This window comes from Callospermophilus lateralis, chromosome 17 (genome assembly GCF_048772815.1).
Source record: "Callospermophilus lateralis isolate mCalLat2 chromosome 17, mCalLat2.hap1, whole genome shotgun sequence".
Classification (NCBI taxonomy): Eukaryota; Metazoa; Chordata; class Mammalia; order Rodentia; family Sciuridae; genus Callospermophilus; species Callospermophilus lateralis.
In genome coordinates this window covers 48,384,983-48,457,071 of record NC_135321.1, presented here as the reverse complement: position 1 = coordinate 48,457,071, position 72,089 = coordinate 48,384,983, and the positions used below count along the sequence as shown (strand labels likewise).

Genomic DNA, 72,089 nt, shown 5'->3' with positions numbered 1-72,089 from the left:
GGCAGGACTGGGAAATGGAGAAATGGAGCAATAATCAGAGTTAATCACACTATCTCTGAGCCACAACCCCAGCCCCCGAATGCAGTATCTTTAATGATTTTAGGTCCATTTGAATATTTTCCTTCTTTAATCTCTTGGTAAATATATTTTTTCTAGTAATTTGTCTACTTCATCTAATTTCCTGCTGTGTTGATATAAAGCTTTTCATACTGTCCTCTTGTGATTTTTTTAAAATGTCTGTGAGCCATGCAGGGATGTATGTCCCTTTTGGCTTCTCATTCTCCCACATCAGTCATCAGGAATGGATCCACTTGTTTATTGACTCTTCCTAGAAAAAAAAAATTTTGGCTTTGTATATTTTCTCTACCAAGTGCTGGTTTTATGTTTTCGTACTTTATGTCCCCTATATGCCACCGTGTCTGAGCCTCATTTGTTCTTGTCTTGCTTCTTGAGACAGGGGCTCAAGAAAACAGGTGAACCTCTCTGTTTTCCCCTAACAATGGCTTTAGACACAGCCTGCAAACTTGATATGCCTTTCTTATAGCTCAGTTCAAAATAATTTCTAAAATCTATTGGGATTCTTTTAATTCACATGTTATTTAGAAGTATATTGCTTCTAGTGATGTATAAGTACCTATGGGGACATTTTCTAAAGCTCTGTGATTTCCTCATTTAATGCCAGAGAACATACTCTGAAGTATGAAGGTATACAATGATGAATATAAGTTTTATAAATGTTTATGTGTACTCAAAATAAATGGTTTATATGCCCTCAAAGTGTGCATTATTCTCTAAATGGGCCTTGGTTAAATTTGTTAAAAATTGGTCCAGATGTTTATTTATACTAATTTTTGTCTGTGTGTGTGTGTGTGTTTGTGTGTGTGCTACTATAAATGAATCCAGGACCTTGTGCTGCTAAACAAGTACTCTACCACTAAGTTATATACCATCCCTGCTTTTCTTTAAGACAAAAAAAACACCATGTTTTATTCATCCATCTCTTTTTAGGTTTTGTTAAGTATACAAACACCACTCTTACAAAAGTATCTGCAAAATACTTTTTCACAATAGACCAGATTCTCTAACATAAATTAAGCCTCAATAAATTTCAAATAACTGAAATCATTCAAAGTATTTTCTCTAGCACAAATGAGAAATCAAAGATTATTAGAAAAATCATCATATCTATATAAAATAATACATATCTATAATAATGTACACATGTATACACCAGGTTATTGGGTGCATCCAATTACTTTTTTATATTTTCTGAAGAATTGAGCCTTTCAGAATCATGGAGTCTCTCTCCAGTAATATTTTTACTTCAATTTAATTGCGTATGATCTTTCCCACCAGTGGTTTTGGGCTAGTGTTTGCATGGCATATCTTTTTGCATTATTTTCCTTACAACTTTCTGTGTCCCTGTGTTCTAGGTTTGTTTCTCATAACCAACATGTATTTGAGCTTTGATTTTTTTTAAATTTAGTTTGATAATCTATAGCTTTTAATTAGCAATATTTACCCTATTGCATTTAACACGGCCATTGTAACCCTTCTGGATTTAATTAAACCATCTTAGAGATGATTGTCAACTTGTCCTGGTTTTCCTTTGCTTTCTCTTGACTTCTTTTGGATGGATTATTTTTTAATTTTGCGATTTTCCTTATGTCAGCTTGAAAGTCATCAACCCTTCCACCTTCGTTAAAGGGTCAGGATTCTGATGTAAGCTGTAGAGGAGATGGGAGCATGTGGCCACCTGGAGTCCACCAGTGAAGAGGCAGCACGTGGGAGCACAGGTAGGGGTCCTGCTCCACCCCACAGGAACTGCCGGTGAGGCTAGGATGTACACATCATTATGGAAGACTCACAGGGACAGCAGAAAAAACATGGAGGGATCAGGGACCCCTGGGCTAATCTCAGTCAGTAGGCATGAAGTGCGGAAGTAAGGACAAGAAGCCTGTGCTAGGGAACCTCCTCATATGTAGAATACCCACCCTTTACTGGAATATAACTTGAAATTTTCCCAGATGGGCTTAGCTCTTCTGAAGCATAAACACGAAATATAAATAACATCTTTGGATTCTTTTAATCACATATTATGATTCAAACAGCCAAGTTTGATTTAGAAAATATTGGTTATTAGAGGAAAAAGGAGTGTGGAGAGGAGGAAGACAAGTGGTAGTTAATAAGAGGAAGGAATAGCAAAAGCAAAGTGGCCTTCACCCATCTGTAGCACTAGGGGGCGCCAGAGCACTACTTAGAATACAATGAAAGGCTTGGCATCACACAGCAAGGAAGGACCTCCAACAGAGTGTGTTCAATGCTCCAGAAAACTTGTCCCTGCCAAAGGACAGCTCTACTTTTTCACCCAATTATTTTTTGACATTTTGTGAAGGTCGCTGCATATTCTCTGTGTGTTTTCTGGGGAATATTATTATTTACTTTTATGTTTACTTTTATCTTAACCTTCTTTATATAGTTAGTGTCCTTGAATAACAAATAGAAATAATGAAACCCAAGGAATATTCTGAGTTACAATAAAATAACTTTTGCAAAAATAAAAGTTTGTATCCAACTATTAAAAGGGTATATCATGTCCCCACTCACAAAATGACAAAATGAACAAACAAAAAACAATCAACCTTAAAATAGATCCTAGGGCAACTCACTTTTGCCTTCAGAGAGTAAGGGCCTGGTAAACTCTCTGTCCCACAAAAACAATGAAAATATAAGCAAACCAACTATAGCTACCTGTCTCTCACTCTGAAATTAACCAAAGCCATGGCTCAAACAAAAATCACTCGCCCAAGAGAAACTATTTAACATCAGTAATAACAGCGTCTGTTATGTCTTCACCACCGGGACCATTTCCCCTTCCTCCATCCCTTGACCAGCACCCTGTCCTACAGAGTTATGAAAGGGTGTCCTTTAGATTTCAGGAATGCTAGACAATAAGTCTGCACAGGAAAATTAAAAGCAGCAGTAAAGGCTGTCATGACATGGATGAATATGGAAAGGATGCGCGTGCTCTGTGTATAACGCCTTTATTCCAATGTCCATTTTAAAAGACAACTGATACAGCAAGAACTACAAAACTGTGTTGAGGGATTTATAATGTACAAAGACAAAACTTGGGTTTTTTTTTTAAGTAGCACAAAAGAAATGGGAGGGAATGGATTTATACTGGAGCCATGTTTTTGCATGATGTTGAAATTAAATGAGCATTAATCTGAATTAGATTGTTTTTAAGAAGCTCTTCTAATCCCTAAGACAATTGCTAAGAAGTTAAAATTTTTAATATCAAGGATTTTTTTCATAGGTTTTAAAATTTATTCTAATTTGTTATATATGACAGCAGAATGCAAATCAATTCACATTACACATATAGAGCACAATTTTTCATGTCTCTGGTTGTACACAAAGTAGAGTCACACCATTCGTGTCTTCAGACATGTACTTGGGGTAATGATATCCATCTCATTCCATCATCTTCTTTACCCTATAATCCCCCCCTTTCCCTCCCTCCCCTTTGTCCTATCTAAAGTTTCTCCATTCCTCCCATGCCCCCCAACCCCATTATATATCAGCATCCTTATATCACAGAAAACATTCAGCATTTGTTTTTTGGGGATTGGCTAACTTCATTTAGCCTTATCTTCTCCAATTCCATCCATTTACCCACAACTGCCATGATTTTATTCTCTTTTAATGCTAACAGAACCACCACAGAGCCCACTCCAGAGTTGCAAAAGCACAAGCAACATATAAGAACTCAAAATGCCACTTACGCCAGTCACACAAGTCTTGGAGAAAATTAATGAAGGATGATCTTCCTTCCTTCCTTTTCTTTCTTTCCTTCCTTCCTTCCTTCCTTCCTTCCTTCCTTCCTTCCTTCCTTCCTTCCTTCCTTTCTTTCTTTCTTTTGGGGCCAGGGATTCTTTACCACTGAGTCACATCCTCAGCCGTTTTTGTTTTTTATTTTGAGATAGGGTCTTGCTAAATTGCTCAGGGCCTCACTAAGTTGCTGAGGCTGGCTTTGAACTTGCAATCCTCCCGCCTCAGCCTCCTGAGCTGTTGGCATTACAGCCATGCACCACCGCCCCCGGCTTAAAGAATGAACTTCTGCTAACCAAGAAATGAAATGAAAATTAAAACAAGAACACTGAAGTGAGCAGGGTCCATTAAGTGTGACTTAGACTAGAACAGACTCATGGCTTATGGTTATTGAGCAGAATGCAAATGATTTCAATTCCACAGGAAAAGAAATGACAAAACCAAGTAAAATCAGCAAAAGAGAAAATTAAAAGATATGACATCAAATGCTGGATGTATAAATATATTTAAAGGTATTACAGTGAATCCTAAGAAAAATAAACTTGGAAAAATTGGGCATGGATGTTAGGTGCAGGGCAGGCTGAACTAACATTGTTTGCAGGGCAGGCTGAGCGCCTGCAGGATAACTGGGGCACTCAAATCCCCCTTGTCTGGTTCCTTATCGCCTGTTTGCCTCAAGTCCAAATGTTCAAACCCAACCATCCCCTCCCTCCCAGCTCAAGGCTGAACACTCAACCCCACCGCTCAAGGCTGAACACTTAACCCCTTTGTGCCAACAAGGCAGCTTGCAAACCCAGAGACCCTGTTAGATTTAGGCAGCACAGCAGAAGGGCTATAAACACCTTCTTCTGCCGGGCTCCCTCTCTCTCTTTTCTCCTCTTTCTCACTGCTGCAATAAAGATCTCTTGGTGGTTCCAAGTGTTGGGGTCACTTTCCTTTCAATGGGCAAGAAAAAAGAATTAAAAAAAAAACCCTTTTCAACCCTCTTCATTGCAAGGAATCAATAGAAAATAGCTCAAGAAAAGATTAAATGAAAACGTTAAAGTAAAAAGATAATTCTAAAACCAAAAGCTACAATCCTACCAAATTATCAAAAGGTATACAAAACAAATTTTAAAAACCAGAGAACATAGCAAAAGATTATTTTAAGTAAAAGAAACAAGTAAAACAAAATATAATACAAAATGGCATCGAATGCTTTGATAACATCTGCAAGTGTAGATGGTTTTAATTTATTATAGGAAGAAAGACTCAGTGTGAATCATCAAGTGAAGTCCAACCATTTGTTATTTATACACCCGAGAAAGACCATCTCAGAAAGACTGGAGGTAAATAGGAAAGTAGAAGCAGGGGTGAGGGAGGCCTAGATCCTATCATGTAAACCCATTGAAATAAAATCATTACATGACACAAATTAGTTTTAATTTAAAAAGCAATGCCCAATACAAATTTTGAAGGTATGGATATCTACACTCAAAATAAGAGAACATCAGAGTTTATCATTTAAAACCTCTGGAACAAATAATGAGAAACCAAAAAAAAGGTTCAGTTCTCCTCTCTCTGCCCACTGCAGATTTCATAAGTATAAAATTATTACTCAATATTAAATAAAATAATTAATATAATATATATGTCAACAATGTACCCATTTATATAGACTGTTCCCTCACTTCAAACATTCTCAAGGATTCACAAAATTGGGTCATACACTCAAAAAAGCAAATCTCAAAGAACTTACAAGAAAAGAAACAATATCAATAGTATATTCTGATCACAATTTAATAAAAGTAGAGGCTAATGGCCCGACTCTGAAATAAAACAAAGCTCTTATTCAGAATTTTTAAAAATTCACTTAAAAACATGTTAGTTTAAAAAAGAGGCAAAGAGTAAAAAATGGAACATCTAGAAAACAACGTATACAGGTTATCAGAACAAACGGGATACAAAAAGTGGAAAAAAAACATGATTTCAAGGAAAATGAGAAGTCACCAAATAATTATGCCAGGAAAACTGTGCAGAGGAGAGTACTGCCTGTCCACTAAAGCCACTTCTTCTTCATGAAGAAGAGCATGGGCTCCATCCTTCAGAACCTCCGGGTTGGCTGGGGCAGGTGACTGAGCTGGGGAATGTCAGTGGAGGACCTTGGTGCCACATTAGGTCTGCACTGCCAGCTTCTAGCTGTTCTTCAGGGTCCTCTGTTGGCTAGGTGCATGTGACAGCAGGGCAGCTCTGGAGCCATTGGATGGGACCAGCCTGGGACTCTGACTGTGGGAAGTGGCCAACTTGCCCCGCTGACCTTCTAATAAGCCAGGTGACTCAACTTCAGGGGCTCATTTGCTGCCACAAAATAACTAGCATAACTCTTACCCTGAAATAGCTCACAAAATAAAATCTACGTGGGAGGGGGACTGTGGATTGAACCTGGGGGTGCTTTACCACAAGCTATATCCCAAGACCTTTTCTTTTTATTTTTTGTTTTGAGACAGGATCTAAGTTGATGAATATCTTGCAAAGACGATGAGGCTGGCCTCAAACTTGGAATCCTCCTGCATCAGCCTTCCCAGTTGCTGGGATTACTGGTGTTCACCACACCTGGCTCACACAATGAAGTCTAAAGTGCCTTATTGGCTTAGCAATTGTGTAGCAAGTGGGGAGCAAGAAAACATATTGCAAGTTAGAATGGGGAGACCCAAGTTACATGGTGGTAAAGTAATAGGTACAACCTGTTAGGTGCAGGACAGGCTGAACTAAGCTGTCTGCAGGGCAGGCTGAACAAACATTAGCTGCAGGATAACCCAAACCCCCCTCTGTCTGGTCCTTTATCATCTGTTTGTGTCAAGTCTGAACGCTCAACCCCCTGCTCAAGGCTGAACACTTAACCCCCCTTGTGCCAACAAGGCAGCTTGCAGACTCAGAGCCCCCATTAGATTTGGACTATAAAAACTCCCTCCTGCTGCCCCCCCACCTCTCTTTTTTTCCTCTTTTGCACTGCTGCAATAAAAATCTCTTGGTCCCTCTGAGTGTTGTGGTCACTTTCCTTTCACAACCGTCATCTCCAGGGACTTAGGAAACCTGCCAACAGCTACTGTGACTGTGCTCTGGAGGAAGAAATTGGAGAAAGGAAAGTTTGTGCCTGGTGGCTGTTTCAGTCTCCATTTAGTAAGTTGAAGAAGAAAAAGAATTAAATAGTTTCAAAGCAGAACACCAGGGACTTACATGGTCTGGACCTATAGAAGTGGACACATGAGCACACCAGCCCAGATACTGTTTTTTTTTTTTTTTTTGGCGGGCGGGGAGGGGGGATGGAGGGTTACCATGGATTCAACCCAGGTATGCTTAACCATTGAACCACATCCCCAGCCCTTTTTATTTTTTTTTTTTATCTTGAGACAGGGTCTTACTAAGTTGCTTAGGGCCTTTACTAAGTTGCTGAATATTACTATTTGGATATGAGGTGTCCCCCAAAAGCTCACGTGTGAGACAATGCAAGAAGTTTCAGAGATGAAATGATTGGAATGTGAGTCTTAAACCACAGTGAATTATCTCTGATGGGATTAACTGAGTGTTAACTAGAGGCAGGTGGGGTGTGGCTGGAGGAAGTGGTTAATTGGAGGAATGGCTATGGGGTACATATTTATATCTGGAGCTGGAATCTCTCTCTCTCTGCTTCTTGATTACCATGATATGAGCTGCTCCCCTCTACCACACTCTCCCACCATGATATTCAGCCTCATCTCAAGCCCCCAGGAATGGAGCCAGCCTTCTGTGGACTAAGACCTCTGAAACCACAAGCCTCTGAATAAACTTTTCCTCCTCTACAGTTGTGCTGGTCAGATCCTTTAGTCACAGCAGGAAAAAAAAAAAAAAAGACTAAAACATTGAGGCTGGCTTTGAACCTGCAATCCTCTTGCCTCAGCTTCACGGGCTGCTGGAATTATTGACATGTGCTGCCACACCCCACCAGTTATTGTTTCTCACATGGAAGTAAATTATAATAGGAGTAAACACACTTCTTTTGAACTGAGTCATCAAAATGTGGGTGATCAATTTGTAATTTCAGTTTAGCTTAACTAAAACAACAATCAATGAAAATGAATAATTCTGATATTGAAATCAAGAAATATGAAAAATAACAAACTGGAAAGGAGCCAGAAGATATTAATGCCTACAAATGCAGGAATGAACACATTAGCAAAGAGAAAAATAGTAGGACTAAGGAATAGACACAAGAGTTGGTTCATGAGGTTGGGGGATAGGAAAAAAATAGATAAATGAGCTCACCTAAGCAGAGAAAGGGGGTAAACCACAAATACATAATTTACCCAGAAACCAAACTCCTTTCAGCAAGTGAATTTGGTATAATATGAGATATATTGTACATTACCCCTGCTTTTCTTTGCTGTTTCCTCTTTTTATAAAAAAAATTTTTTTTAGTTGTTGATGGACCTTTATTTTATTTATTTATATGTGGTGCTGAGAATTGAACCCAGTGCCTCACACATACTAGGCAAGCGCTCTACCACTGAGCCACAACCCCAACCTCCATCCTATTTCCTTTTGATAGGACATTTAAGCTACTTTCCATTGGGGCCACTGTAAATAATGCTGCAGTGAACATATAGCTCAGAAATCTTTTTCAGCATCTCAGTTTATTTTCCTTGTAATAATCCAGAGGCAGAATTACTGAGTAAATGCTATGTCCATTTTATAGTTTCTTAATCTCCGTTTCAAAATGATGCTCCAGAGCTGTGGTACCATATATAAATATTTATCCAAGAGCAGTGTGGAAGAGTGCTTAACTCACTCTGCACCACCTGGACTTGAATACTCCGTCTGAATCCTTGCTAGACGGATATGCAAGAAGTTAACACCTAATTCGGATGAAATGCCCAAATCAGATTCAATGCCCAGGAGACTCCAACAGTGGAGAACAGATGTGGAGACCTCTTTCTCTGGGTTTTGATATGGTTTCACTGATCCTGGATGCATATTCTGCCATTACATTACCTTGGGGGTGAACATAGGAGGCCATTGAACCTGTACTTGTGTGGACTCTTCACACTGCTCCTGGATGAATACACCTGGTACAACTTCTCTGGAGCATCATTTCACAATAGATACTGAGAAACTGTAAAATGGACATAGCCTCCCCTACCCCTCCTACACCCAATCTGAACCATGGTCTTGTTCCTCCGGGTCTCTGACCTGTCTCCTTCTCCCATCTGGGAGCCTTAGTGCTGGGGATGCATTGCCACCAGCCATTTGCCAGCAAATCTAATGAGTGGCACCCTACGGCTCACGATTTTCAGCTGATCCCAAAATGATGAATTTCTCAATGGAAATTATCTGATGGAGAGATCCTCATACAACATGAACTCTGGTAGGGAGGGTCTGGGAGTGGGAGGGAACATAAAAGGGGTGAGATGCAGATACCCTTTTGTCTCCCAGTACCACTGTGCTTTCTTCCTTGGAGCTCTGTGTACTTCAGCTTTCCATCACTGTGCCAATCACCTTAGGTAACCAATTTACAAGGAGTACAGGTTTATTTTGCCTCATGGTTTTAGTCCATGGTGGCTTGGCCTTTGGTTTGGATGCTGTGGTGACACAGTCATTGTGGCAGGAGCACATTTTGGAGTGCGTGGTGTCTAGGAAGCAAAAGGAGAAACAGAAAGGGACCAGGGTCCCTTCAGAGGCACGCCCCCGATGACCTCTCTTCCTTCCACTAGGCCCCATCTATCATTATTATGTTCCACCTCCCAATAGCAGCACAGATTGTGGATGCCTTTAACATGTAGGCCTTTGGGGACATTTCAGATTCAAACCACAGCAAGCACCTACCAGCTGACTCATATCTGGGCAAGTGGCCATCCCAGGCTGCAGACCCTCCCACCTCCAGGAAGTCACTACTGAGCTCTCCCAACATGGGGGAAGTCCCGCAGTTTCTAAATCCCTCCAGGCAGGAACAGAACACATTCTCTCTGTGTTTGCTTCAAAGCCTTCCAGGAGCAAGAAGTTCACATTGGCCCATCCCACTTGGGCTGGGATGTGTGGATGACAGAGAAAGGGACCATCTGCCTTTAAACTTCTGGAGATCACATCCGCCCCCAGCCCATGCACCTTCTGGAACAAGCATAGGCCTCTTGTGCCCAAGGCCAAGTGCAATTTGATGAGGACATGCCCCATGATCTCATACACCTGTGTTCCCTGGCTGTTGTCACTCTTGGACCCCAGAGTCCAGTGGTGAGGATGGAGACCATGTGTCCCTTAAAGCCTGATGTATTTTTTCTGGCCTGTTCCAGGAAATGTGTGCAACCTCTGACCTAGGTTAGTGATGGTAACAGCAGTAGGACACCCATCCCTAGTCAGCCATCTCTAGGGCTTTCCTGGTGTCAATTTATTTGTTCTAATTCACTACTCCCAATTACCGATGGGAAAATTGAGGCTCATTCTGCTTTGATAATTTGCCATGTGGTTGAGCCAAGCTTGTTTCCCAGTGCTCAAACCTCAAAGGTCATTCTGAATGCTACTTCCTGGGTCTCTGGGCCTGGTGTCCCTCCACTTCCACACTTGGGGTTCCTTAATGCAGACAAGGCTCCAGGTACTACCCTCTCAGAGGTGGGTAGGCTAACACATCCAGTCGCCCTGGTGTGTACCACTGAGATTCTCACCTTTGGCTGCAGCTGTCCTTGCTGCCTGACGTTCAATAGACTCAGTTGTTTTTTTTTTAAAGAGAGAGTGGAGAGAGAGAGAGAGAGAGAGAGAGAGAGAGAGAGAGAGAGAGAGAATTTTTTAATATTTATTTTTTTAGTTTTTCGGCAAGCACAACATCTTTGTTTGTATGTGGTGCCGAGGATCGAACCTGGGCCGCATGCATGCCAGGCGAGCGCGCTACTGCTTGAGCCACATCCCCAGCCCCAATAGACTCAGTTTTTGTGGCTGATGCATTGCTGGGCACCTTGTCCATGGAATGTCCCCTCAGAGCCTGGCTATTCTATTCCTTGGCCCTTAGAATGATTGTTAAGAGCCCCACTCACCTGCTGGGACGTCCCCAGCACCAGGAAGCGGGGAGACACTAGGGTGGGCTCATATAGTAAGACTGACACCTGAAGGGACTGCTTTTATACCCATGTGAGGCTAAGAACTTGATCCCAGACAGAAAAGAAAGCGGTGAGGATAAGGGCTGGAAGGGGACAGGAGAGGGATTTGGCTTTTGCAATGTGGATGTGCCATTTAATAAAGAAAGTCAGCCTTGGGCTAATCACAGTGTGTCTTTAAAGCCAGGGTTGCCCAAACCTGACCCCTCAATTCCAGAAGGCAATTGTCTGGGTCTGGGGGACCTTCAGTGGTAGTCACTGACCCAGCTGTTGGCCAGGCCTGGACTGCGAGGCCCTTACCCATAGCAGCCCTGCTCAATCGTGCACACTATGGCCTGGGATTCTGGTGTTGGTAGGATGCTACTCTTGATCCCCTGGTGTGTGATGGGGGAGGTTCCAAGGTCATGACTAGGGTGTATGTGTGGGCTCACACACTCTCCCCTCTGCATGGGAGAGCGTCACTCAGCCCCTTTTTCATCCCACCTCAGGTGGGTGAGCCCCCTCTATTAGCACACACCCTACCTGTGGTGTGCAAGGGTGACTCTCTAAAGTCACAAAGCGTGCTGATGGTTTATTCTCTGTCCTGCGTGGGCTAATAGGGTGCAGCGCCGCAGTGAGAGCTCTGCAGAGTGGAAGTCAGGACTTTGCAGTCTGGTAGGATCCACAGCCCTGCCCTGCCCTACTGGCTCTGTGTCCTCCCTCAAGCCTGACCCTTGCCTTACTTGGGGCTTAGTTCCTCCTGAGCTGCAGGAGTCACACAGCACTGCAGGAAGAATAGGCTCACACGGAGGGTCTCCCAGCATCTCCTTACCTTCAGCAGCAGTCTCCCCTTTTCCTGAACTAGTGGCAAGTAGATTGGGGATAGTGTGGCCCTGGGTTCAAATCCCACCCTATAGCCCCAGACCTCCCTTCCCAACTCCAGCCTCAATTTCTCCTGTATAAGCTGGAGCACAGGTAACTTCATCCTTCCTCCCTCAGGTGGGGGCACCCTATGGGATGCACAAAGTGATGGGTTGTATCAGATGCTTGGTGACTAGAAAGTTTCTGTGCAAAGACACAGAATGCCTGGCTACTAGGTAATACACTGTAAGTTCTGAAGATAGGGTCCAGGCCAGGGGCACAGGTGAGGCCCCAGCATCATTGAGTTGACAGTGGAGCCATCTAGAAACCTGGCCAAGTATGTGAGTTTTCCTATCCAGAGACAGTAGCAGCCCACAGCAAATCGCCATGAAGGTTCAGGTCATTATCAAGTGCTGGTGCTGAGGCCTCTGGATGTATGGGAGGTATTTGCTTGTCACAGATCAGGTCTGCTCAGCCACTAAAGGGTGTGAGCCTCCCAAGCCTGTGATATCCCTCCTCCTCATGCACTCATATCTGCTAATTCATCAACTAGAAATAATTATTGTCTAATTGTCAGTGTTATTTCATATGCACAATGATGAACACAGATTTAAAGGGTGAGCAGTTCTATTGTTGAAAAATAAACGTGCTGGTTTACTGTCATCCAAAATCTGTTTCCTTTAGTGTACTGACCTGAATTTGGGAAGCACCCATGAGCTTGATATAAATTATTTAAACATAAACATCATATTAACTGTTGAGTAAATGTTAGGATTCTCATAGCTTTGGTCCCAAGTGCAATGATAATTTTCTTCAAGATCAAATAGATGTAAGATCATCTGAGAAATTAATAACTAGAGAAAATTATTTCTGTGATGGGGTGTTCATGATTTTTTTCTCCTTGACTTACATATTGAACTATTTATATTTTATATAGCATATAACAATCTCAGGTGATTTTTTTTTCTTTTTTGGGGCAGGGGTTGTTGGGAATTGAATGCAGGGATACTCAAACCACAGTGGTACATCCTCACACTTTTTTTTTTTTTAATTTTGAGACAGGATATCAGTAAATTGCTTAGGCTGGCCTTGAACTTTTCATTCTCCCATCTTATCCTCCAAAGTTGCTGGGATTCCAGGATTATATGGGTGTTCCATCTCACCCAATTGAAATGAGGTTTTAAAATGATCATTACTGTAGGAATTCTGTGTTTAGGATTGAAATCTACAAACTTCGTGATTGTGATATGCTTGGTGACTAGGAAGTTTCTGGGCAAAGACACAGAATGCCTGACTGCTAGGTAATACCTGGCAACTGGGAAACTCCTGTGAAAATCCCAGGATGCCTGGCTGCCATAGCAATGTCCTTCACAAGTTTACCTGCTTCCCAGGCCTAGGACACCCAGCCTCTGAGCTTATAAGACAACTCTGCAGGCACTCTCTGGTCTCCATGGTGATGCCCCTGGAGAATGGAGGCCCCGTGTTTGTTCTTACATGGACCTTATCTTAGTTAGCTAGGACCCAGGTTAAAGAAGTACTGATTAGAATGTAGTCATGGTAACAGGAGGTATGTGTTCTTTGAGTTAATAAACTCCCAGGCAGGGAGGAGAGGGCACTTCACTTCTTCTCCACCACTTTGCTTCCCTCTCTCCACTCCATCCTGTCTGCTTGGACTCTTGTGTCTGTTCTTTGTGCACCCCCTCCACGGGTATTCCTCCACAGACGCTCCTTTACACATTACACTAAAATATCTGGAACTCTGAAGTATGCTATACAGAGATATTGAGTTTTGAAGGTATTCAACTTAAATCCTTTTTCCCCCTAGAGCGCTGGGGACTGAGCCCAGGGCCTTGAGCACGCTAGGCAAGTGCCCCATGCTTTGAGCTAGGGGCCAGTCCTCAACTTAATTTTTCTGTGTTATTATTTATACAGCAGGACTTTCTCCAAGAACTACTTACTCCTGGGAAACTCCTTATTTCAGTTTTCACAACAGTTTTACTGAACAATGTATTAATTTTGCTTATTATATTCAAACCAATGTTGACAGTGTTTCCCTTATTACCAACTTTATTTTACTTTGATTCCAAAATGTTAAATCATAAAATATGAACAGATTTTGAATATGCCTCTCATGCCTGGCTCAGTAATTCCCAGATAGGGCCCAGGAATGTTTATTTATTTTATTTTATTTTATTTTATTTTTTTAAGAGAGAGAGAAAATTTTTTAATATTTATTTTTTAGTTTTTGTTGGAAACAACATCTTTATTTTATTTTTATGTGGTGCTGAGGATTGAACCCAGTGCCCTGCACATGCCAGGCGAGAGCACTACTGCTTGAGCCACATCCCCAGCCCAAGAAATGTTTATTTTTAACAAGTTCCTATGGGATTCTATTGGGTAGTGTGAACATATGGCCTCTCCAGGCAACAGAAATATTTCAAGCAGGCCAGTGTCTAGGATGAGACAAGTCCACTTTATAAGTGTAAACTGATAAACATGTGGAAGTGTTGCTTAAGAGGCTTTAAGAAATTGAAGGAAGAAGTCTATCCACTCATCCCCCCAAGAATCTGAACAGTGACTAACATTTTCCAAATGAACCAGCAAATAGTTCAGAACTGGGCACAAGGTTTAGGGCATGAGGTATGCTGGTGCAGGGATAAAGAGGATACTCCCTGTGAAGAGGAACCCTGATTACCAATATTGCCTTAGTTGGGACCCAATCGTGTAAGCAAAAGCAATTGGATAGAATGGATCCATTTTTCTGACTGCACACACTGAGACAAGATAGGCTTTCTAATTCTTCCTTTGTGGCCTAAGCCCAGTTAAGGATGCACGCTTCATTTTGTTTGCAAGCAGGTGTGAAATGTGCTGAAAATGCCAGTCAAAGATGGGAGGTTTTGTTGAGCTGGGTAAACAGACCTGGGCAAAAGATTTAGTCTCTCAGCGTTCAGAGGCAGAGAGGGGGGCTTTCTCTGGGGCCCTTGCCCATGGTGTCTAACCAAGGGCTTACTCAGTGTCCTTGGGAGGTATATGACTTAGTTTTCCATCACTGTGACAAAGTTCCTGAGAAAAATAATTTTAAAAGAGTAAATTTTTTTTTCCCAGTGGCTTAGGAGTCTGCCACAGGAGGATCCCAAATTCAAAGCCAGCCTCAGAAAAAGCAAGGTGCTAAGCAACTCAGTGAGACCCTGTCTCTAAATAAAACACAAAATAGGGCTGGGGATGTGGCTCAGTGATTGAGTACTCCTGAGTTCAATCCCCAGTTTAAAAAAAAAAAAAGAAAAACCTGAGTAAAGTTTTATTTGGGTTCATACTTTCAGAGATTGAAGTCTGTGGTTACTTGGCCCTATACTGCTTTGGGCCTTTGGCAAGTTAGAACAACATGAGGGGGGCATGCTGTGGAGCACAGCTGCCTACTTCATGTTAGCCAGGAAGCAGAGTAGGAGTGAGTGAGAAAGGATCTAAGGATAAAATGCCATAATGTTCTCTTTAAAGGCCCTCCCCCAATGACTTAGGTCCTCACCTAAGGACCTGCCACTTAAAGTCTCCACACCTCCCAATAGCTTACGGAGTTATGAATTATTATGAATGCTCCTAATTCATTTAGGAGGTCGTAGCCCTTATGATGAAATCTCCTGCCCAAAGCATCATCTTGAAGTGGCACCCACTTTCTCCACAGAAAAGCCCTCTTCACCATGGCTGATTTTAGGACTGTCAGCAAAAGAGTCTCTGCCAAAGAGTCCAATGTAGATAAACTTCCTATTTTCGTGTCACCCTGTTTTACTTGGCTATTGGCCAGGAAGATACCAACACCCCAGTTGCTGGACACCCCCTTACTAGTTTTTCACAAACATATCCAGTATAGTACTTTGTAGAAATGTGCAAACAAGGTTTCTGGCCTTGATCTGGGCTTCACAGAGTTGACTACATTTTTAAGATAAGTTACAAATGGGCTCCATGGTAACAGCTGGCAGGGGGAGGAAAGAAAGGGGAGAAGAAGCTCTCCCTTCTCAGGTGTTGTCCTTGAAGGGTTAACTTTCCCAAAACAGTGAAAGAAAAAGCTGCTTTTATGTGAACTTCTGCAGACCGTGAACTTCTGAGCCCCTCCCCTTACATGCTGGGTATAAAACTGAAACTCCCTGAACTTGGGGTTCAGGGGATTGATTGATTCAGCAAAAGCTGTGTCCTCTGAACCTGGCTGCAGCCAAATAAAACTGTTTCCTGCTATATTCAGTGCCTTGCCTCGTTTGTCCTTACAACAATCTCTGAACACTGTTGCATTGGGAACCAATTCACCACTTTGTCTTTGGAAGGACATTTAAGATCCAAAACAAAACAATTTGCTCCAACCCCCAAAGTCTGATGTCTGCTTGACAATGCAAACTGTATTCAGTCCATCTTTAAGAGTTCCCATAGTCCATAGTTCCAATAGGGTACAAACATCCAAGTTCATAGTCTCTGAGACTCAAGGCAGACTCTTTGATGTGACTCACCTCACAAAACAAGTTACATACTCCCAAGATATAAGGCATAGGTTAATTATTCCAATTTCCAGAGGAAGAAGCTGGGAAATAGTAAGAAGATATGGGTCTAAAGCAAGACCAGAACCCAGCAAGCAAACATCAATTCCTATAGCTCCATGTTTGGCATCTGTGGCACATTGTGACATGATGTGAACTTCTAAGAGCTTAGGTGGATCCTAATCTATTCCCTTGCAAGGCCACTCTCTTGGGATGGCTCCACTTACTGCTCACAGTGTCTTTCTTTGGCAGACTTTCCATGTTTCTGTCATTTCTAACATCTCAGAGTCTCCATTGATACTGAACTTTACCCTTCCAGCTTCTCAGATTGCTCTCCTTTGAATTCTGGCAATGCCATGTATTGTCTTTAAATCTTGCTGGAAACCTGCTGGACGATTAAATCTTGCCTCCTGGATGCCTATAAACATCCATGAAGAGGATGCCAGTCACTGGCACCAATGAGAGCAATAGCAGGGCCCAATTAGAACATGACAGCTGTGGCCTTTGAATGTCTGGACAGCTGGATGTGGTAAAGGAATCTCGGGAAAACAGTTCTCTGTGTCAATGGGGTACCCTGTGTTTATTGGGTGTCCTGGGGGTTTCTATTGCAGAGTCAAGTCTCTCAAAGGAGTTTACACTTTTGTACCCTTGAATGGGATCGGGAAGTGTGGCCAGCTACTGAAGGGTCCTCAAAGCAGCTTTCTTATAGCCCCAGTGCAAAGTACTCAGCTTCTTTCTGCACAAATCTCTTCAGCATGCACGTTCTCCTTCCTCTCAACTTTATATCTTCTGCTTTTCTGACCAAACAGAAAGTTTGAAAAATCTTTCTATTTTGCTTTTGGCTCCCATATCTCCCTGTAAACCTGGTTAAAGGCTACCACCCACACCCACACCACAGCCTGAATGCTTGACTTCTTGGAAATTTCCTCCGCCACACTGATTATTCTGTAACCTTTAAACTCAGCCTCACGCAATGTCTCAATGCAAGGACAAAACATAGACAAGTTCTTTGTCAGAATGTAACATGAATCAGAAATTCCTCTATTTTACTTTTTTTATTAATCCTTAAAATTTTTTGATTTTTTATTCTAATTTGTTATATATTATCACCATCTATCCTAACTGGAGACCTAATGCTGGGTTCATAAAATTTGGCTATTCCAATAACTTAAGAAAATGGCAAAGAAAACATGCAAACACACGGAAGTACCTTCTCAAAATCCAGGGATAGCTCTGTGACCTTAGGGGTCTGTGGAAAGAGAGAGAGCCACTGGAATTCATTATTCTTATATAGGGGATACAAAGGGGAGGTTTCATGGAAAATTTTATCCCAAAAAGGGCAAAGGAGTAGGATTACAAAGAAACAAATGAGTGTAACTGAACCCTACCGGGTGACACCTACTCTTGGAGCCATGCCTCATTATCCAAGCAGAGGTAAAGCCCAAGTTATTGCAGAGTGCATAATTGTTCAGTATCTGTTGCTCAGGTCTTAAGGGCATGTATTTCCAGAGTGGGTCCCAATAATATATGGCAGCAGAATTGCATTACAATTCATATTACACATATAGAGCACATTTTTTTATATCTCTGATTGTATACAAAGTATATTCACACTATTCATGTCCTCATACATGTACTTAGGGTAATGATGTACATCTCATTCCACCATCTTTTCTACTCCCATGGCCCATCTCTTCCCCTCCAACTCCTTTGCCCTATCTAGACTTCCATCTAATTATCACATGCTCCCCCTCCCAACCCCACAATGAATCAGCCTCCTTATATCAGAGGAAACATTTGTATTTGTTTTTATGGGATTGGCTAACTTCACTTAGCATTATCTTCTCCAACTCCATCCATTTACCTGTAAATGCCATGATTTTATTCTCTTTTAATGCTGAATAATATTCCATCGTGTATATACACCACAGTTTCTTCATCCATTAATCTACTGAAGGGCATCTAGGTTGCTTCCACAGGATAGCTATTGTGAATTGTGCTGCTATAAACATTGATGTGGCTGTGTCCCTGTAGTCAGCTGTTTTTAAGTCCTTTGGGTATAGACCAAGGAGTGATATAGCTGGATCAAGTGGAGGTTCCATTCCCAGTTTTTAAAGAAATCTCCAAACTGCTTTCCATAATGGCTGCACCATTTTGCAGTCCCACCAGCAATGTATGAGTGTGCCTTTTCCCCCACATCCTCATCAACACTTACTGTTGTTTGTATTCTTTATAGCTGCCATTCTGACTGGAGTGAGATGATATCTTAGAGTAGTTTTGATTTGCATTTCTCTAGTTGCTAGAGATGTTGAACATTTTCTCATATATTTGTTGATTGATTGAATATCATCTTCTGAGAATTGTCTGTTCAGTTCCTTGGACCATTTATTGATTAAATTATTTGTTTGATGTTTAGCTTTTTGAGTTCCTTATATACCCTACCTGATGTACAAATTTGCTTCCATTCTATAGTCTCTCTGTTTACGTCACTGATCATTTCTTTTGCTGAGAAAGAGCTTTTGAGTTTGAGTTCATCCCATTTATTAATTCTTGATTTTAATTCTTGTGCTATAGGAGTCTTATTAAGGAAGTAGGAACTTAATCTGATATGATGGAGATTTGGGCCTACTTTTTCTTCTATTAGACACAGGGTCTCTGGTTTAACTCCTAGGTCCTTGATCCACTTTGATTTGAGTTTTGTGCATGGTGAGAGAGAGGGCTTTAATTTCATTTTGTTGCATATGGATTTCCAGTTTTCCTGGCATCATTTGTTGAAGAGGCTATCTTTTCTTCAATGTATGTCTTTGGTGCCTTTTTCTAATACAAGTTAATTATAATTATGTGAGTTAGTCTCTGTGTCCTCTATTCTGTACCATTTGTCTACAAGTCTGTTTTCATGCTAAGACCATGCTGTTTTTTGTTACTATTGCTCTGTAGTTTATAGTTTAAGGTCTGGTATAGTGATGCCACCTGCTTCACTCTTCTTGCTAAGGATTGCTTTAGCTATTCTAGGTGTCTTGTTTTTCCAGATGAAATTCATGACTGCTATTTCTATTTCTATGAGGAATGTCAATGGGATTTTGATTGGAATTGCATTAAATCTGTATAGTGCTTTTGGTAGTGTGGTCATTTTGACAATATTAATTCTGCCTATCCAAGAACAAGGGAGATCTTTCCACATTCTAAGGTCTTCTTTAATTTCTTTTTTTAGCATTCTGTAATTTTCATAGTAGAGGACTTTTGCCTCTTTTGATAGGTTGATTCCCAAGTATTTTTTAAAGGCTATTGTAAATAGGGGTAGTTTTTCTCATTTTCTTTTAGGAGGATTTGTCACTGATATACAGGAATGCCTTTGATTTATGGGTATTGATTTTTGTATCCTGGTATTTTGCTGAATTCATTTATTAATTCTAAAAGTTTTCTGGTAGAATTTTTTGGATCTTCTAGGTATACATTAATATTGTCAGCAAATGATGGTAATTTGAGTTCTTCTTTTCCTATCTGTATCCCTTTAATTTCTTTCATCTGTCTAATTGCTCTGACCAGTGTTTCAAGAACTTTGTTAAACAGAAGTGATGAAAAGGCATCCCTGTCTTGTTCCAGTTTTTAGAGGGAATATGTTCAATTTTTTCTCCATTTAGAATAATGTTGGCCTGGAGCTTAGCATAGATACCCTTTATGATGTTGAGAAATGTTCCTGATATCCTTAGTTTTTCTAGTGTTTTGAACAGGAAGTGGTGTTGTATTTTGTCAAATGCCTTTTCTGCATCTATTGAGATGATTATATGGTTCTTATCTTTAAGTCTATTGATGTGAAGAATTGCATTTATTGATTTCTGTATGTTGAACCAACCTTCTATCCCTGGGATGAATCCCACTTGCTCATGGCACACTATCCTTTTGATATGTTTTTGTATTCAATTTGCCAGAATTTTATTGAGGATTTTTGCATCTATGTGCATTAGAGATACGGGTCTGAAGTTTTCTTTTTTCGATGTGTCTCTGCCTGGTTTTGGAATCAAAATTGGCAGTAACTTCACAGCCACTGTTGGAGTGATGACCTACTTCAGAGTCTGAGAATCCTGCTGTTTGAAAGTATAAAGTCTGTGTGGTGCAGACTCCAGGTCTATGGTGAGGGAGAAGGGAAATGGGCCTAGAAGAAAAGAGGGAGGCTGTGCATTCAGCTGTACTCACAGACGTGGATCGTAGTGTTATTTCTACTGGAACAGATTATGAAAAAAGAAGTGTTTCCTCGTGCTATTGCAAGATTTAGGAAAGATAACTAAGAGGAAAGCAAAGCTTTTTCTTTAGCAGTGATTATGATGGTGGGCCATTTGCAGAATGTTTCACATTTCATTTTCCCCCACCCATCTGAATTTTACTATAGTATTTGATAGTCTTGATTTTGCAGCCCCAACTAAGATGACAAAACCATGATTTACATCCGACATATCTCTGAGGAACTAATAGAGTTTTACAGGCAATTTTGAAATCTAATTAATCCCATCATCATCCTTGACAGGCAGGCACTGAAGAGATGGGGTCTTGGCATAAACCCTTTCTGCTAACCAGAGACCATGTTTCTACTGGCAGCTTCCCATGAGACCCCCTTTCCTCTCTAACTGTATTCTGCACTGAGCTGTGGTTCTCTGACACTCCTGGAGGGACAGGATTTCTCCTGAAGGTCATCTTTGATTTTTTCCCCGTTACTTTCTGATGTTATACAGGTAAAACAAGCTAATGTAGAAAAACAATTATCATAACACCTCATTTCCAAGTTCATCAGTGCTCTGCTTCAATTAAACATCATTATTGACTGAATACTCCTTGAATATGCCAGGGTCACTTTGCTTTCTGCATCCTTATTACCTTCTTCTACAGCATTAGCATCTTAGATTAATCAATGTATTATCTGTCTTCATCATCCAGATTCTTAATGCTGAGATCAAGGTCAATTCTTGTGTGACACTATTCAGTAAGCTTTACAGGAAAATCCACTATAGGAATTACCTTTATTGGAAGGATGCCTGTGTCTAGTGAGTAAATTAACTCTGCCCACGTTTCAGAGATGAAATTATCTCAACCTCACCTGTCAAGATTTTTCTTGTTTTGTTTACAGATAAGTGAGTGTTCGTTTCAAGAGATTCATTATAAAGTGCAACATAATGGGGCTGATTTTCTATTAAAAAGATGGCAGACCAGTATATCTAGAAGAGTAGTTTGGGAAAAAAATTCCATAGTCCCCTCAAATTGAATAGGGTATATTAAAATTCTCAATTTCATTTAATGTTTAAAGAAATAAGAACTCTGAATAGGCAATCATATAGACCTAAAATATAAAGTCATAACGTAGATGAAAACATTTGAACACATCTGGAAATCTGCAAAATGCACATGTAATCAAACTGCAGTACAAGAAATCTTTTCCCATATGATAAAATAAATAAATACTAGAAGAAAGAGGAGAAATGGAAGCAAACATCTGTTTGCTTTCCTGGATTGTGCATGGTATTATGTGTTCAAGAATAGCATCATGGTGTGATTTCCAAACCCCATTCTTTTAAATGATTTGATTTTTCTTTGATCTATATTCATCCATGTTGAAAATTCAGTTGTACTTCATTTACCCATTTCACTAGGTAAGGTGGTTATGTATCGATTCCACTACAAAAGCTCAGCTTGGTTATGCAGATTCTTGAAATTGCACTCAACTTTCAGTGTAAATGATTGTTGTCTTTTTATTGATCCACACATCACCTCTGTCACATAAATTATTTAAATCCTTAGATGGCCAGGAAAAACACAAATTCTATCATCCCAGCCACTAAACTAGGCACTGAGGAGAGAATTTTAAATCTGTTTGTGGATTCCATTTTTTTCTTTAATAAGACAGGGAAAAGCTTAACTTTCTTTTACTCATTTAGAATCACCTTATTTCTCCCTTCTCCGCTCCACTGTTCATTATGTGTAGACACAATCCACCAGAGAAAATCCTTATAATTTGGCAATAAGAGAGAAATTCTAAATAAAGGATACATTTTACATAAATTGTTGTGCTTTTCTTGCCCCAACAAAAATCTGCTATTTTTGCTTTCTTGAAAACCCAAGCATGCCCATATGCGCGCGTGCGCACACACACACACACACACACACATCATCATCATCATCATCATCATCATCATCCACTGGAAGTAGTGTCCATTAATGATGTTTTCTACATTCTGATACTCTCCAGCCTGAGACTCATTCATATTTTTGTGCCTTATGTGCTAAAGTTTTCAAATGATTCATGTTTTCATTATTTAGACATTGTCGCTTTAATATGTTCATAAATGTTTTGGATCTACCTGTCTCCTTAGTTAAAATTTCATACTTGAATATGCTAATCAAATCTACTGGCATTCATTTCAGTGAAATTTTAAAAGATTGCCATTTTAAGTTCGTACTCATTCTCTGGTTCATTCTTTCAGGAGAAATATTGAGTGAGGGAAATGTCTCTTACAGTTATCTATCCACGAGAACAGTGAGGTGAGCAGGAACCATGCCAACAGCCACAGCTTTAAAACTGATTTTGGGGGCTGGGGTTGTGGCTCAGTGGTAGAGCACTTGCCTAGCATGTGTGAGGCACTGGGTTCAATTCTCAGCACCACATATGGATAAATAGACAAAATAAAAGTCTCTCAACAACTAAAAATATATTTTTAAAAATCTGATTTTTGTAGTATGTAGGTGTTATTTTAGTGGATATGACCACTTTGTCTTTCAAATGACAGCTTCAGTTATATTAATACTGTCCTTTTATTGTCACTGGTAACTTCTCATAGCATGGTTGTTCTTATAATTGAGTGCTTCCTCAATATATTCAAAGAGCAATTTGTGAATCATTTATGTTGCTGAGAATTATTTAAAGCTAATGGGAACTTCATTATATTATGAATGGGGACAAGATGGGGGTATAAGAAATGAGAGAAATATTTTGGCTTTCTTTTCTTTAGGATGTATCCTAGATCAGTAAGATTTCTGTGAGGTAGTAAATATTATTTGGGGGAAAACATAAATGTTTTGTCCATCCAAAATCTTTCTAATTAAAAATCTACAATATAAAATGACATTAGTCTCATATAGAAATCAGGAATTTATTTTATATAATAGATCCAGATTTTTATTAAATTTGATTTGCTTTGATTGTATTATCATAATTGGCCTTAAAAATGTGTACTATTTTCATTTACTTTTCTATTAGATTTTTTCATGCTGCTTTACAAAAACGTGGAATATTAAAACTTAATTATTAACTTTAATCAACTTATTTACTTAATTGTTAACTTTAGTTAACTTATTTACTTCAACTACTCACCAGATATTCTTTTTTTCAATATTGTTTAGTTGTAGATGGACACAATACCTCTATTTTATTTATTTTTATGTGGTGCTCAGGATGGAACCCAGTGCCTCATATGTGCCAGGTAAGTGCTTTGCCACTGTGCCACAATCCTAGCCCCCAGATATTCTTTTATAATCATTTTGACAGAAATTAAAAGTAGATTAGGCACATTATCATTTTACCAGCTTGTTTTTTGAAAAATCCATGCCTAATTCTTAGAACAACATGAAGAACAGGTTTTCATTCCATTGAAGAAAAGTAGGCAATAATACAATTGAATTTATTTTCAGAAAAAATCTAGAATTTTTTATTTGATCCTGGGGCTACATAGGAAATGCAGTGGTTTCTCCTGTGGGCCATCAACCTTCTGCATGTTCCCAGTTGGTAATCAGACAGCCATTTCTGTTAAGGGGACTCAGCACAAGAGTGTCTGCGAATCTGAGTCACCTCAGGAGGGAAAGAAATCAGGAGTGCCATTTTCGTTACTAGTGGAAGACAGGAGATAATCATGCTTTGTGTTTTAAAAAGCCTCCTATATTAGAAATTATAGTCTTGACATACAGTTGATGATGATTTATAACTTAGAGTTCATGAAGTATGGACCAGATATTTAAGTAAGAATACATTAAAGCAGTTGCATCCCATTGGTTTGTCTCATTGAGTGTATGTTCAAAGAAACAAACTTTCATTTCATTAAAACAATCTTCTTGAACATTCTGTCCTATTCTTCATGCAAGGAGCCTTTGAGCATGCCAACAATACAGGGCTTTTTTAGTGATTAAATGAGTCAATATTTTTGAAACACTTTATATATACTAAATACCATGTAAGTGTTTGCTTGTGCTGCGACCCTCCTCACACATCACTGTTACTTGTGCTGTTTCTGTTCATAAGAGCAGCCCTGATCCTTTAGCTTTTCTTGTGTTTGTCTCATTTTATTCAGATCTGAGATCATGAACAATCTAATTTTACATGAAAATGAAATTATGGATTTGACAATTACTTCTAACAGCAAAAAATAAGTAGAATTCCTGTAAATTCTGATTTCATTTTGAAATTCAATTACATGTGGGTACCTGTTTATTTGTGCATTTGTGATTTCTTTCCAAGAACTGATCTTATAAACAAGGAATGAACTTTTCCCAGCCCTATATAACAACTTCTTAAGAAAGGTTAGGTGCCCACCCTGTTGATCCCTGTAAAATTACCTAGCTATGGTTATCTGACAATTGATTCCTTGGTTGATTGATTGATTCATTCATTTATTTATTTGATGGTGCTGGGGATGGAGCCCAGGGCCTCATGCGTATTGAGTAATTACTCTACCACAGAAATAAAGCCCAAGTTCCCCTAATTATAGTTATTATGAGCTCAGCTGAAATAAATTGAGCCACAAAACAAAGGAAACTGATCTTCTGTTTACATCCACTTTAAAAGATCCCTGGGCAGCACAGTAAAATTCACAGTGTGAGTGCTACAAAGAGCCAGTGGCACAGGTCATTTGAATGACTCAAGAAAATCAAGTTCTCTGCTCACCCATCACGAATCTGGATCCTCAGCCAAGGTGTTCATCAGCAGAATGGATTAAGAAGATGTGGTATACATACCCAATGGAGTTTTATTCAGCCATAAAAAAATGAAATTATGTCATCTGCAGGAAAATGGATGGAACTTGAGAACATTATGTTAAGTAAAATATGCCAAATTCAGAAGGTCAAAAATCATGTGTTTTCTCTCACCTGTGGAAGCAAGAGAGGGGAAAGGAAAGGAAAGGAAAAGTGGGGTGGGGGGGGTCTCATGAAAATTGAAGGGACATAGTAGAATAGAGGAAAGGAGCCAGGAGGGAAGAGAAAGGGAATATAATGGGGAATGGTACTGCCAAATTGTATTGTGATATTCTGTGCATGTAAGGATATGTAACAATGAATCCCTCCATTATGTACAACTGTAAGGCACCAATAAAAAATATTGGGGGGTAGGTCTGGTTCCTCCTCTACTTTCATAAGAGAAAACTATTTGTGACTCAAGTGACATTTTTATGACCATTCAATCTTTTTTTAAAAAAGGAGAGAGAGAGAGAATCTTTTTTGTAGATGGACACAACACAACACCTTTATTTTTATTTTTTTAATGTGGTGCTGAGAATAGAACCCAGGTTCCACTGTGCTAGGGGAGACTCTACCGCTGAGCCACAATCCCAGTCCCTGACCATTCAATCTTTATGACTAAGTTAGAATTTACTTCTGAAATTCTAGATTTTTGTCTCTTCTAATCAAAATAGTTTTGTTCAAGAGTTTAACCTGGCTTCAAGAAGCCAGTTAAATAGTGATTTGAAAATACATTTTGGTGGGGCGGGGCTGGGGAGGTGGCTCAAGCGGTAGCGCGCTGGCCTGGCATATGTGGGGCCTGGGTTGGATCCTCAGCACCACATACAAACAAAGATGTTGTTGTGTCCGCCGATAACTAAAAAATAAATATTAAAAAATTTTCTCTCTCTCTCTCTCTCTCTCTCTCTCTCTCTCTCTCTCTCTCTCTTCCCCTCTCTCACTTTCTCTTAAAAAAAAAGGGGGACCCCACCCTTTAAAAAAAGAAAATACATTTTTTTGTTATTTACTCCAATTGAAGTTTATACTCTTAATATTCCTTCTGTAATGACAATATTATTTTGAAAAAGAGAAATCATTAGTCAGACCTCAAAATACCAAGTTTACCTTAATATCTAAAGATTCAACCCAACTACTATATATAAACTATAAAGCTATAATTAAGAAATAAATATTCTATGATACAGATTTGAAAGTGGCTTCACTTTCAATCAGCATATTATGAATTGGCATATGATTTGCAGGTCTAAACAATATTTTTTCTCTAATTAGAAGCTTCTGAATCTACTGATGATAATCAAGATCCTCACAGTCTAAAACACATAATAATGTCAGGTGTAACCCACAGCCTTGTCAACAAGCAGGATCAATCTCCTCTTTCAGCATATTCTAGGGAGAAAATTTCTAATACTTAAGTAATTACTCAGCTTTATACATTATATAAATTGTGAGCCTAACTTTTCAGATAAACCCTATAATAACAGGGAATTTAGTTTTAAATTCGAGCTTTGTCACTAAATAGTTATGTGACCATTACAAGTTTAAATATCCCTGAGCTGTGGCTTTCTCCTCTTTCCAAACTCAGGATAATGGTTTCCTTCATATCATAAAGTTGTGTCAGTATCACGTGTATTTTTTTTACTTACTGGGGACCCACGGTCAGCAATTGTTGGCTCTCTTCTCCAGGGGCTAGAAGTTTAGGTGGGAGACAGATCAAGATGTGATCTGGTCTCCTCTAGTAGGGATAAGGGCTGGGATCAGTGGCCTGAGCAGAGGTGGTCAGTGCAGAGGAGGGTCAACTTAGGCTTTGGAGAGGAGGTAACTCAGCCAAAATGCTGAATCTCACAGATTGATGTAGTTCAGGGAATGCATGTGACATGGAGTGTGTGTGATTTGTTGCCAGGGAGGTTAGTTATGTGACAGGGAATTAAAAAGGTGAGAGACAGATGTTCCAAGAGGGCAGCTGAGGACTGAGCAGGTGGGCCTGACCTGGGAACGAGAAATGTTGTATAATCAGGGGGGAGAGGATGGAAGGAGAGGGAAGGGATATTGAACTAGTCTGGACGGCCTTTCACTCCATACTGAGGAGTGGCCTTAGGAGGGATTTGGTAAGGAACAAGTAAAGAAGAACTGCAGTCAAATAGAGGAGCCCCAGAGAGCCCGGAGCACAGGGAAAGAAAATGGGAGAGTGGCAGGAGGATAGGACTGAGGAAAAGGGCCTCTTCCTTGGACTCAGTTAAGACATCTCTAACCTTCAGGGCATGAAGGGAAAGGGTCTTGTATTTGCCATGTGCCAATTTTCATTAGAAATAGGGTTTAGAGAAATCTTTTGTAGGAGAAAAAAGTCCATAGTGACTAATCAAAGCAATTAATGACAATAACAATGCTAAAATCCTCATTAAAGGAAATACTAGAACAGTAGAAATTGAAAAATGGCTTAGCAGGGACTCTGATAATTTATTAGAAATACCTAATTATATGATGTTAAATCTGTTTTTATAAGGCATACAAATGTGTGGCTTTATTCATCCCTATTCAGAAGAACCATCTGGACCTTTCTCTTGGGCTTCTCTCTGTCTTCCTGGAACTATGTCACTCTCACCCCTTCACCCAGAGTCTGTGCTGGCCACTTGGGAAAACGATATATGTTTGAGGGTGTCTGCGATGCCTGATGGATGAAGATAAGTCATTGTTTACTGAAAGTCATAGTATGAAATGCTTCTCTGAGCTTGGGAAGGAAGACCAGCAGTCTTCTTAGCGGATGACTATGGCTAATTCTTGCCTGGAGCCAGGGTTGACCCAATTTTTCAATAATACTGCTTAAAGTTCCTGCTGTCTCCAGTGGAACCCATGTTTGTCTCTGAAAAGATGTATGTCTGAGGTTGGAGCTACAGATTACATGAAAGCACCTAAGTGTCATTTATAGTGGAAGCTATGAATTACCCATGGTCGCCTCCCCAAAGTGAGGGTGGAGTCAGATCCTCTGTTCCCCTTACACTGACCCAACTGCCCAGAAGCCAATCCTCAGGGTGGAGGGAAGGAGGTGTAGAGGTTGGTTGCATTTTCCACTGGCAGTCCAGGAGTTATAGGCTGGTTCTTCCCCCATATATCTGGACCTTTTCTAAATATAAACAACGGAAGAAATTAGAAATAGCTTCAATTATAAACCCAGAGCGCCAGGACAATGTATTGTCTCAGTTATGAATCTTAGAACTGTTTACACTCTTGGATTGTGGAAACTCCTGGGTCTTAATCACAACTGTTGATTTCAAGAAGTTGAAGGGAGGCATTTCTAGGAGTGTTCCAATAAGACTAAGAGCTTTTGGGAAAGATTATTTTTGGAAATTTTGACAAAGACTCAACAACTTGAGTATAGATGCTTTGCTTTCAATTTTTAAAGTGTCAAAACCTTCACTCATGTATATTTGAGTGAAGATTCCAAGTTTGTAGAGGCTGATAAAACCATAGGGGCGAGATAGTACACAGCTAGAGTGGTAGAATCCTGGACTTGCAAAGCTGGAGTGACCCATAGGCACACCCTGCTTTCCACCTGTCCTGGTATTTCTGGATCCTGTTTTAGGGGAAGGGGCATAGCTATGTAATTAACTCTGCTTCTCATCAGTAGCAGAGCATTTCATATAAATATGCACAATGTAATCATTTACTATGAGAACATGAAAATATACTGAAATATGTCTTCAGTTTTATCCCAAACAGTTATTATCTTATGCTTGCAATGCTTACCTGCATTGGGTTTTCAGCTACTTAATTAAATTAGTATTCAGTTCTTCCACCTATTAAATACTACAGAGACTAGAAAGAGGTGTTTATTTTTTCCCCATATCTTCATGGCCCTTTAGTGGTGTCCTCAGCTGTAGGTTCAGTTCTTACACATCTCTATTTTTACCTACTAAGTGTTTCCCTATCAAGTATTAGCAAATTTTCTGCTCAGTAAGACATAGTAAGAGCTCTTTCCAGTTACCAATGATCCTTGTCCTAACAACATTGGAAAGTGTTACAGGAAATTTTAGGGTTGACAGTTGGCTATTAGTCACTCATTCATTCATCATTCATTCACCAGGTGTCTGTAGATCACCTATTTTGTTCAAGTCATTGGGCTAGGACTGTGATAAATGTTGCCTAGAAATGTCCAGGGTACCCCACAACCTGTGCAGGAGGAGGGACTCTCTGCAAGGGAACCAGGAGTATCTTCCTGAAAATGTGATACAAGAAGCTGAGACTGAAGGGGAAGTCAGAAGTGACAGGCCAGGGTGCCCATCTGGTTCATTGATGAATTGAAAGGTGCTGTAGTTTCATCAGGTAGAAGAGCAACATACAGAAAAGTCTAAAGATACATAAGTAGTGGTCATCCTCGTTAATAAGATTGAAAACTCTCACAGGAGGTTTGGCCAACACCAAGGAGCATTAATTTGATTTATGGACTTAATGTTCAGGGTGACTATTTTCCTAGGCTAAACAGTATGAAAAATGTATGTAAAGGTTATAGGAAATGCAGAAGGATCACAAGATGAGTTTCATAATTTTGTTTCTGAATATCATTCATTACCACCAACCTAATTAAGTATGCAATTAATATTTATTGAATTGAACCTCATCCTTTTCTTGCAGGCAGAAATAATTATCACCTGAAAAGACTTACAGACGAGAAGCTGCAGACCCAAGACCTGTGTTTAACTAGTCAGACAGTCAGGACCAGATATATTCTTATGACTAAATAAAAGTTAAATACTATGACCCTTCCATAGAGTGCAGAAGCATAAAAGAATACCCTGACATTACCCTAGAATCAACCCGTTATTTATTTATTTATTTATTATTATTTTTTATCTTGTCAGATCTTCTGGAAATTTATTTGACCTGATAAAGTTTTACAGCATCTTGGAAATAGACAATGAGACATCTCAAGAGTGAGAATCCAAGGTAAATTGTGACAAAGTTATATCATTCCTTCCCAATTATGACCCCTTCAATCAACTTGCCTAATCCTATTTTATCCTTCAGAATAGAGTCCTGTAATAAATCCAATACCTCCCAATCTGGAGTTTTTATCATTGAGGATTTCATGCAGTAAACTTATTTTTGATTAACTGTTGACATCCTTTGAAAACAGATACACTGGAAAACAAAATCAATAAACAAAATGAAACCATCAATCAAAGGTTTGTTACATGTGTTTCTGATGTCTTCATGTCAAGATTTTTATCAAGACATTATTTTGAGATCTATGTCCCCAGAAGCAGAAAGTAGAAAAATCACATAAATCTTAAAAATCCAAACTTAACTATGGTTATCAACTCTATTAAAACATTCTCAAAAAACCAAAACCATAAAATGAAAATGAAAGGAGTAACCTGTGGTGTGATGGGATTAGAAAATATTCATGAGTTTGCTATTCAGCTTTCTGTTATTATACCAAAACATCTCAGATAATCAACTTAAAAAGATGAAAAGTTTATGTTGGCTAATCGTTTGGGGGATTATAGTCTGTGGTCTGTTTGTCTATTGCTGTTGGGTTTTGATAAGACAGCACATAAAAGAGGAGCAAGTGGGAGTGATGGTGGCCTGAGAGCAGAGAGAGAGAGGTAGGAAGTGATGAATTCCCATGATGCCTTTTAACGGCATGCCTTCAGGGACCTCTGATCTCCCATCTCTTACAGTTTCTACTACTTTCCAATAGTTCTAAGCTGGAAGCCAAACGTGTAACACACAAGCATGGGCCCTTCAGATTGTTCAGATTGAAAAACTTTGATAGACTCATTTTTCTCTCTCATGACTGTATTCACCAGATGGTTCTGGAAACAGAGAATACAATATTCACTTATTAATACACCAATTTCAAACTTAAAATGTTTTATGAAAAACAGTTAAAATGTTTAATGAAAAAATATTTTTCTAGTATTTATTTGAAACAAAATCATAAAATAATAGAACTGTAAAAACAAAAGGACTTTGAAAGATAATTTAAACCAAATAGCCTCTCTACATCTACATATATATCTACATAATATATATATCATCCTTGTAGGATGATCATCAGCATTAAACATTTAATTTCATTATTCATTTGCTTATTCTTTTTTTTTCTATTCTCCTATTAATTAAACTTATGTCTTTTATTTATTGGTTGTTCAAAACATTACAAAGCTCTTGACATATCATATTTCATACATTAGATTCAAGTGGGTTATGAACTCCCATTTTTACCCCAAAAACAGATTGCAGAATCACATCGGTTACATATCCACAATTTTACATAATGCCCTATTAGTAACTGTTGTATTCTGCTACCTTTCCTATCCTCTACTATCCCCCCTCCCCTCCCCTCCCATCTTCTCTCTCTACCCCATCTACTGTAATTCATTTCTCTCCTTGTTTATTTGCCCATTCCCCTCACAACCTCTTATATGTAATTTTGTATAGCAATGAGGGTCTCCCTCCATTTCCATGCAGTTTCCCTTTTCTCTCCCTTTCCCTCCCACCTCATGTCTCTGTTTAATGTTAATCTTTTCTTCCTGCTCTTCCTCCCTGCTCTGTTCTTAGTTGCTCTCATTATATCAAAGAAGACATTTGGTATTTGTTTTTTAGGGACTGGCTAGCTTCACTAAGCATAATCTGCTCTAGTGCCATCCATTTCCCTGCAAATTCCATGATTTTGTCATTTTTTAGTGGTGTATAAATGCCACGTTTTTTTTTTATCCATTCATCTATTGAAGGGCATCTGGGTTGGTTCCACAGTCTAGCTATTGTGAATTGTGCTGCTATGAACATTGATGTGGCAGTATCCCTGTAGTACGTTCTTTTAAGGTCTTCAGGGAATAGTCCGAGAAGGGCAGTAGCTGGGTCAAATGGTGGTTCCATTCCCAGCTTTCCCAGGAATCTCCATACTGCTTTCCAAATTGGCCGCACCAATTTGCAGTCCCACCAGCAATGTACAAGAGTACCCATTTCCCTACATCCTCGCCAGTACTTGTTGTTGTTTGACTTCATAATGGCTACCAATCTTACTGGAGTGAGATGGTATCTTAGGGTGGTTTTGATTTGCATTTCTCTGACTGCTAGAGATGGTGAGCATTTTTTCATGTACTTGTTGATTGATTGTATGTCCTCCTCTGAGAAGTGTCTGTTCAGGTCCTTGGCCCATTTGTTGATTGGGTTATTTGTTATATTATTGTCTAATTTTTTGAGTTCTTTGTATACTCTGGATATTAGGGCTCTATCTGAAGTGTGAGGAGTAAAAATTTGTTCCCATGATGTAGGCTCCCTATTTACCTCTCTTATTGTTTCTCTTGCTGAGAAATACTTTTTAGTTTAAGTAAGTCCCATTTGTTGATTCTTGTTATTAACTCTTGTGCTACTGGTGTCCTATTGAGGAATTTGGAGCCCGACCCCACAGTATGTAGATCATAGCCAACTTTTTCTTCTATCAGACGCAGAGTCTCTGATTTGATATCAAGCTCCTTGATCCATTTTGATTTAACTTTTGTGCATGGCGAGAGAAAGGGATTCAGTTTCATTTTGTTGCATATGGATTTCCAGTTTTCCCAGCATCATTTGTTGAAGATGCTATCCTTCCTCCATTGCATGCTTTTAGCCCCTTTATCAAATATAAGATAGTTGTAACTTTGTGGATTAGTCTCTGTGTCCTCTATTCTGTACCATTGGTCCACCCGCCTGTTTTGGTACCAGTACCATGCTGTTTTTGTTACAATTGCTCTGTAATATAGTTTGAAATCTGGTATCGCTATACCGCCTGATTCACACTTCCTGCTTAGAATTGCTTTTGCTATTCTGGATCTTTTATTTTTCCATATGAATTTCATGATTGCTTTATCTATTTCTACAAGAAATATCGTTGGGATTTTGATTGGCATTGCATTAAACCTATAGAGAACTTTTGGTAATATCGCCATTTTGATGATGTTAGTTCTGTCTCTCCATGAACAGGGTATATTTTTCCGTCTTCTAAGATCTTCTTCTACTTCTCTCTTTAGGGTTCTATAGTTTTCATTGTATAAATCTTTCACGTCTTTTGTTAGGTTGATTCCCAAGTATTTTTTTTTTTTTGAGGATATTGTGAATGGAGTGTTTTTCCTCATTTCCGTTTCAGAAGTTTTGTCGCTGATATACAGAAATGCCTTTGATTTATGCGTGTTGATTTTATATCCTGCCACTTTGCTGAATTCATTTATTAGTTCTAGTAGTTTTTTTGTAGACCCTTTTGGGTCTTCTAGGTATAGAATCATGTCATCCGCAAATAGTGATTTAAGTTCTTCTTTTCCAATTTTTATGCCTTTAATTTCTTTCGTCTGTCTAATTGCTCTGGCCAGTGTTTCAAGAACTATATTGAATAGAAGTGGAGATAGAGGGCATCCCTGTCTTGTTCCAGATTTTAGAGGAAATGCCTTCAATTTTTCTCCATTCAGAATGATGCTAGCCTGAGGCTTAGCATAGATTGCTTTTACAATGGTGAGGTAAGTTCCTGTTATCCCTAGTTTTTCTAATGTTTTGAACATAAAGGGATGCTGTACTTTGTCGAATGCTTTTTCTGCGTCTATCGAGATGATCATATGGTTCTTATCTTTAAGTCTATTGATGTGGTGAATAACATTTATTGATTTCCGTATATTGAACCATCCTTGCATCCCAGGGGTGAATCCCACTTGATCATGGTGCACAATTTTTTTGATATGTTTTTGAATCCGATTCACCAGAATTTTATTGAGGATTTTTGCATCTAGGTTCATCAGAGATATTGGTCTGTAGTTTTCTTTCTTTCAGGTGTCTTCGTCTGGTTTCAGAATCAGGGTGATGTTGGCCTCAAAGAATGAATTTGGAAGAGCTCCCTCTTTTTCTATTTCCTGAAATAACTTGAAAAGTATTGGTATTAATTCTTCTTTAAAGGTATTGTAAAACTCCACTGTATACCCATCCGGTCCTGGGCTTTTCTTGGTTGGTAGTCTTTTGATTGCTTCTTCTATTTCATCCATTGATATTGGTCTGTTCAAATTGTGTGTATCCTCCTGACTCAGTCTGGGCAAATCATATGACTTAAGAAATTTATCAATGTCTTCACTATCTTCTATTTTATTGGAATATAGGTTTTCAAAATAATTTCTAATTGTCTTCTGTATTTCTGTAGCATCTGTTATAATATTGCCTTTTTCATCCCGTATGTTAGTAATTTGAGTTCTCTCTCCTCTTCATTAGCATGGCTAAGGGTCTGTTGATTTTATTTATTTTTTCGAAGAACCAACTTTTAGTTTTGTTAATTTTTTCAATAGTTTCTTTTGTTTCAATTTCGTAGATTTCTGCTCTGATTTTAATTATTTCTTGCCTTCTGCTACATTTGCTGTTGTTTTGCTCTTCCTTTTCTAGGGCTTTGAGATGAAGTGTGAGCTCATTTATTTGTTGGTTTTTCCTTTTTTTTTGAGGAATGACCTCCAGGCGATGAATTTCCCTCTTAAAACTGCTTTCATTGTGTCCCATAGATTCCGATACGTTGTGTCTGTATTTTCATTTATCTCTAAGAATTTTTTGATTTCCTCCTTTATGTCTCTGTAACCCATTGGTCATTCAGTAACATATTGTTCATTTTCCATGTGATGTAGGATTTTTCCTTTCTTCTTTTATCATTGATTTCCAGTTTCATTCCATTATAATCAGATAAAATGCATGGTATTATCTCCACCCCTTTATATTTACTGGGGGTTGCCCTATGGCATAATATATGGTCTATTTTTGAGAAGGATCCATGTGCTGCTGAGAAAAAAGTATATCCACTTGATGATGGTTGATATATTCTATATATGTCAGTTAAGTCTAGGTTATTGATTGTGATATTGAGTTCTATAGTTTCTTTATTCAACTTTTGTTTGGAGGATCTGTCCAATGGTGAGAGAGGTGTGTTGAAGTCACCCATAATTATTGTGTTGTGGTCTATTTGATTCTTGAACTTGAGGAGAATTTGTTTTATGAACGTCGCAGCACCATTATTTGGTGCATAAATATTGATAATTGTTATGTCTTGTTGGTGAATGTTTCCTTTTAACAGTATATAATGTCCTTCCTTATCCCTTTTGATTAACTTAGTCTTGAAGTCGATTTTATTCGATATGAGGATGGCCACCCCTACTTTCTTACGAGGACCGTGTGCGTGGTATATTTTTTCCCAACCTTTCACCTTCAGCCTGTGTATGTCCTTTCCTATCAGATGTGTCTCCTGGAGGCAGCATATTGTTGGATTTGTTTTTTTAATCCATATCATCAGCCTATGTCGCTTTATTGGAGAGTTTAAGCCATTAATGTTTAGAATTACTATTGATATATGGTTTGTACTTCCTGCCATGTTTGATTATTTATCTTTTTTTTTCTAATTTAGTTTGTTTCTCCATGATTAGCTTTCCCCCCACCCTCTGTCTTTACCGAGGCACTTCCCACTGATGGTTTTGGTTATTGTTTTTCATTTCTTCCTCGTGTAGTGTTTTGCTCAAGACGCTTTGCAATGCTGGTTTTCTGGCTGCAAATTCTTTTAGCTTTTGTTTATCATGAAAGATTTTTATTTCATTGTCGTACCTGATGCTTAATTTTGCTGGATACAGAAATCTTGGTTGGCATCCATTGACTTTCAGTGTTTGAAATACGTTGTTCCAGGATCTTCTTGCTTTCAGCGTCTGTGATAAAAAATCCGTTGTTAACCTTATTGGTTTACCCCTGAATGTAATCTGTCTCCTTTCTCTTGTAGCTTTTTAATATTTTCTCTTTGTTTTGTATATTGGATATCTTCATAACAATGTGTCTTGGCATTGGTCTACTGTGATTTTGTGTGCTCAGTGTCCTGTATGCATCTACAATTTGCATATTCGTTTACTTTTTTATTTCTGGAAAGTTTTCTGTAATTATTTCATTCAGCAGGTTACTCATTCCCTTGGTTTGAATCTCTATACCTTTCTCTATCCTGATGACTCTTAAATTTGTTTTTTTTAAGTTATCCCATATCTCTTGGATGTTTTTCTCGTGATTTTTAACCAGCCTTTCTGAGTTGGCTAGACTCTTTTCAGTATGATATATTTTGTCTTCATTATCTGACGTTCTGGCTTCTACTTGCTCCACTCTGTTAGTGAAACTCTCATTTGAGTTTTTAATTTGGTTTATAGTTTCTTTCATTTCTAGAATTATTGTTTGATTTTTTTTATAATCTCTATCTCCTGATAAAGATGCTGAACTTCTTCTTTTATCTGTTTATGTAATTCATTTTCAATGTATTCTTTCACTGTTTGAATTTGCTGTCTTGTATCCTCTTTAAGGTTCCATTCCATCTGTCTAAGTTATTCCTTGAGTTCCTTATATGACCATTTTTCTGATGACTCTAGGTCCTCCTGAATATTTAGGCTGTCCTGCATTGTTTGTACTCCTTTTCTTCCTTGCTTTTTCATGCTGCTCATGTTACTTCTTGTTCTGTTTAACTGCTGAGTTACTGTTTACTCCTATAAATTTATTTGATGCTTGGGAGGAAAGGTATTAGAAGGGAAGGGAAGAAGTCACTAAAGAGAATGAGATTAAGCAGGTAGAATTCAAGGAAGGGGGAATAAGAGAATTGAAAAGAAATGAAAAGACAAAAGAAAAAAATAGAAAAGAAAAAAAGAAAAAAAATTAAAAAAATAATAATAAAAAAATGAAAATTAAAATTTAAAAAAAATTAAAATTTAAAAAAAATTTAAAAAACAACAACAACAAAAAATGAAAATGAAGAAAAAAAAATAATAAATGCAGTCTTAGAGTTTGATTAACTTCTCTTCCAGTAGGTGGAGCTGTGCCCACTGGGCCAAGCTTCTCCTCTTAAAAGGCAGGAACCAATCACTGTGCAGCAGCTCTTCCTCCCAGACTGGGAGGGTACCCAATCCTGAGTGCCTAGGGCCTTCTCTTGTGTTTCCTCAAGCCAGGCCCGGCTCATCGCTCACCACAATGCTGGCTATACGCCAGGTCTGCTGCTCCTGGGAGCCCTGTTTCATGAACTCCTGGGCACACTCTCCCTGTTTGCCATTCCCTCAGACCCTAAGTTTGTAGAGCTTGGGGCTGAGAACCCCCAGCGAATTTGCTTGCCCTCTGGTAGCCACGCCCCTGGTAGCTGGTGCAAGGGACCTCAGTTGTCAGCACTGGTGGGAGCGGTAGCCCGGAGTTCCACGCTGCGAGTCCCGCGTCACTCCTGATTCCCTCGGTCTGGCTATCGCGCTCACAGGAGAGCTGGGAGGGGCCCGTAAGGTTTCCCTGCTGTGTGGAGAGGGAAGGCTAGGGGATTACACACCTGTTGCCACTGGTTTCAATGAATTTATCTCCTCTGCCGAGTTTTGGTGACGTCACTTCTCTGCCATGGTGGTATCCCATGCAAATGGTGACAGTTCATTCCCTTTGCCGGTTTACCAATGCAATGGGTGGGTCCTGACTGTCTCTCCCAAGTCCCGTTTCAATCCTGTGGCCACTGCCTATGAAGGCTCGGTTGGCATTTACCTCTGTAGGATCAGAAGGGCCGACCAGTTGTTTTGGCGGGGTCGTTAGTGCTGAGTCACAGCGGTTTGGCTATGAGAAGCAGGTGAACGGGAGCTTGAATGCAGCCGATCCGGGCTCAGTGTGTGTTCTGAGAGGCCCGGACTGTTCGCCCCAGATCCACATCAGCTCAGCATTGCCTAGTGATCCTGAGCAAACAGCATTTAGACAGCTTACGACTCCCTATGCCCGCACAGCTGAGGAGGTCAGAGACTTGATCTCTCCGCGCCTGCCGCCATGTTGGATCTCTCCTATTTATTTATTTTAATGAAAGGAGAAATTCAGCAAGATTACTTCCAAAAAGATATGGCCACAGTTCAGACTCCTTCAGGAAGGTCACTGTGATGCCTCCTTTGAACACTTTTCTAGCTTCTCATCTCTTAGGGTCGGCAAGACCAGCTCCCCACATGCCCTTTATCGTTTTCATTCCATCTCCACCCTCAGTCATTGCGTTGGCCAACACTTGTATCTTTCTCAGATCTCCAAGCCATGCCCCACGCTGGCTGTAGTGACTCTTATTTTCCTGCTTTACAACCCATCCCAGCTTTGTTGCCCTTTACATAAATCCAGACTTCCTTTAACATGCAAGGCCTCCAACATCTAGGCACTTTTGAGGGCAGCCCCCCACAAGCCATCCTCCAACTTGAAACTATATAAATAATTTGGTACTAGCTTAGCCTATAGGGCTATGCTCCAAGCCCCCCACAGATGCCTGAAACCACATATAATATTGAACTCTCTCTATGTAATTGTTTTTCCCTGTACATACATACCTATGGCAAAATTTAATTTATAAATGAAGTATAGTAAGAGATTAATAACAGTAATTAATAATAAAGTAGACCAATTATAACAATATACCTTAATAAAATTGCCAGCATTACTACTGCTGTACATGGGAACCCATATTAAGTAAAATAAGGGTTTCTTGTTCACAATCACTGTGATACTGCAACAATTGATCTGATAACTAAGACAGTTTCCAAGTGACTAAGGGTTGGGTAGCATATACAGTATGGACACACTGACAAAGGGTGTTTCACGTCCTGGGTGGGATGGTTCAATATTTAATCATACTACTCAGAACAACATGTAATTTGAAACTTACAAATTGCTTATTTCTGGAATTTTTCATTTAATAATTTTATACTGCTGGTAAATGCAACCGCAGAAAGTGAAACTGCACATTAGGTAGGACTACTGTGTACATTGAGTACTGAGAATACACTGGAACCAGTTGTGACACATGCCTGAAATCCAATCATCTTGGAGAGATGAGGCAGGAGGATCCCACGTTTGTGGTCAGCCTTGGAAATTTAGTGAGACCTTGTCTCAAAATGAAAAAATAAAAAGAGCTGGTGTAGCTCAATGGTAGAGCACCCCTGGACCAATAATCCTCAGTACCAAAAAAAAGATAAAAGAAATGCTGGGTTCCTCCAACCCTTGTTTATTTTGTATTTGGTGTTCCCCAATAGAATCTTGCATTTTCTCTCCCCTCTTCTCTCCTGACTCCTATCCCCAAAACACACATACCTGTGCTCTTCCTGCTTCTGTCTATCACTTGTTCACTTCCTCTGCACTCCATCTTTTGGCCCAGATGACTGCTTCCTGGGCTCCCAGCCTGTCCATGTCCTGCCTTTCTCCCAGCCCAACTCACCCTGAATTTAACACACTGCTGAGCCGTAGTTCCCTTCAGGACAAGGACTGTCCTCTGTAATTTTCTGTTGTTGTTGGGAGAGGATAGTACCAGGGATTGAACTCAGGGGCACTCCAAACACTGAGCCACAGCCCCAGTCCTATTTTGTATTTTATTTAGAGACAGGACAGGGTCTCACTGAGTTGCTTAGCGCCTCGCCCTTGCTGAGGCTGGCTTTGAACTCTTGATCCTCCTGAGCTACTGAGATTACAGGCATGCACTACTGTGTCTGGCTCTGTGCTCTGTGATTTTACTTCTGTATTTCCAATCCTTGTTCTCTGCCAAGACCTCAATAGGTACTTCTTGATTGTTTTATTTTTCATAAAAACAATAAACTCTAGAAGGATATTTAATGGGAAAAAATAGGACTTGATTTGCATATGGGATAAATCACTGAGGCAGAGACTCAGTAAATGGGCCCCTGTGGCTTCCAGATGGAAAGTGGATTGTTTTCAAGTGGATATTCCGAGGGGCTTTTGGTTGGGAGGCAGCTAACTGTGTTCAAAATTGTTGTTTTTTGAGTTCTCTCCAAATGATCCCAATTTCATTTATAGTAAGTGAAGTCCAGTCTCTCAGATGAAGCAGTTCATACAACTCAATGTCTTATAAATGTGGCCTCAAAACTTCAAAGAATCCTTTGGGTTTGTTCTTCACCATGTCTTTGACTAATTGTGTGACCTGGGTCACCCTGAAAACTCTCAAAATCTGATTTCTTTATTTGTAAAATTTTGCATCAAATATGCATCCTTCTTGGGGGGGCTGGGTTGTGGCTCAGTGGTAGAGCGCTTGCCTAGCATGTGTGAGGTCCAATCTTCAGCACCAAGTGTGAGGTTCAATCTTCAGCACTACATAAAGATACATAAATAAAGGCATGTGTCTATCTACAAGTAAAAACTATTTTTAAAAATGTATCCTGCTATCACAGAATGATCTGGTGGATTTAATATAGGTGGAAATTCTTTGCAAGCTGAGGTTGTAAGAGAGTTAAACTATAATATTATGATTTGCCTACAAAACCTGTTGACTAGATTGCTGATCAGTTTCTATTCCTTCCTTCTATTAATGTGCTTAGAATTGCTAAACATTGTCTGTTACCATTAATATTGTTCACTCATTTTGTGAAATCATCAGCATTGGAGGAGACCTGTTGTTCCATCCAAAACACTCTGGCCATAAGAGGAGCATTATTGGTTGGAGAAGTTAAAAACTACAGCTCTTTTCAGCAAAGGAAGGCACAAAAATGTTAAGAACCATAAAAAAAATGCAACCACAGCATAGAGTTGCACAATCCTGAGTTCAAATTTTGTTGCTTATTTGCTTGTGAACTTGGGACTGTTTGTGCAACTTTTTGAGATTCATTCTCCACATCAATTAGAGACGAGGAACAATAATATCTACAGGAAAGGGCAGCAGGAGAATGATTGACACGTACCCAGCCAGGACAGCCTCAAATACAGCTGGTATCTGTTTGGTCTTTTCTTAGTGTGGATGCTATCTTGCTAGTAATGATAGGTGTAATGTGTAGATGTTAATCCCCTTTATCTTACCCATGTCTTGGGACACTCTCCTAGTATAATATTCCTGAATCTCAATTATGTTCTTCTGAGCAGCTTGTGATAGTTAAGTAATAATTATGATAATTTAAAAAATGAGTCATAATCGTTACTTGGGGTGAGGAGCTAGGGCATGCCAGGCCTCTACTTGCTCCTTTATGAAGTGAATTTTTAGTCATCCAGAGCAGCCGTCCTCATTACATGCCAGCAGAAGCACTTACGCAGTTGAAGGAGCTGAGGTTGGGGGAGGTTAAGAGACTGGCCCACTTTCATCCCAAAGCCATGAGCTTTCTGAGTAATGCTAAGTCCTGTGCTCAGACCCACAAGCCTCATGACTCACAGGCCCCTGCCTCCTCCTCCAAATTGTATCTTTCTCCTCTGGTTCTCTTTTGTCCCCACTCCCCTTGGTCAGGAGACCTCTTTCCTGCTGACTCTTTGGAACCAATGTGGTCATTTTCTTTTGCAAACAAGGACTCTTCTGTGAGTTAATATCTTTTTTTAATATTTTTTCTGATATTTAGAAAACACATTGGACCTTTGCTTCTAGATTATGATCACTAGAGTCCTTGAGGTTTATCCTTGTGGCTTAATTCTTAGGAGCAGTGTTTCCTTCGTTATTTTTAGGCTATTTTTTTCTCAAGTCAAGTTCATCACAGCCTCCTAAGTGTGTAGGCATTAATTTTGAGAACTTAGGTTAGACAAAATTGTTTTAGAGAATTGGATTATTTTAATCAAATTTTTCAGTCTTTCATTCTTCCTACTGACATTCTTTGTCCTTGGGCCATTTTTAATTATCTTCAGAGGATCAAGAAAGAAAGTACCAGTTCTTTTGAGATGGGTTTAACTAGTGCTTTTTCAGTTATCGAAGAAATGTACACCACAGGAGTATCTTAAACCATTTGGCCTAAATGCTCTGCTGTCTTACTTCTGAACCTTGCAGAAAGGTTCTAACCCTTGCTAAAATGTTTCAGGAAAGGGACTCTGACTTCCAACATAATAATTTTATTTTTGCATTGGTGTATAAGTCACAAAGATTGACATGCCATTCAATGGTAAAACTTTAGTTTTTTTTTTTTTAGGCATTACCTTGTTTTATTATTACTGTGGCTGAGTTTCCCCAGTGTGTGTTAACAGAAAGTACCAAATCCTCTGACTCCCTCATCTTTCCCCACCTGCTTATAGGTAACTTTTATTTTATTAAAAAAGTAAGACTCCAGATTCTTTAACTGCCAGGAAACAAAGATCATTTTTATTAATGTTGCTTCTTGGATGACAGCATCAGTCATCTCTGAAAATTCAGTTTGGAAACGAAGTTTGTTCCTCAAGACCCTTAAAAAGAAGCTGTAAAAATAGCAAGGAAATAATAATAATAATAATAATAATAATAATAATAATAATAATAGAGGTATTAGAGCATTTATATAAGAAACTCATTGAACTTCCTTCAAACTCCATTTCAAACATGCTTTTGTGCACGGAAATTGCTGCATAACTTTCCTTCCCCTATTTTTCAAACTTTCTTCCTCCCCCACCCCTGCCCCACAGTCTCCTCTGAAGGGTTCTGTGCATTAGATCAGAGCTCCAGTCTTATTACCAGGGCCTCCTGGCCAGGTGCACTGGTGAGTCCAGGTCCCATACTAGGGTCAGCAGCCCAGGCCTCCTGTGGGGAAGTGGGATGAGAAGCTGCCTGAAAGCCCCATATTACTCTTGGGGCCAAATTCTTCCACCCCCACCCCAAACAGTGAAATACTAATGCAATATTTTGAGTTGTCCTTAATGAAGAAAATGGATATGCAATGAAATACCAAAATTGAGGAATTATGGATCTTGTAATCTGAGGAGTGATTATAGAGGTAGAAAGAGTAGTTACAAATTGCCTACAACCATTTAGAGAAGGGATCTGACATAAAGACCATCCAAGACCATCAAGCTTATTCCCTACCCACCCCAAATACCTCCATGCCTGTATTTCACCTCAGGCTCATGGGTGGCTTTGGAGGCAAGACTATTCGTTGAGAAGCTGGACAGTATGGAAATCGAGGGAGGGAAACGCTTAAACTCTTAGGGTTACTCAGGGTAAGTCAGGGTGGGAAACTCTTGGGGAACGTCTCTGCAGGGCCCAGCCATTACCTTCCATGTGCTGTGCTACAGAAAAAGGGCTCTCGCAAGTGGTTGGAGTAAAAGGGGCATATGTTGGGAATCTGAAGTCACTATCATTTTTGTTTGTTGCTATGGTGTTTAGGTTTTTTGTTTCTTGAGACAGGGTCTTGCTATGGTTTCCCAAGCCGGTCTTGAACTCTGGATTCAAGCAATCCTCCTGCGTCAGTCTTCTGCAGTGCTGGGAAAGCACCTGTGCTTCATGGTGCTCTTCTGTGTTGTGTTTTCAATTTGAGGGAAACACTGGTGATGTGGGCAGAACAGAATTAGCCTCCAGGTGTCATCAGCATGTGACAGTAATTGGACACTAGTTCCCAAGTGGATGCCCTCAGTGTACTAGAGGCTGAAGAGATTTTGATGTAGATTGTCACTCCCTGTGGGTCTGGTAACTTTGTTACAGGGTTTGTGCTTTGTACAAACCCTTCCCGGCTCCTTGTCACAACAATAGTTCTTCACTGGTGTGAGCTATTTGTAACACCCTCCCAATGGGCTCCTCAAGGACAGAGGCAGGCTGTGCCTGATACTTTTTATTCTTCCCCTGTGTTTGACACAAGGCCTGACATGTGATGGATACTTTAGAAAGGCAGGATGGAGAAAACAAGAAGAAAATCATTTTATTCTAATTTATTGATGTCACAATTTGTCCCATCTTATACTGGGAGTCATACAGTACAAGAGCTTGACAGACCCAGACCCTCCATGGCAGCTGATGACTTATTGGCACCTCTAGCAGCTGGCACCTGTGGATGGTGGGTCTCACTTCAGTGTTCCCTCAGTGGCATTCCTGTTGGGTGCACCTGTTCCTTTGATGGTCATATCTTTCTTCTAGCTCACCTGACCCGCAGCAGTAAAGCTTTTCTGCACTGGATAGAAAGCAAGCATACAGGAGCAAAGATACACGTCGATACATACCAAGGAGTGGGATAACTGGGTCAAATGGTAGTTCTATTCCTAGTTTTTTGAAGAATTTTCATAATGCTTGCCAGAGTGGTTGCACCAATCTGCAGTCCCACCAGCAATGTACAAGTGTACCCTATTCCCCACATCCTTGCCAATACTTATAACTGTCATTCTAACTAGAATGAGGTGTAATCAGACAAAGGGAAATGAAGGAAAGGGAGAAGTGATTGGGGAAGGGAGAGGTGATAGGAAAGACATTGGAATGAATTCAAAATAATTTTCCTATGTACATATGTAAATACACCATGGTTAATCTTACCATCATTATACATCCATAAGAATGGGGCCCTAACTAGACTAACATCTATTCCGTGCTTGTACAGTTATAACAAAATGATTTCTACTGTCATGTATAACTAAAAAGAACCAAAAAAGAAAAAAAAAAAGATACAAGTTGAATACCCCATATCCGAAATACTTAGCACCCAAAATATTCCAGATTTTGGATTTTGTTACATTTGGGGATATTTGTATAGACTTTGTCAGTTGAATATCCCTAATCAAAAAATACAAAATATTCCACAATCTAGAACCTTTTGAAAGGATGCTTGGATTAGGATGCTCTCAATCTTGATTTGGTGTGGCTTGGATTATATTCTATTCCAGTCACTAAGGCTATTAAAGGGAACATACTTTCATATTAGTAACTGATCTTGAACTGTCATTTTTATAAACATGTTTGTTATAAAATTCTATGGTTAAATTATACCAAACAGGTGAAACAGGAAGTGCAAAGGAAAATGCCTTCATTGTTTGAAGCAGGAGAAATCCCTCTTAGAGATGTTGTATCTAGGACTAATTTACTCAAAATGTGGTGCCTCTTGTGAAGATTAATGATAGGTGGCCTTTTGCAGAGCTTCTAGGCCTGAGTCTAATGTAGTAGGTGTTTTTTTTTAATTCCAAACCTCTATAACTAAAGGATTTTTTCTCCCTGCCCTTTGTTCACAATATGAGATGGTAATTGAGTTCATATTTCTCACCCAACCTTTCAGCTGTAATTAATATCTTATTATAGCAGATTTTATCACTAACTAGCAGAGCAGCAGGGTATTAAACTGCATGTTTGCATGTGCACATGTGCACACGCACATACTTCCAGAGCAATTGTTATGAGTTATGGCAGAGAGAACATAAAATATGCTTGTGGTGGCCTGCAACCCTTCCACAGTAGTTGATGACCAGCCTTAAGATCACAGCAGGACAAAGAGAAATTAAAGTTGCTGACACAGACTCTTCAGGTCTGTTCACGCTGACAGTGTGTTACCCATGTCTGTGTAATACTAGTTACCGGTTTTCATTCATAATTTAATGACCAGGGCATTGTTAAGTCAGCTGCTCTCAGCACCAGTGCTTCATGCAGAACTCTGAGGGATCCTAGCCATGATGAAAGCATGTTGAATTCTCACCTAGTTTTAAACTGGTGTTATACTTCTTAAAACTTAAGTCTTACCAGGTTGTTTGGTGTATTTGGGTACCATTTCAGTAAATGTTGACAGATTTAGGAAAGGGCTACATCTCAACAAAAACAGGGCGAGCAGAAATTCTGTGTGGTTACATGGTGAGACACTTTAGTTAAATGTTTATTTTGCATGTAATTAATATTTGGATTTTCTCACATCTCCTGTAAATTAGTCTTAAGAAATATTATCAATACTCATTTCTCTTCTTTTTAATACATTATAGGATATATGCCTTGTATCAAAAATTGCAAAACAAAGCAAAAGTCACTCTTAGGTCCCATGAAATAAGCAATATTCAAAATCCCTGAAATGATCTTTCGTGACTATTTTAAAGGATTAGCAAAAGCAGCAATGGAAGAATTATTGCATTTCTCCTTCTCTCCTTTTCTCCTTGTCCCTTCTTCTGTTAACCAGTTTGGTGACACACTAATGTTTAATGCTAATAAGAAATAGAAAAAATGGATAAGAAAGATGGACTTAACTAAGGATTTAGTCTTGCAATGAATTAAGATTAAAAAATTAAGTCAATTTCAGACCTACTGCAGGCTTCCTCTCAAAGACCTCAAAGTCAGAAAAAAAAAACCTACAAACATTTTATCACATTTGAACTTTCAAGTTTAAAAAGTACATAAAAGATGTTCAGATGTTCTTTTCTAGGTTATACTTCAGGTGCTATGCTATATAAATGCAGATTTCTTATTCTCCTTGTAAAGGCCTTAGAGTTTTGTTGTAGAAAAGCCTAGCATAAATTAAACTTTAAATTCAATTTTATTCCATTGGCAAGTTCTGATAGAAGTGATGTTACATTTTTGACAGATTCATCTTTACTATGGGTTGTACTTTAATATTGCAAAAGCAGTGGGAAGATTTTGTTACCTTAAATTCCAGAATAGTGGTAGACCAGCATTTGGAATGGTGCAACTTTAATAAACAAAAGGAGCCTTAGTAATACATTAAAAGGATAATAGAATTTTAATTCAGTTCACTAAGGCAGAAATTTCTGATTTGCTTTCTATCCTTGAGAATTTGTCTTTTTTTAAAAAAATATATATTTTTAGAAAAACCAGACAGTAAGATTTTCAAAGCTAGTTTTGAGATTATTATTTTGATGGGAAGATTTTTATGAAATTGATTAGTGAAATGATGTTATTTGTACAGATGTAAAACACACCAGTCACACAGTTCAGTCAAGGTACCATTGACCTGGGTGCTAATAACATGCTAATTTCCATCAGGGAGACATCGATGTATGGCAGTTGGGCAGCAGAGAGGATTTAGCTATTTTTCATTATCACTTGGACTTTGATAAAGGGGGATAGAAAAGAGCTGCTTGACCTTTCAGTGCTTAAATTATTAAAGAGCAAATAGATTTGAGGTCTGGATGCTTGCAAATCTAATTTGTCTTGTGGAGCAAGGATGAAAAGACATTTGGGGTTTGAAATTGCTCCAGTCAACGTAGTTCTTTCTTTAATATATCTGAAGATGAGTAGATGATACCATTTAAAAAGTAATATGTCTAGAGCAGAGTATATAATATAACTAATACCAGCTAGTAAAAACAGAGGCCCATTAAATGATCATTTCATTCTCGGATTTTCACCTAATTCCCATTAAATTGCTGCTTAGGGAAAAAAATAACTTTTTTCCATATTCTCTTAGATTGTATATAAATTACAGAAGAAAAATTGTTTCATTAAGAAATGTCTCATTAGGGAACAATGGATTGTATAGTTTGAGTTACAGTCAGGCATTCCCTGGCACAGAGTAGACACTCAAAATATTTATTAAATTAATAAGTAAGTGAACACACACACCACACATAGTAGCAAGGTTGGAGAAAAGAGGAATAAGAAGTGAGAGATAGAGTTGAGAGAAGGGGTAGAGGAGGGAAAGATAAAGCCTTAGATTCCCTCCAGGTTCACTATTTGTTGTGGGTCATCCAGAACAAACTTAAATTCTGACTGGCACCCTTTAATCACAAAACTTTTTTCTTGATACTTTCCTCTTCTTTTAGCTGTTATATTCAAGAAATGACTCAAAAATAAGTTTAAATTAAATTTTAGTTATGCAAAGCACACTTACAAAATGCAGTTGGCTTCCCCCTTACCAGCACATATAATGTGAAATGTATCCCAAAACAAAGTAGAAATGCCTTTTGGATTATATTATGATTTCAAGCATATGCACTTCATAGTCCACTTCATTCCAAGAGTCTTGAGAAACAAAAATGAATAAATTGTAGCCTTCTCCTCTAGGAGCTTACAAGACTTTTGAAAATATGATAAAATGATACCAAAGGCTATCGGTCTTCACCAAAAAAAAAAAAAAAAAAAAAAAAAAACACAAAAAAACAACAACAACAAAAAAAAAACATGTTTTTGTGAGTTTGGAGCAGAGTAAGAACATCTCAAAGTGAGGGAATGATTGGAAGCCACTGGAAGAGGGGTCAAGGAGGGTTCTGTATATTATGAGAAAGGTTCCCTGCTGAGGTTGCTCAAGTGCCCATCCTGATGGGGAAAACAGCATTTAAATAGCACACTTGAGCCCAGGCCAAGGGGGAAGAATAGAGACACAGAGGTTTGTGCTAAATTCAGGATCTTGGGGCTTGAAAAGTCCAGAAGTGGCTGTGATGAATTTTTTTTACAGAGTAGATTTAGAATCAAAGGGAGCCCCTTGCATGGTGAGAAAGATGAAGAGATTCCAGCAGATGCCATCACTGTGACTCTAGAATTAGATCCTTCCCTGAAAGTGACTCATATTAGAGATACAGATGGCAGAAGAGAATGAGGTCAAAGATAACATTATCATCTGTAGTTCCCTTGAAATGATAAAAGTGAAAACATATTGAATCCATAGCTATATAGTACCTGTCATAATGATTTGATATAATTGCATAATCCAATAATATTGTATACGAGCCTGAGAGTAAGCTCTCATAAGATTTGTGTTGAGAGCTAGAGCACAGCTTAGCAACAGAGTGCTTATTTAGCACTAGTAAGACCTTGATTTCAATCCCTAGCACTGCAAAAACTAAATATACAAAAGTAATTCTTGTTGAAATAAAGAGCAAAATATCAATATAAAATGGATGAAAACTGCCTCCATTCTACAATGAATATAGCATAGTCATAGTTTTTATGTAAATTCCTCTTTTCCTCACAACATTTGAGTCCCCAAATATATACAAAATGCCATCTCTCCTCTATTTTTTATTCTCAGTTCCATTCTTTTCCCAGTGCAGGAGCTTCCCACCTACCCCGCCTTTTTTTTTTTTCAGTATCTAAGTCTTTATTAATGTGAGTTTTTAAAAACAAATATCCATACCAGTGTGAGAGGTGAGCGTGGGACAAGAGGCTAAGTCAGGGGGGGAAGGAATTCTGCTCTATTGGTAATAAAGCTCCAGGTTCATCCCATCATGGATTTCATAGTCCTCCAGAGACGCGTGGTCCTTAAAAATCGTGTACCACTTCTTAAGAACAATCTTGTTCCAACGGGTGCCAGTTTGAGCCGCGATCAGTTTCTTAAGGTCCCCGATGGTGTCATCGGTGTTGCACTTTACGCGGACTTTCTTCCCCAGACGGTCGTTGCAAACAACCTCGATCATCCTGACCGGAGCTCGAGTCGCCTCGAACCTGAAGACGCCACAACCTCTCCGCGCTGAAGCCCAGCCCTATAAATCTTTCCATCCATTGAAACTACATGATAGAAATGGAGTGGCAAGGACCCAGATCCTGAACTAGCCAAATCTGCAATCCAGCATCATAATGTGGTTGACTGGTGAGCGTGCAGCAGGTTTCCTTTTGCCTAGGCAATAGGAAGGACAGACTTTTGCTACCCCTTGGTCCTTTTTTTCCTAGATTCTACCACCCCAATGGTAAATTGGGAACTCAAAAGTGCCCAAGGGGAAACCACACACCTAGAGTTTCCTGTGGCAGGTTATTTCCTAATGGTGGTAGTCCCCAGTACACCCTGTCTTACCTCAAAAGCTAGCATGAGGACAAAAAGTTGCTCAATAATTCTAATGTTTATAATAATTAAAATGTTACCTGTCATTGGATGTTGGTCTTTTTTAAAAAATATACTTATTTAAGAGTTAAGACTTGAGAAAAATACAGGTTTTGGGATTAGATCTAGGCTCAGATCCCTATCTCAGGTTGCTCTGTTCACATGACCTAGGGTAAATGAAGCTGTTTCCTTGTTAATATATGTGTACAGTACTCTTATAAGGAGTAGAAATAACACAAGAAAAAGTGCCTGGCTCCATAAAGGTACACAAAAAAAATTGGTCATTACTTAATGTAATAGTGTAATGAGCACAAAATTTGGCATTAAAATCCTTGGTTAAAACTCTGGTCTTTGTTTCCATCCATGACTCTTTTTTAAATTTTTTTTGTAGTTGTAGATGGACAGAATGCCTTTATTTTATTTCTTTATTTGTATGTGATCCTAAGGATCAAACCCAGTGCCTCACACAAGCTAGGCAAGGGCTCTACCACTGAGCTACAGCCCCAGCCCCCAACCATGACTCTTAACATTCACACACAAACTGATTACTCCCACTTTAGGTGTTTATTAGTTTAAGTCTTTTCCTCCTAGAAAGTCCTTCTCTCTCATTTGGTCCTATAAATTCAGTGTTGCCATGTTAATCATTATTTCCTTTAAATTGACCTTTTCTTTTAGATAATAACCACCACATTTTGCATTTTGGCCATATGTATTTGAGCACAGCCAACTTAGAACTTATAGTAGGCTGTCTTAGTTTTCTCCTGAATTGATTTATTCACAAGACTTGTCTTCCAAACAGAACTGGAAACTACCAGAATGTAAGTATATGATCTTAATTCTTTGGTATAAAGGTTCAGTAGACAGTTTTTCCTACTTAAGAGCAACTTGAGAGTAAGACTTTTCTAATTAAAAAAATATATAAGTTCATTAATAATGAAAGTTCCATAACTTCTCCATCTTCTAATCCCACATGTCCTTAATTCTATCCAAATTAAGAATATCATGTATATCTTTGAGATTTTTCTCAAATGAAGCATACCTCTCTAAGTAAATACAAAAAAAAATATGTGCATTTAAAATTCTTTATAGGCATTTTCAAATTGCCCCTTGAGAAGTTGGTAGGAGTTAAGAATTTGAATTTTCAAAGGCTGTGTTTGGTGGCAGGGAAGAGGCATTTACCAGTGAGAAGAATTAGTGCAGCTTTCATATCTCGGTACAACTTATGATTCTCCACACTTTTCCAATTACACAGCATATAATGTTCATTTGTTTACCTCAATGAGTCAATTTCTGAGGAAGTAAGTCAACTGCTGGCCTTGCTTTTCCTAGAGATAGGCATTGCTCACGGTTTGTAGATATTGCTTTAGAACTCATACAGAATGTGCATACACGGAGATGTAATGTAAATGGAATCATGCTGTATCCTGATCTCTAACTTTTTTCACTCAACAATATTTTCCTCTTTCAGAATGTCACAGATTTAATAGAAAAAAGGACTAGAAGAATGTACTATCATAATTTTTAAAAACCTTGACTAATATATATAAATTTATAGCTTTCAAATAAAATTAATTATGATTTAATTTTAAAAATTATGATTGAATAAAAAAAAAACCTGGGTAGTCTCACTTTTGCTGATAACTTCTATCAAGAACCCCTCTGAAGTTATCACCAAAAGTGAAACTACCCAGGTTTTTTAATTAAATCATAAATTTTGATTAAATCATAATTATTTTTTGTGTTAAATGGGCATAATAGCTATATTATCAAGCTCAAAATATTAGAGCACCTAATGGGGTACAGTATATTAAGTTCACTGAATTATAAAATGTTTTATAATTTAAATACTAATGTATTTTACTGATATTTTCATGGACAGCTTTAAAAGAATTACCTTCTTTCTTGCCTTATTGTATATAACCTTATCTTGAGTGTTCTAGATCATTTTTGTCTGTGATTACCTTTTTCGTTTTTAGTTACCTAGTCAGACTGCTTTTTCTAAAATAGCTTTTAAATTGTTTATCGTAGTAAGATATACATAAAATTAAGCATTTTGACTAACTTAAGTGTCCTATTTGGTGGCATTAGTACATCTGCACTGTTATGTAACCGTCACCACCCATCTCTTAAAATTTTTAAATTATCCCTGAAAATCTGTACCCCTTAAACATTCCCTATTATCTGATAATGGCTACTTTTCCCGCCCCCCCCTTCTTCTCTGTTTTGTTGCTTCACTTAGCAAAAAAGCTCATTTCTTCTCTTTCCACTACATTAAAAAAATACATTTCTAAAATAAATCATTCTAATTTGGTCTCAATTTGTAAGTTTAATTTACATTTAAGTTACATTAACTATATGAATTTACAATTAAACCTCAATGTTCTTTTTAGGAGGCGGAGCGGGAACCCTGATTCTAAAAAAGGCTGCAATGGTCCAGGCAGTCATCATTATTCACATTCGCACTTAAGGGCAAGAATCTGCAAAATTATCTTTTCCTTAGGTCCCTGTATTCTTACTGGATTCTTACTCCCTGTATTCTTACTAGCTCCCTGTATTCTTAGTGTAGGGAACAAGGTATAGTGTGCGCCTAGCTTTCTTTTTAGGGACATGTATGGGAGTAAGAGCAAAAATTCCTTTTCGTTTGGGTCAGTCCTTTTTCCACAGTATAATTCCAACTGAGGATTACTGCTGCTCGGCTTCTCATTGGCCAAGCCTCTCCCGGGGAAAACTGCAAGGGAGGAAATTGCAAAGGGACACGATTTTGCAAAGGATTCTTCTACCCAGGATGCGGTACAGCACAGCCGACTTCATAATCAGCGACGGGGACTGTATTCTTTTGTAACAGAGAACTTAATGCAAATTTAATTGATTCCAGGTTTTTTAAAAATATTAATAAATACTGCTTATATTGCTCTACAGTCCACGCTCCCGGCTGCTATTTCATTCTCTTCAACCGCCCCCCTGAAAACAGTGTTTTTATTTCAGAAAAGAGGAAGGAATGCTGACGAACTACAGGACCCCCTGAGTCCCAGGACTTGATTCACAAATTCGCAGCGTTGTCATCACGCCGAACTTCAAGCTTCGGGGAAGACAGCGGCCCGGCAGTCCACGGCCACAACTCCCTAGCCTGGAGTCCCCCAGATAACCCACCAGCCTGGGATTCCCAGGAAGCGGTCCCTCCCTGTGCGGCCATCTGAGCCGCAGTCAGCCTCCCCTCACCGGCCCTCCCCAAACCAGGAAAACCACAAGGATCTGGTGTGTGTCCGGATTTACAGAGCGAGGCTACTCAAGTCCCCTCAGCCTATGGGCTACCCAAGAACTCGGACTACGCACTGTGTGGCTGAGTCTGTAGATTCCTACGCCCACTCGGACTACGGTGGTCTCAAAGCGCACAGCGGCTGGCTGGCGGGAACCTCTGCTCAAAGGCCACTCTAGCCAGGCTGGGAGCCGGCAATCTCGTTGCTCCCGGCTTGACGTCATTATCCGGCGCCGCCATTCTTCAGTTTCCCCGATGCGCGGATGCGGTATTCCGCGAGCTGGCGGCGGGAGGGTGCGGTCCTCACCCGACGCTATTCTTTTCCTGAAATTTCTTTAATTTAACTTGGGGTAAGGCGAGATAGTGGGGTGCAAGCCGCGGCGTCCACTCCCGGCTCCGCCGGCTCCTGGGAGGTAGGAAAAGGCGCACTACCTTCCCCTTCCGTGGGTCCTCTGCTGTCCGCCTCGGCTCATTCGTCGGTGAGTCCGTGGACCCAGTTTTCTGAGCCTTAACGCCGGGCTCGGGGAGCTCAGTGCCTGCGGTTAAGTCCAGTTTCTCTCTTCGTTTAACCTGGCAGGTGTCTCCAGAAAGGGAGCTGCTGAAGTGGGAGGGCGGGACTGGTTTATTCCCAGTGACAGGGTTCCTGCTCCGCCTCCTAAATGGCCAGGTGTTGGAGCAGCTTGTTCACTGCCCTTTGACCCTGAGTATCTCACCCTAAGAGATAGAAAAGGAGCTCCTAAGTGGGAAAAGGCAAACATATCACCTTTGGGAAAGGTTGCCAGTTGCTCTTTTATTCTTGCTCGGTGAGAAAAGGTAGTTTGAGCATTTCGGAAACATTTTGGAGCACTTTCACGTTACTTCATTTAGCTGTTAGAATAACACTAAAATGGACTGTTTTACATAGAAGCAGGAGTAAATACAAATGTGTCTAAGTCCTTAACCACCCTACTGCAGTGACTCCGGAGAGTAAAACTCACAGGTGCCCCTCGTTCTGTAAAACTCAGGATCTTTCTGTAGTCGTTGGCTGAAAACACAGTACCATCATCAGCTTGTCATAGTGTACCATTGCTTTAAGAGTACAATATTTGAAATGCTGCCAGCATGCTGTAGTATTAGAGTCACAACTGTCAAGATTTTTCTTTTATGATTTGTTAAGTGAGGGTTCTGGTCCTACAGGTCTCAGAAAGTATAGTTAGTTATAAATGCCCACATGGGGCCTCTAAGGATGACCCAGTTGAGTACAGGTGAGGTCCTGGTGCAGAGCATTTGTCTAGAAGACATTCCCTTTCCGGCTTCAGTTCACATACAGCAATTTCATATATGTTCCTGTCCCCCCTAGAAAGAGGAAAGAGATCTTGATTTCTTTGATTAAATCTTCTCATTTTATTTGTTGGAAGTTAATCAATTTTTGATACTGTGTTGGCCAAATAGGTATTCAGTCACCAGTTTGTGATTCTAATTCTATTTTAAAATAAGCAGAACCAAGACATATAAAAGACCACATTTTAAAAGTCTCTTTTTACCTATGTTTCTAGCCATAGGTGAGTCTTAAACCAGGAGAAAGTGGTAGGCCCTTTCCTCATCCACATTTGCTCCTTACCACACACTTGCTAGTGCTCTAATGTCTTCAGGTAGCTCAACTGGCCTGCAACCTACTTTGTGAATAGGTGGTTCCTACTTGGAAACACAAGGATATTTAAGCTCTGGTTATCTTGTGGGTGATGTGGCCAGGTGGTCGTGAATGATTATACTTCCCATTTACCATCAGAACTCAGTCTTGCATTCTGCACTTCAAATTTCTGTTGATTCCTGAATCTTTGTCTGGTTCAAGCTGGAATCCTTTGGACTCTTGAGCCTCAGATAGTCCTATTAGGTTAATTTCTTTAACCCTGTTCCTTGAATCATCCTTATAGTCTTTGAAAACAACCCTCTAAAGAGGAAAGAGTATGGGCCACCCCTCATGGTGCTGGTTCCTGTGGATGGTTCCAGGAGGGAAGCCAACCATCTAGGCTTTCCTTCTTTGGGATTATTCAGAGACCTGAGTGCCTAGGGCCACCTGCTGCCTCAACCCATGTGAGAAGGCAGGAAACCTGGGACTCATGCAAGGGCAGGGCATTTGCTAACACCTGAGTATGAATTTCTTCATATTATCTTTTTTGATGCCTTAGAGAATTAGTAAGATTTATCAATCTGCTATCATCTGAGACTAAGGCAATAGTCTGTTTCCCTATGCAGTCACCTCTCCATTTCCACAGGTTCCAGATCTATGAATTCAACCATCTGAAGACCAAAAACATTAGGAAAAAGATTGCATCTGTCCTAAATATATACAGGTTTTGTTTTTTTTTTTTTTGGTCAGTATTTCCTAAACAAACTAGTAACAACTAGTCACATAACCTTTGCAATGTATTAGGTATTCTAAGTCATCTGATAATTTAAAATATATGGGAAGATGTATATTATATACAAGTACTATGCAATTTTACATAAAAGACTTGAACATCCACAGAGACCCCTGGAACCAACCCCCACTAATACCAAGGGATAACAGCCTAACCCCATCTTTATGACCTGTCTTTGAAGAAGATAATTTAAACAGTTTCCAGGGCTGTGAAATTTCTTGAGTTGTCCAGTGTCTGTCCAGTTCACAGCCTTGTGACCCTACTTGGTTCTTTGTTGCTTTTGGCTGAAGTAAACCAGTGTCCATCACCACCGTACATCTAACACAAATAGGACCATAGCCCTGCCACCCTCTCTCAGAGAGTTGCAGCACTTTCCAGTCTGCCTGTGTGCTGCCACAGCCCACTCCTGAGCCCAGGTCAACGCGTGCCTGCTTGGAGCCTGAGGTGAACAGGCTTAGCTTTAGGATGTCCTAATTGCTTTCAGGTGCTTAGACTTTAGTGACATTATTTATGTGAATTTCCAAACAACTCTGTCCCACAACTTTTCCATAAAACTCAAAATTGTTATTTTTTTTCTAACGGAAACTTCAGGGTACAAGCCTGATTCTGTAAAGATTAAGTCAAGTTTGTTGATAACCCCTCAAGGAAGGACACTCACCAGGCCTGAACTTGCCAGTGGTAAGGCTCAGGTTCTGTCATCCTGTAATTAGTATGAAATGTCCTCTGCCCTCCACAGCCATGGTGCCATACCCTCAAGGAAATTCTGCCAAATACAGACAATATTTTACCAAAGGAATGCAAGATAAATAAACAGTACATATCCTGTGCACATTTTTATTTTATAGTTGACAGTTGATGTAAAGAACAGTAGCAGCATCCAAATTTAAGTGAAGTTAAACATATCTAAGTAAGAGTATAATATATTATGTGGAGGAAGACACTCTTGGAAGTCTGGTTGATTAATGAGCACCATTAACAAGTTCACAGTTTCAAAGGTCAAAGTTATAGATCTGATTATGTGCAGTGCAATACACTTCATTGATTTTTAGGTCCTTTTCCTCACGCAAGACTGATTTTTTAAATGCCATATGTTCTATGATTTATAAAACTTTAAATTCTCCAAAATGTCTTTAATTATCATTGCATTTGTTTTGGCATTTTTTAGCTTAATTGAGGTCGCTCAGCAATCATTTCTCTTTCAAATGTAATACCGCTAATTTTAGGAATAATAAGTGAAGGACTTAAAACAATGTAACTGGAGCTCTGAACAAATAACAAATCAAGTTAAAGTAAACGAATTAGCCCTAAAGAAAGATCCATAAATTAAGAGAGAAACTAAGCAGAATATAGAAAAACAAATTAAATTAGATTTTTTTATTCTAAAATGTTTTCTATTATGACTTGAGGATTCTACTGGATGAGGATGTTAGCCAAGAAATCACTTACTTAGTTAATTTTGTGAATTGGCAAACATAGTCTGTTGAACTTATTTCTCTGGCTTCATGAAATCTCCTTTCCCATTTTTAGGTGTGCACATGATGAAAATGATACTACATTAGGGCTTCCCAATGTAGCCCTACTGTTTTTAATTACAAAAATGTCTTTCTAGGTATACGTCCAAAAGAACTGAAAACAGGGCCTTAATGAGCTGTTTGTACACCCGTGTTCATAACTGCATTATCTCAGCAGCCAAAAGATGAAGTGACCCATGGGACCTTTGACAGATGAATGTATAAACAAAATATGGTATGCACCCAACAGGATAGCTTCCAACCTTAAAAGGAAGGATATTCTGACACTTAAGAACATTATGATAAGTGAAGTAAACCAGTCACAAAAGGTTAAGTTCCATGTGATTCCACTTATAAAAGGCACCTGGACTGTTCAGATTCATAGACAGAAAGTAGAAATGTGTTTGCCAGGCTTGGGCTGGAGGAAATGAAGAGTTAGTGTTTAATGGGTACAGAATTAGAATGAGTGCAGTTAAGAATGATGAAAATTTCTGGAGGTACAGGTGGTAACAGTTCTATAATTACTTGAATATACTGAAGTTTTAACTTAAAATGGTTGAAATAGTAAATTTTACATTGTGTGTGTGTGTGTGTGTGTTTGTGCGCGCACGCACACGTGCACATGGATTTTTTTTTTTTTTTTTTTGGTACCAGGGATTGATCCTAGGGGAGCTTAATCAGTGAGCCACATCCCCAGCCCTTTCTGAAATTTTGAGACAGGATCTCACTAAGTTGCTTAGGGCCTCACTAAATTGCTGACACTGTTGTTTTTTTTTAAAGAGAGAGAGAATTTTTTTTAATATTTATTTTTTAGTTTTTCGGCAGACAACATCTTTGTTTGTATGTGGTGCTGAGGATCAAACCCTGGCCGCAGGCATGCCAGGCAAGCGCGCTACCGCTTGAGCCACATCCCCAGCCCGCTGACACTGTTTTTGAACTTGTAATCTTCCTGCCTCAGCCTCCTGAGCAACTGGAATTATAGGCATACACCAAAGTCCTCAGCACTACATTTATCTTATCACACACACAAAAAAATGTTTAAGTATTTGTGGGCAGAAGATACCTGGACAGTTTTTGAACTCTTGGCACTACCCTGTCTGTTTTAATCAGTAGTAGGCCTCAGAGCACTGAACTACTCCATGATCACTGATCACAGGGCTTGTCGTCAAGTATTTTCTCACTAGACTGATAGGCCTGGCATGGCTAGGAGAGCTATGTTGTTCAGCTGACAGCAAGAGAATATTTATGCCTGAGGTCATGGGAATGCACAAAGCTACATTTGAGTCGTGCCACCTGGAATCTTCTAGCACTGGTTCTGACAGTGGTGACAGTGGAAAAAAACAGTGGTGACAGTGAAAAAACAAAACTGTCTTGGAAAAATGCCTTCTGCATTGTTACCATCATACCCCCCGGAGCTAGGCAGGATGGCCATTGACCTGGAACCAGCCAGAATGTGTGCTCAGCTCATGATGATGATGCTCTGATTATGTGATCTCAAGTGAATAAAACAGTATGTTCTGTTGCATTGTTTTTCAGCCTCAGAGAGTGAAATATTGATAGTGTTAGGCTGATGGCTTCCACAGCTGTCAATTTTTTGTCTTCTTTACTAGTAAAGTGAAAATGGCACAGATCATCCACAAACAGAATATGAATGTGTCCAGCATTCGAAAGGCTCCCACAATGCTTCAAGTCAAATCCCCAGAGCTCCTCACATGCAGGCTCCAGCATTGTGCAGTTTCAGTTTTATGGGTTTGATTAAAAGAAAGAAAATAAATTTAGTATATGCTGCCTAAAACTTAGGGCTGCTGTACCTCTCAGTTGAATGAAAACACTTGTTATGGATTTCAAATTATTCTCAGTTGCCCTGTTTCTGGTCTCCTTTGTCTGCAGAGTAAACTTGATGACTCTTAGGTGACTAGAAACTCTGAGGACAGGACCTATGGCTTAATCATCTTTGTCTCTTCCATTCCTAACCCAGACTAGGCACTTGATAATATCGTATTAAAGAGTGAACCAGCAGGTGCTCATGTTCTGCCCATTGAGAGGTCCCTCACCCCAGTTCCACAAAGAGATTTGACTGACTCTGACTTATTTGCTTCATCTAATTACTGAGGCAAGTAATAAGACCTATTGGGGGGGGGGGTGCCTGGGGACTGACCCCAGGGCCTTGCACATGCTGTGTATGTTAGGCCAGCACTCTAACACTGAGTTTATCCTTAGCCAACAATTCCAATTCTTGCTTCCCTTCTCTACTTCATGAAATCTCCTTTCTCTGGATTTCAGTCTTCTGTGAAGACAAAGCCCTGTGATAAGATTTCTTCTGCCTCTCCTATTGTGGGACACTGATTGTATGTATTATGTATGACACCAGAAGAAATCTTTTTACAGAGCCCGTCCCTTTTTCTAACAAGTTTATTAACCAGATGATCACCAAAAGAATTAAAGCAAGATTTACCTTGGATAATCTTAGTTACTAATAACACATCTCTGAATGAACATGAATAGACTCTTAAAAATAGTCTTGTCATTTGTATTACTTATTATTTGATGATGACAGTGGCAGCAACTAATATGTATTAAGTGTTAACTAACTGCCTCATTCTGGGCAGAACTGTTAAATTCTTTAATGAGTATTTTCCAACTCAGACCTTGTAACAACTGTGACATATGTCCAGTTAGTCTGTTTTTACTCCAAGGAAACCAAGAAAAAAAAGGAAATAGTTTAAAGTCACTTGGTCAGAACCAAGAATTAAATCTGGGCTCCCCAGAGCTGCCATTCTGAGCCATTATGGTCCTTTAGTTTAAATGCAATAGCCATAGAAAAAGGTATATGCAATATCTGACTAGTAAACTGGAAAGAAACCACCAGAAAAGCCCATAACCTGCACTGTGACCAGTATCCCATACTTCTTACCTCAAACGTTTAGAGAAAGAATGAAATTCTTACAAATCATTTTGTAAGCCCCGACAATAAGTCTGTTTTCCTAATATTTAGGACTAGTTCTCAAAAAGAAATTAACTCAGGAATTCAAATTTTTTTTCTGTTAAGAAAGAGATTTTTAGAGAGCTACCTCCTCTTCTTTGTAAATAGCTAATCCAACTTTAAATATTTTTAGCATTATCCTGTTTGTTTAGCTTAAGATTTTTAAAAGTTGACTTTTTATACTAGTTTTATTTGTTTATTTTATTTTTTTATGTGGTGCTGAGGATCAAACCCAGTGCCTTACATGCACTAGGCAAACACTCTACCACGGAGCCACAACCCCAGCCCCTGGTTGTATTTCTTTAAAAAGCATTCTTGTTTCTGTCAGTCCTGACCAGTACCCTTTAAAGAGCACTGAGCAGTGGGTCACATGCCAGAAGCAATGAGAAAGACATGGCATGGTTCTTTGCTTTATGTACTTTATTTTTGCACATAAAGCAAAACTTGGAGGTATGAATTTTGGTGTATTCATGTCCATGAGAAAATTCTCTGTGGTGTCCCCTGGATTAGCTTTTAACTATGTGAAAATGAAAGTTGTCAGTTTTCTCAAAGTACTTTTGGATAGAAGTGGCAACCTTTCATTCAATAACAACAGTTGAAAGCCTTGCTTATATAACAGCATCTGGTCCTGGGCCAATCCTTTGAAGCTCATCATAGAAAAAAAAAAAAAAAAAAAAGGTTGAGGGGCTGGGGTTGTGGCTCAGAGGGAGAGCACTGGCCTAGCATGCGTGAGCCGCTGGGTCCGATCCTCAGCACCACATAAAAATGGAATAAAGTTGTTATGTCCACCTACAACTAAAAAAATAATGTTTTTTAAAAAGGAAACAAAAAGGGTTGAAAACCAAGCAAAGGAGATAGCTCAAGTTCCCAGTGAAAATCCGATGACTACTCTGTACATTTTCATTTTTGCTCATTTTATAGGACAGTAGTTAACTGCAAGAGAATACTGGTGGAAGAAGAATGTTAAGATGTTTCTGAAAGAAATAATATTAAGTTTATCCCAGTTTGGGAGAAGCGGCCTCAGGCTGTGTCCAGGGACCTGGAATTTACTGCAGCAGGGCCTGTAAGTCAGTCCTTTGGCAAGTCCCCGGATGGTCATGATCCATCAGTTCAAAGACCACTTGAAGTTCCTTAGCACTGCTAATTTGTGATTCAGTCATCACCAACTCTGATCTTTACAACAAATGAATAAGTTAGATAAACTAATGCTTGAATTCCTGTTCAATTGTTTGATTTGTTCACTTCTATGGCATGCACTCCAGCCTTTCAGATGGGTAGCCTTAAATTAATAAAACTTATTTTTTCTTATGTCGTATTGCACATGATGGCTACAAATATAGTTTGAAATATATAAATTGTATTCTCCACAGCATCTGATCTGGCCTTCAACTACTCCCCTTATGGTAATAAGGACTTAATATGTCTTCTATATCATGCAAATCATTTCATCGCCTGTTTTAAAGACCCAACCAACACAATTCTAGAGGAGGAAGAGTTTATTTGAGGGCTCCATTCCTTAGGCCTTGAGGTGAGGCTGAACATGATGGTTGGAGAGGGGGGCAGAGGGAAGCAGCTCACATCAAGGTGATCGGGAAGCAAATAGAGACACCACTCTCCAGAGACAAATGTATACACCAAAGCCACACCCTAATTCCCTCCTCCTCCAGCCACAACCTACCACTTCAGTTAACCACTCAGGTAGTCCCTACCGGGATTAAATCACCAATTGGGTTAAGATTCCTAACCCAATGATTTCTCCTCTGAACCTTCTTGCATTGTCTCACACGTGTGCTTTCAGGGGACACCTCACATCCAAACCATAACATTACCTTAAATGAAAATCATGAATTTATAAACAGAGGATTGATCAATGTATTTTCAAATACTTACCTCCTTGTCACTAAGATTTATATGATGAATGAAATATGACAAGTGCTACAAATTAATCTGGCTTTTCCTGTGTTACAGTTCAGTTTTGACCTATTTGCCCTATAGACTAAGGCACTCCCTGTGGTCTTACTACTATTCATAGCCCATTAGTAATTATGTCTCCAATGCACTAGGAAATTTAGCTTTGTGCAGAGCCATTCCAAGACCTGGCAGTGTGTTCCTCATAGTGTTCTGGGACTCTCTGCTTTACAATCACCTGGGGTGCTTACAGTAGTGACTGTTTCTTGGTCATACCTCCAGGCACAGTGGATCAGAATGTGGGGCAGAGATAATTGACACAAGTTCTCTGTGTGATTGTGGTCCTTACAGATATTTAAGAACCACTATCCAGAGGGTTGGGCCAGCCACAGACATTCCCATGTATCCTAGCTGTGAGGAATCTTCTGAACCATAGAATGTTGGCTTCAACACAAGAACAAAAATATTTGCACTTCATCTCGGGAGAACACATCTAAATCAGAAGAAAGATTTCAAGGAAACCTAATTCTGTAGTGCTGATTTATTTCCATTAGTGCTCTGGAACCGTCCCATAGCAAACACCTTTTGGTGTAGTCTTAAATGAATGGTAGATGAATTAACTAATCCAGCTGTTATTAATTTTGCAAATCTGTGATGATGCATAAAGCCAAGCTTGGCATGCATATGTGTGCACTTATTTATGTATACACACACACACACACACACACATACACACATCCTTTTTCTTCATTTGTGATATATTTACGTTTTTCTCCTTTTTAATAAAGGACTTTGTTTAGGTCAGAGATTAGGAATGGTAGAGAGAAAAATTTATTCATTCAATGAATATTTGAGATAATTCTTCAAGGCACTAAGCTCCTGTTCTATAGGAACAATAAATATCAGACTGAATCTCAAAAGTATTGTAATGTAGCAGGACACAGCATGTCCACAAAGATGACTTGAGGGTGAAGATGATAAAGCACTGTACGATGTATAGGTAAATCTGTCAACTCAGAAAACTTGCTTTTAGCTGGAAAAATCAGGAAAACTGCAAGGAGGAAGTGGCAGATGTGCTGAAATTCTCAGCTATGAAAAATGCAAAATAGATAATGATATGTGCTGTTCAAGTAAATATAATTATTAATAGTTAATATTTTCATAATATTTCATTACACTTGAGATAAACAGAGCCCCCAGCTTTGTTCATTTCCTATTAGTACCTATGCTGAGTGGTGTGAACAGGCCAGGTCAGAAAAGTACTGTTTTCAAACAAAGGATATTAGTCCACTTATAAATCAAATAAAAGGATGTATGGTTTTGGAAGTAAACCTAAGACCAAAGCAAAGACAGATGGATTTGAGATTTTACAGCATTACAGGGTAGAACTCTCACCATTTTCTTTATTTCCTGTGTGACAGTGGACAAAGCAGATAATCATTATGACATAGTATCTATCAGTAATGGATGGGTAACCCCTTGCAGGAGGGTGATGAGATTAAATAGCATAAACACAGACACCTGGCCCAGGGCAGAGTCCACATGCTGGCTTTGTTTTTGCCCCTCCTGTGCACAACATTAAGTGCTTCATACTGAAATCAACTTGCTCTGTCTCTAATGACCTCAGCCACTAATAGAAATCCCCTACCACTAGGGCCTTTCAGAAGGTCTAAAGTGCTATAGGACAGTTTGTCAAATAATTGCTCAAGATGCCAAATCAAGGAAAGAGGGGTGACAGATGTGTCTTTTACTCAAGCACCTTCTCTCCTGTTAGCTCTGGTGAGAGAACCCAATGGTTTCTTACCATTTTTTTTTTGCACACTATATAATCACCTAAGGGAAGTTTGCAAATGTGTCCCTCCTTGTTCATATCCAGCTTATACCAATATCTAGTAATGAAATTGCTTTCTGTGTCTCTGATGTGCGCCCAGACGCCTTCTGGTGCTAGGACAGGATGGCGGGAAAAGAAAGGTAGGTCCAGGCCTTGCAGGTCTTCTGCTGTCCCACTTACATAGAGAGGTGACAACCTGCTCAATTCCCCATCTGGAAGCTCCCTGAAGGCCTTCTGCATCCTCTGCTAACTGCTGGGTTTCTTCAGGACCAAGTGACCATGTGCTAGACCTCAGGGACAGAAGGTATCTTTGCCAAGAACAATCCAGCAAATGCACATTGAACATTGCTACTTATGTTACCACAGCACTGTACTAAGTGTGTTCAAGAAAATTCTGCTTTCCACCAGTGAAAGCAGAGTGCTTCCTGAGTGCCCCTAAATTACTGTCACCCTTGAGATCTTGAATTAAGCGCTTTTCAATTGAATCAGGCTATAAGGAACCATGGTTTCTTGACTGTTAATGGGACAAACCAAATCATTTTGAAAAGTGCAGTGAGAAATATTTACTTGGGGATTTATAGAAAAAAAATTGTTCCATGATTTAAAATACAGCTTATTTCTCCATTTGAACAATGTTGTCCAGAACAGCCATGTAAAAAAATACCCATTTGCAGATTTACTTTTCTTTAGTGTTGGCGCCCTATTAACATATTGAAGTCACTTAGTACTAAATCAAGAACCTATTTTTAGAAAATAGCATGGAATCAGAATAGGGGCTGTTATTTCTATCAATAGTGCCATATGTGGGCCTTGGTGAGTCTTTCCCACCAATCCACAGTTCCCCAACACCATGGAATTTAACCACCTTTGTTGTAGCTAAAGTGCCATCTTGTGGTTCTGGACAGTATTAGTTACCAGAAATTGAAGTGTTGTGAGCCTTTCTCAGAATATCAACATTCAAAATCTTTGTGGTAATCAGTGAAATCCCTGCATTCACAGGGCATGGTATAAGTGTTTTTAGAACCCTTCTGCATAGGTAGGAGTGAAAAATACACAAATAACATGTAAAGAGGAGGTTAGGCTTAAGAACTGATGAGAACTTTGGGAAATCTCTGTGGCTTAAGGAAGAACCTGTTCAATCTTTCCCTGGTCCTACACAACCAATTAAATGGGTAGGTCAGGATAAAGAGCCATGTAACCTTTTCTATGTGACAACAGTAGCAGTAAATATAAGTTCTTTCAGAATTGTCAGTGACACTTAAGGCCTGAAGCTTGGCTACCTGTGGGAAAAGAAATTTCAGTTTTTTATTTAGGGGATTTAAGAATCTATTCTTGAGTTTGGGGTGCAGCTCAGTTGTAGAACATTTACTGATATGCAGTCACTTTCATCTTCAGCACTGCAAAAAACAAAACACCTATTCTTTGTTTTCTGAAAGTTCATGCTCATGTGCCTTCCCAGAGCGCTTTTTTCACACATTTGATTCAATAGTGAATGAGCCCTTCCAAATTGGAAACTCCTTTCAGTCCCAATAAATCTTAAATTGTCTGATCATTTTTCCCCTACATTTTCTCTATTCTAAATTTCTGAAATGCCTATCATTTACTTGTTGGACCCTCTGGAATGATCATTGAATTTTCTTACTCTTTCTCCTACATCTTTTGTCATTCTTCTACATTCTGGGATATCATCACGCTATTATCTGACTCTTCCATTTCACCTTTTATTTTGTGTCTCAATTTTAATATCTCCTGGTGAAGGAAAAATATACAGTGTTCTTGTCTCGTGAATCACTGAAGATCTGATTAAAAAAAAACTTGTATTCTGTTTCCTGTCTCCTCTGAGTCAAAGTTTATTTGTCTGGTTTCTGTCTTGCAAGTTAAGGCAGATTTCTTCAAGTGTCTAGTTGTCTTGGCTACCTTTGTTAAGGGTAAGTCACTCACAGAATTCTTCAGAAGCTGTGTGTGTGCAAGTGTGAGTCATGTACTGGGCAGTGGGCTTCACTTTGTTGTGAGTTAGGCTGGCCACTTCTCTTCTTTAGCAGACTGACTTATGGACCTCCCAGCAGTGCAGGTGAAGAGTGCTAGCCTTTGAAAGTAGTGGGCCAGGGGCCAGTTCAATTAGGTCCACTTTGGAAGTGGTCACTGCCCAAAGCAGCTGGCCATCTCTTACTTTCTTACCTGCCTTCCCCTGGTTTGCTGGTTAAAAACCATAGTTAAAAAGTGCTGGGTTCAATCCCTGGCACCAAAACAAAGCAAAACTTGTAAACAGAGTCAAAAGGCAACACAAAGAACAGGAAAGATATTTGCAAATCACATATGTGATCAAGGGATTATATCCAGAAAATATATAGAACTCTTAAACCTCAACAACAGAAAACCAAATAATTCAATTTAAAAATGGGTTTCCAGGGTGGAGTCTTGCTTTGTGGTGTCTTGCAGTCAGCAAGTTGATATCTTGGCAGGTCACACCCATCTCAGGTGCTCCGTGGGATCTCTGGCAGAGCTTGAGGGGGAGGTTCACCTGCACCCATGATTAATCGCCACAGGAGATTCCCAACACCAGACTTATCCCCTTATTAGGCCACTATGTGCAACAGTCCACACAGCCCACAGCGACTCATGACATGCTATCATACAAAATGTCTCATCATGATTTATCATAGATGTTATCCTATTGGAACAAAAGCTCCTGTATAATAACCACATTATGTCAGTCACTATTCCTTAAGTCATAAAGTAATATAAAACTGCTTGCCACAATTCCAATAGTTTGCCTCACTGATTCCTTCCCTGGAAAAAGAAGTGACAGGGAAATAGGTAAGCTAAGTGGAGAAGGCAGCAACGTAGAGATGTGAGCCGTGGCCACTCAATGGACCCTGCAGAAGGGGCCTGGCAAGGGCTGTGGCAGGTGGCATGTAGGCCTTGCTTGCTTCCAAGTCCTGAGCCTGGCTGGGATCCTTTTTTTTTCATTTCATTTCAAGGGACTTGACTTTACTAGATCATATATTATCAGTATAAATAAAAGCTTTATAGACTCACATTCATCCCTACCTTAAATAAGGCAGTGATTGGTCAATCACAAAATCTGGACTTGGTTTCCAAGTATTTTACTGCTAAGTACAGCCTTTTAATGCAAGTTACACAATGAGTTTCTAGAGCTCTCACACTGTGGGGCATGTGCTTGCTACTGCACCCAAACAAGTTTATTGCCTTCAGCTCAAGACACTGGATGAATGTATAGAAATCCAACAGCATATCTTTATCCCAGTTTAGTGTAGACTTCTTAGGCCTTTGCCTTTTCCAGCTTTGAAATGTGAGCCATAGATTTTGGACCCAGAACATTGCCTGCCCAGTGGTGATGGATCTCATCATATCTGTCATTGTAGTTGGTTCCGATAACTTCCACTAACTTAGTCAGAGCTCTTTTATCTTTGACTTAACCTATGTGAAGGCAACAGTGTGCATGTCTTCCTGTGCACCCAATGTCCCAGCCTGGCCTTCCCCTTGATGAAGCAATAAGAAACTCCCATCTTGTGACAGGGTAGGCAGGAAGACAACCAGCACATGATCTGTGTCATGTGCAAATGACCACGAGCTGAGCCTTCTTGTTCTCCACTAAGGTGGTGACAGTATTGACCCCTGCTTGAAGGACCCAGTGGTCTCTATATGGGGACATCCCCTTTACCAGCAGCCTTCTCAGCCCTGGCCAACAGCCTGTGCTTCTTATGCTTCATCTCTGGACTGTATATGGGCAAGCTTAAGCAGCTGGTGGCTGTTTGGCAGTCCAAAGCCTGGGTGAACTGGTTAATCGCAAGAGGCATTTTTAGCCACTTTTAGAGAATATCCCTTCACTGCTGCAGCCGGATGTAGCAGGGCCATTTTACAAAATGGGTAAGGACCCTTTTGGGCTGGATGTCCTATCCATTGCCCAAGTTCTTCAGCCTCTTCTGAAACAGTGGGTTCACCACTTTCTTGGCTTCCTGCTTGTTGACCACGACAGGGTACAGGGCCACCTTCCTCCCCTTGGCTTTCTTTCCTTTCAGCATCTTGGACAGCTAGAGGAGAGAGCAATTGTTTTATTATTTACTTCACAAAAAGGCCCTTTCCACCTCCCACCATGGGCCATCTGGTCAGAGGTGGTGATTTTCTCTGGTGCAGACAAAGTCCCAAAGAGGCTACAGCCACGGCGTGAGAAGTGAAGATAACTTACTGGCAGGAGGCACCAGTGTAGCCCAGGTAAAGACCTTTATGTTATCAACATTTGAAATTGCCACTAAAAATCAAACAGAAATCGTTTCCTGAGGCTTTGCACTATTAGTGTCCTTGGGAGCCAGAGCTGGAGGATTATGTGGGAAGTGACACCCTGATACAAGGAAGGCTTCTGTTAGGCTTTAGATGTGAGGTGTCCCCCAAACACACATGTCATGCAATGCAGGAATGTTCAGAGGGGAAATGATTAGATTAGGAGAGGTGTAACCTCACCCGGGGAATAATCCTTTTGATAGATCAATAATTTGGAAGGATTACTATACTGGGTGATAACTGTAGGTAGGTAGGGTGTGGTGGAGGAATTAGGTCACGGGCGGGGGATGTATTTAGAGCTTATATTTTGTGCACTCTCTGCTTCCTGGCTGCCATGAGCTAAGGCACTTTTCTCTGCTACACCCTTCTACCATACTATGCCCTTCACCTTGGACCTAGAGCAATGGAATCAGCAGACCAGGGACTGAAATCATAAGCCAAAGTAAACTTTGGCTCCTCTAAGGTGTTATCAGGAATTTTGGTCACCATGATGAAAAGCTAATGAACACATTTCCCCACCATTTACATGAGTTCTCCACCTGGAATGGGATGTAGGAGGAGCCCACAATACCTGAACCACCTTCTCCCATGACTGTGTACTTCATGCTCACTTATAAGATGATGCTGAAGGGAAGGAAATGCCACCTCAAAACCTCCTCTCTGACTCTGTCCTCCATAAAACTGCTTCTCATCTCTGATGAGCTCTCTACTACAGATAGTGCCTGAATAGAAATAACTCATCTTCCCTGTTTACTTAGGGATCTAAGATTTCAACCTCCACTACTTATAATTAGCTGATCATTTTATGTGATGCCAAAGAACACGTAAAGGGGATGGACCCTATGTAATAGTGGATTCTCTCCCATGCAGTGAGGGAATATTCATTTACAGATGAAACCAAAACAAACACCAAGTGACCAGCATGACTCTGAGCAATTAATGCAAAGAAACCCCCATGGGTTATGCTTGCCAGCACAATCAAAGCACACCTGAAAGAAAAATGTTAAATTTAGTCATTAGTTCATTTATATTAGTCAGGTGTGCCACCCAGTAGGCTACAACATACAACTAGCTCGAATGCTGTGTAACCTTCACAATGTAAACTTCAGTTATTAGAAAATATCTCACCTTGATTTTTTTTATTGGCACATTATGTTATATATAATGGTGGAGCATGTTGTTACCTCTGTGTATGAGCACACAATATAACAACATAATTTGGTCAGTTTTATGCCCAATACCTCCTCTTGCCCTCCCCACCCTCCCCCGCTGCCCTTTCTCTTCTCCAGTGGTCTCCCCCCTATTCTCCTGAGATTTCAGCTCCCTTCCTCTCCCCACGTTTTTCCTCTCTAGCTTCCACATATGAGAGAAAACATATGACCCTTCATTTTCTGAGTCTGGCTTATTTCATTGAACATAATGATCTCAAATTCCATTCATTTTCCTGCAAATGCCATAATTTCATTCTTTATGGCTGAATAAAACTCCATCATGTATATACAACATATTTTTTGTATTCATTCATGTATTGATGGACACCTAGGCTGGTTGCATAACTTGGCTAGTGTGAAGTTTTGTGCTATAAATGTGTACTGCTATAGTAATTTTAATATTCTTGGATAAATAATAAGTGGCTGGGGCACACTGGTTTTTAAAGTTCTCAAATTTTAGTTTATTACTACAATAAGCATAAGTTAGATGTAACTGTATCAATTATCTTAATATTAGATTTATGTATTGAGTTAACTAGGTATTATATTATTTTGTAGGTATTGTTACACTATGAATCTCATGTTGTGAATTTAGGTTTGTAAACCATCTCAGTCATTAGTTACCCAGGAAGATTTGGCAAGGATCTTGCAGTTCTGTAAATGAGCATTGCCCAGGGATGTGGCCAGCTCTTACCATGTGGCTGTAGCCCATATGGTGGGCCCTTCTGCATTTTCTTCTCTCCTCAGTTAAAGGAGGGTGAGCTAGCCAGATGGTCTCAATGATTCAGTGATTCCCATCTCCTGGAATATCTGTCTCACCTTTGTATAATCTCCACCCACACCATACCAAGGTGGTCAGTGTGACCAATACAATAGAGCATATGGTAGAAATGACTCTGTCACTGTGGCCCCCCTCCCCTTGCCCTGCAATAGAGTCATTCACCCTGGGTAGAACCAGTTACAGTGTCTTGAGGACTCTCAGACAACCCTGCAGAGAGGCTAGTGGGCAGTGGAGGCCCACCCACACCACTCATGGGAGGGCTCAGATGACTGCAGCACCATATGAGACCCTGGGGCAGAATCAGCCTGCTGTGCCACGCGATTCCTGACCCTCAGCCTCAGGACCCGTGTGAGAAAACATGTTTGTTGCTTGTTATGGTTTGGATCTGGAACGTCCCAAAGTCTCTTGTGTTGAAGGCTTGTCCCCAGTGCAGAAATGTTCAGAGGTGGGGCTTTTGGAAAGTGACTGAATCATGAGGGCTCTGATCTCCTCAATGGTTTAAGCCATGGACAGCCAGAATAACTATTGGGAGGTGGTGGAACTTGACTGTAGGAAGTAGGTCACTGGGGTGAGCCCTGGAAGGTATTTCTTGTCCCCTGCTCCTTCCTCTCTCTTTCTGAGTCCTGGCAGCCATGAGCTCAGCAGCTGTCCTCTGCCATGCCCTTCTGTGATGTTTCTGTTTTGGAGCCAGCTGACTGAAACTTTGTTCTAAGCAGCCAGGTTTGGGGGTAAATTGACACATAGCAATAGATAACATAGAGCAGTGTTCATCTGTGAAAGGCTCCACCCTTCCCTCCCTCTGCCGCCTCCACTCTGTCTCAGGCACACAGCTCATAACCAAAAATGTGCCCTCTGCCCACTAAGGGCACTGAGAGTTCCTATGGGGCTTGGGCCATCGCCTATCACCAGGCTTTCTTTCTCTACTAGCACAGAGCCTGCCCTCGGTAAATGCTCAGTAAGTGTTTGCATAGTAGATCTGGGTATTTTTGTTTCTTCTACAGAGCCTGAAAAATCATGCTTAGCTCGTAGTAAGCACTCAGTAGATATTGTTGACCACGTAAACAACCTGCAAAATTTATTGCCAGTTCAAAATATCACCCATCCCTTTGATACTGTCATTGATCAACATTGTTCATCTGATAATCTGAGCATAAAAGTATTTTAAAATATATAGTACTTGTCATCCAAATTAGTATTTATAATATAAAATCAGAGCAACTATAGTTGGAATTCTACAACCAGGAGAACTGTCTTTCATCTTTTCCAGGAAAACATACAAATTTTAACATACTTTATAATCAAAGTCACCTCAGTAAAAATTGTCCAAACTACAGTCATCAAGAAAGAGCTGGGTTCTGTCCTTTTGAGGGGAGTAAAAGAGAGAAAACATGAGTGGCATTTCTAAAGCCTGTCACTGTGAGAAGCTCACAGTGGTGGCTGTGTGTGTGTGGTGGGGGGGCGGTGACAACAGGCATGGAAAGGATCCAGTCAACTCACTTCAGTGTCCACTGACTGCCTGCTGTGTGCCACATGCCATGACAACTGAGGTACCGAGGAGCAGAAAGTAGGAAGATAGCATGAGAAATCCACAGATACACACTAAGCCCGCTTCCCGCCAGGCCCTGTGCTGCTATTTGCTGAGCTCACTCTGCAGTGGGAGAAACAGACATGGACACTCAACCACCCTGTGTAACAGCCACTTGAGTAAAGAGCCTCTTCAGTGGGACACAGTACAGTGCCACCGACAGCTGAAAGATGCGCTTCCTTCAGAGGCTGGCTGTGACCCCTCACATGCTCAATCAGCTGACAGTTGCTAGGCACCTGCTATCCAATAGTGTCCCTGGCACACACAAAGTGGACACACAAAGGTGATTCAAGATCAATCTGCCCACATGGAGCCCACGGTGTAGCCAGCAAGAGTCTTGTGCCTGGATCTTATAGAATAAGGATGGGATGCAAAATTTCCTAGATGGGGTCAAAGAGGCATTTGGGGTCTCAAGAACAGGATCTAAAAGGGCAATGAGTGGCAAAAGTCTGCAAGAAATGTCCCTGTTTGTTAAGAGCCACAGTTTAGTCAGAATAACGCCTGGCATTTTTGCCAGAGGGAATGGTTGAAAGGTGACCCTGCTCCGGGATTAGGGCAGCTCCGGGATTAGGGCGGATCCTGCTGACTTTGGAGTGCCCGCTACTTTGGAGTTCCCCTGGGTTCTGAGAGAATTGGCGCACGGAGCCCAGT

The 72,089-nt window shown here is 39.8% G+C and overlaps 2 pseudogenes; both read right to left on the bottom strand.

Annotated features, from left to right (window-relative positions):
- Positions 1 to 48,918: 48,918 nt before the first annotated feature.
- Positions 48,919 to 49,313, bottom strand: LOC143382839 (ubiquitin-like protein 5 pseudogene; annotated as a pseudogene).
- Positions 49,314 to 66,818: 17,505 nt separating this feature from the next.
- On the bottom strand, positions 66,819 to 67,605 carry LOC143382741 (large ribosomal subunit protein eL8 pseudogene; annotated as a pseudogene).
- Positions 67,606 to 72,089: the final 4,484 nt, after the last annotated feature.